This window comes from Lactuca serriola, chromosome 5 (genome assembly GCF_051521515.1).
Source record: "Lactuca serriola cultivar US96UC23 chromosome 5, Lser_US96UC23_V15, whole genome shotgun sequence".
In the NCBI taxonomy this organism is placed as follows: domain Eukaryota; kingdom Viridiplantae; phylum Streptophyta; class Magnoliopsida; order Asterales; family Asteraceae; genus Lactuca; species Lactuca serriola.
The window spans coordinates 246,449,220-246,521,308 of NC_136412.1; the positions used below are offsets into that span (position 1 = coordinate 246,449,220).

Genomic DNA, 72,089 nt, shown 5'->3' on the forward strand with positions numbered 1-72,089 from the left:
ATACTATGATAAACATCAAGTTACCCTTTGCCTACCTTGTTAAATATGAGTTAGTGTGTCGGTTAACCACACACGCTCCACTAACCGACTTAAACAAAGTGCAAAGTGTAATTTCATGGATTAGCACCTTATTCACATTTTCCTAAGTAACTAAGATTGAGTATTATTAAGAGTTTAGTTACTTAGTATTTATCATTAATACTTTTACAGTCCTGTCAAACCCATTCGGCTAACGACCCTCCACCGGTCAAGGAAGCGGTGGGTGAGAGTGGACACCCATTAAACTGCCATTTTATAGGTAGTAACCTTATACCCCCCTTATAGACCGGCTTCGGAATGAGGCCTACTAACAGTAAGACTGACTTGCTCTTATACATACATACATATATATATATATATATATATATATATATATATATATATATATTATTAACTTATAATATTATAAAGTATAAGGGTTGAATTTTAACTTTTAAAATTCTAAGGGCTAACTTGGAATTAAAGTATTCATAAGTGAAAACTTTTCAACTTCCAAAACTTGAGGGCAAGTTTTGAAACTATTCAAAACTAATTAATTCCATAACTTATGTGTGTAAAGTAGTTTTAATCCAAAAACTCTTCAAGTTCCATTACTTGAGGACAAGTTATGGAAGACTTTAAACTAATAAAAGAATTAACTTATCTTTATTTTATAACTTATGGAATTAATTAAGGTTACACTTTTTATTTATTTATTATTTAATGAAGCGACTCTTGGTCCTCCATAACTTGAGGACAAGTTATGGAGTCATAAAACCATTTAATTAGAACTAGACTCTTCATTTTGTAACATTTGCCAACTTTTATGAGTTTTATGAAACTTAAATGTGACTTTTCATATAACTTGAGGACAAGTTACAAAAACACATTTTAGAATCAACTCTTAGATTAATTTGGATTGAAAACAACTATTTCACTCAACTTTTCTATTAATCTAAGCAACTCATAAGAACAAGATAATTCAAATCAAACTTTTTCATGTAATTAGTCTAAACCTTAAACTAATACAAAACATGAATCTATTGACAATTATCTTTGAAACTGGATTAGCATGAACATTACTACATCAAAAATAAGTTTATAAGTCCAAAAACATCTTAGGGTAATGTTCCTAGTCCACTTACAGCCAAAAAAGTCGAATATATGTTGTCTGGGGGTCCAACTCGTCGAGTGCACGAACCAACTCGGCGAGTTGGATGCATTTTGCCTTGGACTCGGCGAGTCTGCTGGGCAGACATCATCAAAACTCGATTTTCAGCTACTATTGCAAGTATAACAAGAAAACAAGCCTAGTCTCTGATACCACTGTTGGGTTTTGAGCATTCTAACACTCCTAAGTGTACATGCAACCCTAAATACCTTGGATCTATGTTTTCTCTATTATACATACAAATATGAACTTCCAGGGTATTATCCTAATCTAGCATACAAAACAATGAATATAACAAGATAGAATACATACCTCTTTGATGTAGAATATCTTCATGAAGCTTGAGTGCCTAGTGCCCCAAGTGTGACACCTCAAATGGTTCACACAACATCATATGCTTTTGGAATAACCTTGAGAGAAACGTAGAACACTCCTTGAAATCGTTTAGCCCTCACACTCACACATAGTACCCGATTTCTTGAGCCATGGGATTCTTTTATATGGTGGAACCATGTAACTCATGACTTTACCCATTCCTTATGCTCCATGGATTTTAACCTCCATGGAGTATCCATGGGTCACCCCATGGACTTAGTCCAACATAAGGAATCTTGGATCATAAGCCCACATATATAAGAATGAATGATTTACACAATCAACCCATATATTTAATTAGTCTCCTTTTGATCACTTAATTAATTCCAAATTAATTCTTGATCAATACTATTTAAATAACCTTATTAATATATTAGAACTTATAATATATTAACAAACCTTAAGTGTTATTTCTCTCATTATAGTCTATCCAAATGCATGATGCCATGCAACCCAAATGAACCATGCCGGGTCGGGTCAAGTCTTACCAATTATAGTTATGGACTTAGACATTAATCCAACATTAACTAGATCTTTAACTCTCATTTAGATTGTCTTCCCTAACAAGCGACCGATCTCAAATCCGGTTTCTGTGTTGCACACTGCAACAATGAAACTGCTAAAAATCATAACTTATTCAATTGAAGTCAAATTGGACGTTCTTTATATGCATGCTCTTAGTTTGACGACTACTATGACTTTTGTTTAGATCACTAAGGCTAATATATCTTCGATTTGTATATTAGGACGCGAATAGCCGTGTCGGTTTAATCACGACACTTTGAAGAAGCATAAATTCTTCAATAGAAGTCGGATTTACGCGTTCTATACATATACAAAAATCGTATTGATGTTTTCTATCATTATTGTATTGATGTTTTCTACATAATAATGATGCTTATTTGGGCACAAAAGTAATGTATTTCTACTTTGTATTTCATAATAACCGCTTAATTTTACAATCTATTATTCTAGTAAAAATGGGGTGTTACACATTAGGGATGTTATTCGGGTCGGAACCGAACCGAACTAACTCGAACCCGAATAAACCAAAAACCGAATAAGGGTAATCGTATGAACCAAAAACCGAATCAAATAAGCAATACGAGTTCGGTTCGGTTCGGGTATTATTCGGTTCGGTTTGGTTCCGACCCGAATAACCCAAATAACATGTACAAGATGATTAAGGAGCTGAATAACCCAAATAATCCGAATAACATTTACAATGTATATAAGTTAACCATTCCACACCCAAATTAAACATCCAAAATAACATCAAACATTAAACATTAAACATTCCACACCCAAATTAAACATCCAAAACACCCAAAGTATATAAGCTAAAACATTAAACATTCCACGCCCAAATTAAGTTTTTATCCATATCCAAAATAAGATTTTTCAAACACGAATTAACTATCCGGGAATATTAATTGGTTGTTTTCCTTTTCCATCTCTTTTCTTTATCGCCTATTCTAAAGCTTTCGTGACCTCATCGTCTTTCAAAATTTCATCAATGTTGTCCACAATTGACTTTCTTTATTTCCTTACCCAATCTTGACTCCAGGACCTGTTATCGCAAGGGCAGCAGCCGCGATTGTCTAGTGTCTACACTCAATTGTCGATAGAACAGCCGCAAGTCGCAAGTCGCAAATCAAAGTCGATCGAATTTGATTTCCTTGATTTTTTTGGTGTATTACGTGAGTTTTTTAGTATAGTACGTGGGTTTTTTTGGTCGATACTCGATAGAAACAGAAGACAGAATAAGATATCGGATAGCTACTATCGTGCAAAGGAAAAAAAAGTGACTTTTCATATTCGGTTCGGTCCATTTGGACCGAATAAGCCCTTATTCGGGTAACCCGGACCGAATAACCCGAAAACTGAATAAGCCCAATATAGATACCCGAAAACCGAATCGAATTGCTTATTTGGGTCTAATTCGGTTCGGTTCGGTTCGGGTTTTCGGACCAAATTCTCATCCCTATTACACATAATAATTGCCCACAAAACATGTACACAATATCTAAATATCATTTATATAATTTATAAATCCTTAAAATGTCTAAACTGTTTTTGCGAGCGTTACACTGCGCATGACTTAGCACTATTCACAACACACTTCCCATTAAGTGCATAATACTTTAACTCCAACATCCTAAACTTCGTAATAGCATTAAAACAAGACTTGAGCAAATTTATTCATTTGCATGGCTCTAAACATGAGATCTTAAAGCTAGGTCAAACGCTCCGGCCCTAATCCAAATGCTCCCATGTGTTACCAAATGCTCCAAAAGACCGTTACGTCTTTGGGGTCTTCAATTTTCAAATCATATTTTAGAGTCTGGTTGAAAAGAATCCACGTATACTATGGTTAATGAAAGCAAAAGAGCCCCGTTCCTCAAAAATTTAATATGTGGGTTAAAAAAAAGCAATCTACTCATAAAGATAAGGTGTAGCTTCATAAAGGTAAGGTGTAGCTGTCTAGAGACTTGACTGAAATTTTGAAGACGAATAATATTTACATCTCCCAGTTTACTTTCACTATTACAAATTTGTTTTCTCTAGAAATTAGAGAGGGAGAGTGTAGGTGAGAATAGGGTTGTAATTTGTACTGCTTTATGATTTCTGTAAAGTAACATCTTTTCTATTCATTAATTGATTGTAGATGTTGGTTGTTGACAAAATTTGTCCCAATCACAAACAAAATTATTTGTCCTTCTAGTTTTGTTGTTGTTTGTTGACAAAAATTTGCCCCATTTATAATACGTTCAAGTCTTTACAAACCCCAGATATTTTTTCAGCCAAAAAAGACTTTTGACGCAAACTTTAAAAACAAAAGCATTCTCACATTTGACAACAAAGCAAAATGAGCTTAATATTTTGTTGCTAACAAACATACACAATGACAAGTTCCTTCTATAATCCGATTCCCGGATTTTTATTCACAGGAGTAAGAGACACATTTACACCAAAGGCTGTGAAAAGGATATACATGATTGGAGTGCGAATGCCATTAACAAAACTTGGTGCCACGTCAGCTTAGATCCTTCCAACTGTCCACCTCATCATTTTATCGGATGGTACTGATCTGATACTCGCCTTGGTGGCAGTTTTCGCAAGATGAAAAGAACAAGAGCAGCTGGCAAAATCTCCACTACCTACATACATAACCACAAACACAAACACAAACAAACTGAGGAGGGCATTTACGTCTTTTGCATAGACAAAAGGTCTTTTGTTGATGAACTTACCATGTAGTATGCAAAATCAAGGATAGGGTGGTTTAGAACATGCATGTCAGCATTTTGGTCAAATGCAGCGATTGCAACCTATTTCATAAATAAAATAATAAATAATGGAAACTTGGGTTTATACTTTATATGAATTATGTATGTACTATGTAAACTTACCATCACACATCTTATTAAGAAACAAGTACAGCAAATCCCAGTCACAAATCCCACCTGTAAAAAAACCCACAAAAGGGTACAAATGGAAATTTCATTCAAGGAAGTAAAACCAGAGAGGTAATTACTAATTAGAGATGTAACCTCATGCAACTTCTTTTGACGCCCTCTTGATTCAATTGGAAACCTCCTTAGCATTACAAACAACCTATGACAATAAAACAACCACCATGTGAAATAAATGCCAAAATTACAAGTCAATAATAATAAAAATCATGTACAATAAATAACTACCTTCCACCATATACAATGAACCCTACAGCAGCACCAAGTGAGATAACTGAAAAGAACAGCTCAGCGATTTCCACAGCAGCAGCAGTTTTGCTGAATCTCATATACATCCAGATGCATATCTAGAATTCATCATGCAATGTCATAAAGAATTCGAAGCTGGGTATGCAAATTACAAAAATACCCTTGAAAATATTTTTAGTTTTTTACCCTACCTGAAGGACATACACAATTCCGTTTATAATGAAGTATGCAGGTCTGAGTTTATCAGTTGGAAGACTTCTTGCCTGAAATTTGGAAGATGGATACGCATGACATTAACAAAATTAAGGTACTATGTAATATCAACTATAAAGATGTGAAGATAAAACTATGTCATTGTCATTGGTGAAATGTAAGAAAAAGTATAGGAAACAGGGAATAGATATTAATACCTGGTGATATATCTCAGCCCAGAATAATACAAGTAATGTGTAAGTTGAGAAAAACAAAAGGCCAGGAAGATCCAACAATATCATGTCTAATACCTGTAAATTTACATCATGATAATAATGTTGTAATAGGAAGAGAAGATAGAGGTTGATGAAGATAAAGTAACATGAACTTACTTTTGGTTTTGTGTGGAAAACCCTCCAGTAGAATCCAAATTGAACAGCTCTCACTGAAAAAAAGGAATAGAAATATACAAACATCGATCAGGTAGACTTGCAAAATATCAGTCATTCAGAAATGTAAGAAAATGAGTAGCAACCTTACATCCATTGACCACAAAATTCATCAAGTGGAAAACCTTTTGTGTTGTCCAACCATATTCAGGTACTCTCATTTGAATTCGAACAAGTTGCACCTGCATGTTCAGTATAAATGTATAATCATCCACTTTTGATGCATAATCATTTGTATCTGTCCCTTTTTTGTTTGAAAAATTATGTTTTCAGGTGTGGACTCTGTAACAACATTGAATTAAAACTGAATAAAACATTAGAAACCACCAAAAGAGTTTAGACACTCTAACCCTAATATCAAGGTAGAAATTATGAACTGCAATTCACTGTGTTCAGATTCTAATCATAACTTTATGAATAGATATGGGGTAGGGTACTAGTACTAACCCCCCTCCGATTTTTTAAAGTATCAAACAGCTTTGAATCTGAAGGTATTCCTAATTCAGATTGCAGGAGCAATGATCACACAAAAAACAGCCACGAATCATAACACATAACGCCTCAATCAAGAAGAATTTTTAGAAAATCGTTTTATCTAGTTAGGTCGGAGTAATTCGCCTGTTAAATTTTATTTCTGTTATTGAAATTAGAGATAAAATTCCATTCCTATTCGGATTTCTTGTCAAACTACAAATTAAGTAGCATTCCTAGTCCTCTTCTGAATCGAAAGTCCTATATTACATGTTAATTTAAAAGAATCAATACGATAAAAGTCGAAAGGAATCTCTAATTTTAGAACCAAGGAGTAAAAATCACTTAATCGAATGTATCAATTTCATTCCAACTCGAGATCTAACAATCAAAGAACATACCAGAGCAATCAGAGAGACGAGTGCATAAGCAGCACAGAGAGCGTAGAACACGCCTTCCTGCCATTTCTGGGATCCGTCGACCCCATTCCACCATTCATTCAACAGGTTTATGTCACCTGTGAAGCTCTGTGTATCTGCTATATATTTGAACCATATGAGACCCTTCGTACTGGGAGATGACGATGCCATTAACGATTCCAATTAATCTCGTTCAAGGAGTGGAGAAGAACAACAAAGATATTAGCGTAGCTCCACAGCGATGATAAAGCCGGAGGAGGGGGACAGGTGGCGGAGGACTGGAGTGGACACGTTAGGAGAATGATGCCAAAGATCACACGTGCCAGTAATATAAAATAGTTGGGTTTCATATCATCAGGATATCAAATTAAGAAATAATTATAAATTTAAGACAGAATTATGTGATTAGTCCCTTTGGTATTTCAAAATAGCCACAATGATATGTTTGCATGGTGTTTATTATCACATATATAGGGGTGTTACATAGCACCACATTCTTTTATTACTATTATATGGGATACTTACCAATAACACATCATTCTACTTATTTTTTTTATTTAATTTTAATTCAAAAATATATTAAAATCATTTTTTTAATACTATTTTTTCCATTAATTTAAAATATCAAATTACATTAAATAAAAACTATATTAATTGAAATAAAAAAATAAAAATTACATTAGTTAAAATAAAAAAAATTAAAAAAAACTAAAAATTCCAACCATAAATAAATAAACTACCCCCTATGCTTATGTCGGGCTCGAACCGACTCTTTCATCGCTTGGAAAAGTTCCAAGTCTTCGCCCTCGAGGTCGTCCGCTTTCATTTTCAAAATTTTCATATCAGTTTTTGTTTGGAGCGTCTCTTGTGCCTCTTGAAATGATGATTGTGCTTCGATCATTTTTTGTTCCATCCGAGTCATCACCTCGACCTTCGTTTCTTGAAGTTGCACATATCGATCAAATTTATCGCCAAACATATCCATCACACTAGAATTTGAAGATGTTGAAGCCGCTTTTTTTTTGCTTTATTTCTTCCAACGGGCCGACGAAGAGGTTGATCGTTTTCAAGATCTAGCGGATCGTCGTTGATGTCGATGTGTGTTCGGCCGTCCAATTGTTGGGAAGTTGCATCGGGGTTTCTCGAATGCTTTGAACCGGAAGATTGCGAAGTGCCTTCCGTTTGCTCTTTCCATTTTGGGGCGTCTTTCAATTTTAGCCACGGTTTCATATACGGAAAAGTTTTGCATGTTGGCGTTGTTTTTTCAAATTGCTCCATGGCCGCCTTGAAAACATCAAAATCGTTCGGACCACTTTTGCGTATGTTTAGGAGGTTGTTGTAGATTCCTCCAAACTCGGTGCATTTTAGTCGAATATCTCGCCATTTCGAAGTAATTTGATTGGCGTTTCAAGTTTCACTTTCCATTAACTCGTAGAAAATGGCTCGGACTTTTTCCCAAAAACTTCCGTAAGGCTGACTATCGCCTACAATTGGATCTTGGGAAGCCGCCACCCATGCCTCCGCTAACTTGTATTCTTCTTCTTTTGACCATGGAACCCTTTCTTGGGCGGTAGTGGGCCGGGTCGGTTTTTTCCCTTTTTTCTTTTTTGGTTGAGGTGGTGGTGAAGGTTGTGTTTCCGCAACAAAATCTGGCGAAAGTGGTGGTTGTGAGCTTGGTGGTTGTGAAATTGGTGGTTGTTGTTGTTGTGACGATTGTTGTTGGAGTTGTTGGAATTGTTGAAATTGTTGGTATTGTTGTGACATTTGCTATTGTTGGAAAGACGGAAAAGGTTGATATTGTTGTTGGAAAAATGGTGTTTGTTGGATAGAGGAACCGGGAATTGTCGAGGTGTTGTATCTAACGCAAAAGCGTTATCGGGTTTGCGATTTCTGTAGTTTGGAGGAGTATTTTGGTTGGGATCCATGATTTTTGGTTGTGAAGATGTAATGTGTAGTTTGTGAATAGAGAAAGAAAAGAATGGTGTAAAAACTAAGGAGTAAAAATGTGGTATTTATAGATAAATAAATTATTTATTTATTTATTTATTTTTTTACAAAACTAGCCGTTCAACGGCTAGATAACGGTCCATTTATGCATCTTGAATCTCATTGGCCGTGCGAGTTCGTTGTCCCGATCACAACCCACCACGAAAACGAGCCACCACGAGACAACGGGGTGGTGTGCACGCCCGTTGTTCGTGGCCAGCTCGACCACGAAGCTCCTCGTCGAAGGTATACCGTTTGGCCTAATGCTTTCAAAAACTCGGCTATCTATCATTTTGGCCAACACCTTCCACTTGAAGTGAGTCCTCCCGGATGGCCTCCCATGGCCTACATGGCTTACCATGTCGATAGTTGAACTTGGCTAAATACTTGTGTCTTGCCACATACACACCCACCTGGTATCTATCATATTGACTTTTTAACTTCTCTAATATCGAGTTTGTTCTCATTTTCTTTTACACTTGCAGAAGGTGAACAAATCTCTCTTATTCCCCCCTCAATCAACCACCATATCCACTGTGATTTAAAGAATATTTCTTCAAATTCTTAGTAAAAATGAACCCGAGTGACACACATACGTTCTCACCTCCTAAGTGCACAAAAGTTCAATAAGGCTAAATCTATGGCTTTCAGATGGCAAACTCTTCAAATACGAGGTAAACACTCAACTTTTAGTCTAATAATGTGTTTGTAAACAACAATGATCAAAGCAAAATCATACATAAAACACATAATTTATACAGAAATCATTTATATTAGTCGATTTCAAGAAACTACAGCCATTGACTGACCCAAGAAAAACCTTATTTTAAACCATACAAACATAGTAAAATTTTTGTTAAGAAATTAGACGATACTTGTCAAGACTCAGAACAAATCTGATGTCACTTGCCAAGTTCTTATGGCCCTTGTTAGGAAGTAATGCAGATAACAAGCAAACTGAAAGCATACAAAGACACAATATTTATGTGGTTTGGTCGAGGTGACCTACGTCCATGGGTAGGAGGGAGGTATTATTTATTTTAGAGTTCTCAAACAAAGGTTACAAGTACAATTTTACAAAGATTCACCTATCACTCTAGAATACCGTACACCCAAATGACTCAGCATGCATCTCTATTTATACTTAAGGGATCAAACCTAAAACCCAAATGGGCCAAGCCTATTGGCCCATAGGCCCATGAATGGTGTCAACCAATCACAATCTGCCATGTAGTAGCTTCTAGAACATTCATCCATGGCATACAACATATGAGTATTAGCAACGTACATGATGGAGTACCTTGTGCCATAGTGGAGCATCATGATGTATAAGTGGCTCATCATGAACACTAGTGGCCCAATATCCATCATGGTGGCACAATATGGTGTATTCCTTAAGCATCATAGAGGACTTCGTGACTCATCAGGGATATCATGGCTCATCAAGGAACCAAGATGGCACAACATCTTCCCATTTGGCACAACATGCTCCAATATGGCGCAAATCCTCTTCAAGATGGCACAAATTATCCTATGTGGCACAACTTCTCTTCAATGTGGTGCAACATGCTCCAAAGGATGGAACAACTTCTTCACTTGGCGTAACATCCTTTCCACTTGGTGCAACTTTTCCAATGTGGTGCAACATCCCTTCCATTTGGCGTAACTTATGTCATGATGGTGCAACTTCATCTTGGATGACACAACATGTTGCTCCAAGTTGCTCCAAGCCCCCTTTTGGAAGATCTGTTACTTTGTCACTTGATATGTTCCTTTGTCTGGTGATCCATTCCCTTCTCAGATGATCCGTTCCTTTGTTACATTATCCATGAACCTCAAGTTCTCCATTGAGTTCTAAGTGCTCCAATGAACTCAAATGCTCCATGAGAATGCTCTAAATGCTCAAGTAACATTTAAAAATATCCAACTTGACTTGAGCATCCTTTGAACTCCACCTTAAACAATAACTTCCTCTCCCTTCCTTCCATTCATCCCTAAAGGGACTTACCTCCTGCGAACATCAACCAAATCCAAGAAAAGATTGAACTTCTCTCTGGGCAACGACCTTGTCACCATGTCTTTCGGGTTCTCCTTGCCACCAGACTTTTGAATGCATAACATGTCATAGAACATGATAGGTTCTCCACCTTCAAAAGAAGACTCTAAATGAGACCAACCGCCAGTGATCTACTTATCACTAGATCACTTTCAGGGTCCGAGTCTATCAATCCAACCAAGTCCGTACATCGTGAGAAATGTATAACCATTCTGCTCTTCAATCACTCCGTATCTCCATCCTTGTTATCTTTTTTTTAGCTCCCAAATTGTTAATCACAAGCTCGTTCTCCAGATGCTTCTTCAATTTGTCTTTCCCGACATCAACATCACCAGACACTTCTTCCCTAGGTTGTTTGAGGGATTCCTCACATCTATGTTGTTCCATGACACCATGTTGTTCCTCATTTATCACAAAACTATGTGGGGGGTTTTATTTCAAACTTCACCTTCTGGCTAGCACCCTGATCGTTCCCCGCAACACGTGTACCGCATCCTATCTGGTTACACATCACAAATTCTAAGGTCACATCTATGATAATAACAAATTTTGGAGTCTTTCTTTCTTCTATACGCCATAGACGATGAGCTTTCCCTCCAAATGCATATCCTACAAATATGCTTTTCATTGCACACGACTCCAGTTTACCACCATTCACACGAGCACAAGCAAGGCGTCTAAACATTCTTAAACTAGAATTATCAGAGGGTATCCCAGACCACACCTCTTGAGGAGTCTTACAATCAGTTGCATTTGACGGTGATCTATTCACCAGATAACAAGTAGTGTTGACTGCTTCTGCATAGAATTGTTCCAATAAATCACTAGATAATCACATGCACTAAGCATGCTCTAACACGTGTTTAGTTCACTTATTCTGCCACTTTTCTTTGTTGTGGTGTTAGTCGTATAGTGTTGTGCCTCACTGTACCTTCTGTTTTGTAGAATTTGTCAAACTAAGCCTTGTAGAACTCCAACTTATTTTTTGTTCTGAGTGACCCGACATGGTTCCCAGACTGTTTCTCAACCATCATAGTCCACTCCTTGAACTACATAAACACTTCATCTTCGTCCTTTGTCTTCATAAAATACACCCAAGTCTTCCTTGAGTAATCATCGATAAAAGTAACAAAGTATTGATATCCACCATGAGACTTCATAGGAAAGTGACACATCCCTGGTCGACGACGGAAATGCCAGGTTGTGTGATGTTAGAATGTTGGATTTCAGGCCACCGACATACATTGAGTAATACACTAATATATTTAAAAACTTTGCTATTTATTCATTAAATAAAATGTATTACAAAGCTATTTGAGGTAGATATAGGACACAAAAGCAAAGTACACTAGTAAAGCACATAAACTTCGACCTGCATCATCGGGGTTACTTCCCTCTTCATCCGGGTTCATTTTCCTGAGAATACATGTGGTTTTTGAAAGGTCAACATAATTTTGGTGAGTCCATAGGTACAATTGTTATAAAACGTTGCGTATTATTTTAGTTATCTTGTTATTCCTAAACTCACTTCCTCGAGTTTATGTGTATCGTCAATACTTTCTTAGATTGTTTCCTAGTAGTAGTCTAAGATAATTAGTTTTAGTTTAAAAAAGTTACGACGAGTTCCTATAATCGAAATATGACTATTGATCCCCGAAAACCATGACGCTTCATCGGACGTCGCAAATGTGTTTAGAAAGTTATGCCTACTTTGACTTGCCATCAGGTTTTAGCTAGAAACCATAGTTGGGAGTATCCCCGTACAGATCTATACATATCTCCCGCTTACTTAAGATTTACCGATTATAGGTCGGGGGCTAGCTAAAAATCTTTTAGTGTGTTAGTGAATCGGGTCTCATCTAACACTTGTTGTGGGGGCCTCCACTAGTCAGTCGTGTTGTTATTCCTTGTTGTAATTATACGAGTTACTTATTATATACATTATTTGTCTTATACATATATATAATTGGTATATTTTGCATAGTCAAGTATTTAGGCAGAGAAAACGAAGGGTGGCTATAATAACGACTAGAGTATTAGCGTTTCCTAGCAACTGGTCAGTGTAACAACTAGATATGATATTTCCTATCAGAGTGAATCAGTATAACAACTAGGCAAAATATTAACCCTAAAAGTTGGGCAGAATATCTACTGGACATAATATCATCCTAATGTTATGAGCATAATTATATAATCTAATCTTATATAGTTAGTAATAATTATGTAATAGTTGCATTTTAACATGTATCTCCCCCCGAAAAGGTTTGGAAAATAGGGTCGTGAACTCACCTGTGAGTTATGATACTGTTGTTGTAGAGTGGAAACCAAAAGTCCGAACTTCGATAGGCGCTCGAGGGTAGTGGCTCACGGATCAAGAGAGTAAGTGGAGAGAGAGAGAGAGAGAGAGTTTAAGTAGTGTGGAAGTGAGACTACCGAAGTCTACTATTTATAGCAAGTTTTAGTGTGCATGTCGCGCCTTTGTGCATGAGCCACTAGAGGGGGTGCCACGTGTCGTCCTCTCCTCGTCCCACATCACCTCGTATCTAGGTGGATCAAGGGTCAGGTTACGCGCGGACGCGTGCGACGGTAAAAAAATAAACTTTGAATTTCCTTAACTCTCGCATACAAACTCCATTTTCAACGACTCTTATATATCTGTGTAGGTCTTGACGTACTCTACAACTTTTCTTTTGGTTGTTTTGGCTTGTTTTGACTTTCGTTTTCCGATTAGTTTTTATTACCATTATGATTTTATAAATATCATAGCTATTTTATATGGTTTCCGTTTTAAGAGTTCTTCGTCTCTCAATTCCTACTTTGGTTAGTACTATGATTGTCTTGTTGGTGATTTTTTTTAAAAGTCAACCATTTGATGGGTTTTACATGCAATATCGCAGATAAATCCTTATACACTTAAAGGTACATGCAACCTGTTAGATCTAGTCATAAAACTATTGAAGTAACATTCTATTGAACAACAAGAACCCTATAAACCTAGGTAATTTTGAAATTCATAGAAGATTACATACCTTTTGATTGTTGTAGTAAACAATCAAACAATCCTTCTTGAAAACTCTTGGAAGCTAGCACTAGAAATCTCGTGCCTCTAATAGTTTACACTGAAACCTTATCAACTAGGAAACTTGAAGAGAGGAGAGGGAAGAGACAAAATTTTGGCTAGCTTCTTAGCTTATAGGTTGGCCAAAATTTAGAGGGTGAAGGACCCTATTTATAGCTGGCCAAGAAACCCTAGATAACACTTACTTGATTAAAATAATAATATCTTAAATCAGGTAATTATCCGGTTTCTTAATTATCCCAAGGCATATTATAGAAGCTTTATTTGACTCCTTAAAATCGTCCATCACTAGGAAGGTTCTGGAATTCCTTCTGCTCAACTATTGAACAATTATAGCTTAGATCCTTGCACTATTAATTAATTCAAGTAATCCCAAAATTAATTCTAATTAATTTCTGATCAATTCTTAATTAAATAATACTATTCCTAATAATATATTATTCTCATAATATATTAATAAATCATTTATTTCTATTTATTAATCATATAATAAATTAATAAATCAGTCTCTCTCTCTAAAAGTTATCATATTCAATTACCAGGTTTGAGGGCAACCAAAAGAACTTTTTTAATAATTCAAGTATATACCAATTTAGTTATTGGCTTAGACACCTAATCCAACACCATTCTCCTTGTAGTTTTCGTCGTTGCAAATTCTTACGTACGGTGGATATTGATTTACTATAAAATCATATCTCACCCATACTGAGTCGGATTTTTGCGAAATTTATATTTGCGGGATCGCGGTAGCTTATATAATCTAAAAATGATCACCTGCTCTCAAAGTGAAGCGACTTTTTGTGCACTTCTTTTTGAGCCTAAAGGTTGAGGTAATTAGGGATGTATATTTGAATATATTGAAATATCTTAGATGATTACAAGATTGTCCTTATTACATATTCATGTTTTATCGTTGATACTAACGACAATCGATGACATATTTTCTAGGTTGTTACATCCTCCCCTCACTAAAGGAAATTTCGTCTAGAAATTTAACTTGTAGTTGGGGTGTTTTCAAACAAGTGGTGATACTTGCTTCTCATTTGATCTTCGCGTTCCCATGTGTACTCTGGTACTCGCTTAGAGTTCCAACATACATTGACTATAGGAATGTGGCTCTGTTTATATTTCTTAACTTCGCAATCCATGATCTCGATCGGCTCTTCGATGAAGTTAAGTTTTGTATCAATCTGGATTTCGTCGAGAGGTACAACTAACATGTCCTTTGAGAGACATTTCTTAAGGTTTGATACATGGAAAAAATTGTGTACACTGCTTGGCTCTTGGGGCAACACGAGTCGGTAGGCTACCAAGCCTATTTTAGCAAGGATCCCAAAATATCCTATGTATCTTAGGTTGAGTTTTCCCTGTTTTCCAAATCTTATAACTGCTTTCCAAGGAGATACTCTTAGCATGACTTTTTCTCCAACTTGAAATTCAAGTGGTTTCCATTGAAAGTCAGTGTATTTCTTTTGATGATCATGAGTCGTTCTCAATTGTTCTTTGATTTGCAAGATCTTCTCGGTGGTTCTGTGAATAATTTCTAGCCTAGTTAGCAAAGTGTTCCCTGCATGTCTCTTTGCTAGTTGAGTATCACCAACTTCTACCCAACATATTAGTGACAACACTTGCTGGCACAATGTGCTTCAAAAGGTGCAACCTTTATGCTTGTGTGATAGCTATTTCTATAAGAGAATTCAACCAAAGGTAGGTGAGTATCTCAAGCATCTCCAAAGTCTATCAATACATGTTATGAACATATCCTCAAGCATTTGTATGGTCCTTTTGTTGGGTTTTGAGCATTCTAACACTTCTAAGGTGTTCATGCAACCCTAAATAACTTGGATCTACGTTTTCACTAATTATATATGCAAAGGTGTTTCCAAGGTATTAAGCCTATAACTAGCATACAAAGATGTAAACTACACAATATACTAGTTAGTGTAACATACCTTTTTCATATGGCTGGAAGTCTTGATGCATTTGGCCTTAAGATCTTAGCCCTAATAGTGTGGAAGCCTCAAGTGGAATCACAACAAATCAATGACAAAGTTAGGACTTGAGAGAGAGTCTCCATGCACTCTAAAACCTTCATGAACTCCAAGATATGCACCCACACACTAGGGTTGGCAGTTTTTAGGTCATCATATATGTATTTATATGTGTTGAATTCTAAGAGTCATGGGTAAAACCCAAAACCATACCCATGGGTTTTATGATCCATGGTTCATGTGGCCCAACTCTTTATGTATCCATACATAAACTTGGTCCAACATGGATCATAAGCCCAACACATATAAATATAACTAATTAACATAATTAGTCCCCATATATTTAATTAGTCTCTTTTTGATCACTAAATCAATTCCAAATTAATTCTTGATCAATACTAATTAAAACCATATGATTTCATATTAATATATTAGTACTTATAATATATTAATAAATCATATATAACCTTCTCTCAAGAGTCCATCCTAACAAATTGTCCTAATGATATGCAACACAAATGGACCATGCTACTCTCGGGTCAAGTACATACCAATAATAGTTATGGGCTTAGACATCTAATCCAACAATCTCCCACTTGGATAAGTCTAAAACTATTTTTGTTGTTGTCAACTTTAGCTTGCAAATGGGCAATCATCAAATGATGCGGGAAAGGGGCGAGGTGATCAAGGGTCCATTAGATATGGGTACACCCTAGTTAAAGGGAAGGCTAATCATCCAATGGAAGATTATCATGTTACCAAATTTGTCCCTTATCAAGGGCGTGAACTTGGACTCTTTGCTATTTACGACGAAAATCTTGGGGATAGTGTGCCCTCGTATCTTCAAAAGCATTTATTCTCCAATATCTTGAAGGAGGTGAGGTGTTACAATTGTCCTTTGACTTAAAATCAACAACTTGGATGAAAATGTTTCCCTTTATATGATCACTTTATAACAAGATAAGGGCAATTTTATAAAAAGTTAGGACTTGATGGGAAAACCACAAAAAGGAACACACTTATAAATAGTTTATCGGATTAAGTCTTGTCCCCATTAATTCTTTGACTTTTTTTTATGTGGAACCTAGAATCAGATGCATGGAAAAATAAAAGGGAAATGGATAAATATTGATTGTTGACGAATGTGTAGTACATATGTCCCTCATGTTGATTCCTTTTTTGTTCGTATGCATCATATTCTTGTGTAATATACATACGTAATCTTCTTTTTGACCTTGAAAAAAAAGAAATAAAGAATTAAGAATCTACATATGTCCGCATTTTGGCTATATTATACGTCATATTTTCAGCACCAATCACCTTTGCATTTTATAAAGTATACTTTTATAAAGTATACTTTTTCACACGTCACAATTATTTCATGAAATTTTGTTTATCCACTGCTAAAATTACCTATTTTCCTATCCTAAATTGTTATAAAGAACATAACAGTTTGTAGTGTGTTTGGCATGCATTCAACTGAGACTAATGTCAATGAGACATGAACTTGGTATCGATCTCTCGTTTGTGCAAAAGACATGAATACCCTCATTATTTAAAGTTTGTCCAGTCCATCCAACGTCTTTTTGAAAACTGATTTGACTGTAGTGTATGATGATGTTTTATGTTTATTGCAGGGTGAGTTTTGGACTGATCCAAACATGTCAATTTCAAAAGCATATGAAAGAACTGACCAAGCCATTCTTTCCCATAATCCTGACCTTTGAAGAGGTGGGTCCACTGCAGTCACTGCAATTCTCATCAATGGTCGTAAGTTATGGGTAGCAAATGTTGGTGATTCTCGGGCAGTTCTTTCCAACAAAGGGCAGGCAATTCAAATGAGCATTGATCATGAGCTCAATACTGAGAGGGGCAGTATTGAAAATAGAGGAGGTTTTGTCTCAAACATGCCAGGTGAGTGATACTTCTACACCTTTTCTATGAATGCCCTCATCATCAAAGGCCATTTACAACTTCATATATAAGGAAATGTGATTTTCTTTTTGAGGAGATACAAATATAATACAGTAAATGATGAAGATTTTGTTATTAGGAGATGTAGCAAGAGTGAATGGACAGCTTGTGGTTTCCCATGCTTTTGGAGACAAGAATCTCAAAAATCATTTGCGCTCTGATCCCGACATAACAAATGCAGATATTAATGCAGATAACAAGATTCTCATTCTTGCAAGTGATGGTCTATGGAAGGTAAGAACATAAGTATTTACTCATTCTTTCTGTATTCACTCATTCTTTCTGCATTATTTAAGTAAAAAAGAAACACACTGACTTTTTTGTTTGATTGGTGTTGATACAGGTTATGAGCAACCAAGAGGCAGTGGATGTAGCGATAAAGATCTGGGACCCACAAAAGGCAGCGAAGCAACTAGATGTTGAAGCACTAAATCGAGAAAGTAAAGATGATATATCCTGCATTGTTGTTCGGTTTAAGTGATGAAAGAAACTCTATATAAAGAATCTGCATGGATTTAGGAATGAGTATGTGCAGTATAAGATAAGAAGATGTAAATTATTGAGGGTTTATGGTTTGCAGGATTTGCAAAGGAAAAATTTACATAGTTCATTGCCATCGTAAGTATGGTTTTTTTTTCTTAAAATGTTTATGGATATGGAAGTGTTGTTGCTAGTGATTGTGGGTTTGTTGATTTTTCGTTTCTTGAATGTGTAGATTTATATATTTACTTTTGTTTTTTGGTAAGTTTTGATGGCAAAATCTGGAGGAATAATCGTTGTTGGTTGGCCATTTTGTTTCTTGTAATCAGTGTCAATAGGGATATCGGACTTATCGAGGGTGTGTGAATAGACGAATTGCAAAAGTTTTATCCCTTTCTTGTGTATTTCATTCTTATATTTCTTTTTTTAGTTCACAGAGATCACATTTTTAATTATTTGTTTATTGTCTAAAAACGTATCAAACATAATAACTTTTTTGGTCATTAGACATTAATATCGATGTATTGATCATTCCCAAAGTAGGATACAATACATGGGCTAGGGCTTAAGTACAAAAACACAGTAAATCTATACCACCCCACACATAGGCTAGGGCTTAAGTACAAATACACAACGAACCTATACCCCCGAATTTGAGCAGGAGGTCAATGAACACTTTGTAAATATGGAAGATTGTATACACCCTTTAGTAAAAATGTTGGCATCCAGATGGCGTTAAGGGATGTGGAGAATTCGGATGTGAACGATGACAACTTCGTCTCTTACAGATCATACATACTTATAAAGCTAGCATTTTTTCTAGAATCTCAAGCATTTGAAACCTCATTTTTTAACTTTCTCAAACCACATTCATTTGAAACCCCCTTTTTTAACTAATGCAACTCAAAAGTTTTCTTAATTATGATTTAACACTCAAAAGTTTTTATAACTTATATTATGTTTAATTAGCATTTAGTGAAAAGTTTACTATAAAAAGGCCAATCTTTTGTGTCTTTTGTGTTATATAAAATCTTACATGTAAGAAGGATTTGAAGATATTGTGATTCAAAAGTTTTCATATAGTTGAAGCATTCACGATCCAAATATGATGATTTGAAGAAATGAGTTATGTTGCATCGATGGTAATTATAATATGATTTTTTTCTTTCAACCAAAACAAATGAAGCTTTTCAATTCTTTCTTTATATTCAGTTTCTCATTTAATCTTTATATGTGATTTGTGTGTATTACTCAATCTTGAATGTGACTCTCCAAACATCAATGTTTTGTTTGAAATATCTTTCTGCTTCTTCTTTTTCAAGAAAAATATTTTGATTGCAGGTTAGTGAAGAATTGCCATCAAGTTTCTATTGTTGAATGGTGTTAAATGAAGAAAGAAAATTCATAAAATGGATATAGGTTTTTTTTGTTTGAGCAAAGTTGACGAATGTTAGTTTTTTCTTTTGATTTAAATGTATATGCATGTAACATCTTTATTTATATATTCAATCATCCAATGCTCTTATTTATTTGATTGTAGTTTTTCTATTTTGATTATGTTTATTTTCTTTTCTTTTTTGTTGGGTTATCCTACACAACATATTTAAAAGACAATATTTAAAAGATAACATAATTTTGAACATTTGATATGTAATTATGATAGACTTATCATGATATGTTCTTCATATGAAAGTAATATGAAGAGTTAATATAAATGTTATAATAGATGTTTTAGTGTTTCTATATTATTAAAAGTTATAGTGTTTATTTTTCATATTTTTTATTATTCATTGTATATATATCTTTTTTAACATAAATGTTATAATATATGTTTTTCTATGTTTATGTTACTAAAGATTGCAGTTCATATTTTTGTTCATACGTTTTGTTACCCGTTATATTATCATTCATTTGATATATAATTTACAGAATTTTAAACGGTTTATAAAATTATCAAATAATTGTATATATCACAATGACTTAAAAATTAAACTATAATGTTTAATAAAACTAATATGTTAACTATATGTTTGCTTTACTACTAACATTTTGTTTCAAAGTAGAAATACTAAATAATAATTTGGTAAAAGTTATTATTTTAACTATATAATTCTATTCTCGCGCAACGGGCGGGGATTCGTCTAGTTGAATATCAAGGTTGTTGTTGAATTGGATTCGCCGACATATAGATAGCCTAACGTTGTCATTGTAGACAACAATGATGGTGCAAAGAGGCATGCAGAGTTCATGGAGCATGTTACTGATCCAAAAAACATATACCAAACTATAGTAGTTTTTATGACTTTATAATGAATTTACCCCTTATATAGAGATGATGCTTGGAAGAAGGATGTGCAAGTGAGTAACTTAGTGGGTACACCTCATCTCTTCAACTTTGAAGTAAAAAATGGTATGGACAATGGTTTTGTTAATATAAAAACCATTTTTTGTACATGTAGGAAATGGAAAAGTTATGGTATACCTTGTGGTCATGCAATAACGACAGTATAATCAATCATGATTTACGAACAATGATAATTTATTTCATATATCAAGTTGCGTATCGGATGGGAATAATGCATCATATGCCGACTATATCTACATGAGAAACACCCAATGAAATGATAGTCGTGCTACCCCTCTAATGCATTAACGTCTATTAATATGTTCGGTTTATGTTTCTGTAATCAAATATTTTTATTTGGATTTCACCAAGTCAAGACTATATGTAATTGAGTTTAATGTTTATGTTATCGTATTTCAAACGTCATACCAAACATTTTTAGAATACATAATGATACAAATAAGTATTGAAATAATTTCAATATATATATATATATATATATATATATATATATATATATATATATATATATATATATAGTTTATTTGAAGATGATATTTGAAATTGTGAAGAAGATTGTTATATTTGTTCATATATTAACCAATTTCCTAATTTCGGATCAAATCGTCATAATGAACTAGCACCGGTTAAGATACTTAATTAAATATTCGAAAAGAAGACGGTCGATGAAGAAGACAACCAGAAGGCTCATAAAAGAGTCAAATACTTAATGGACGTGTAAAAATTTTCTTAGTAGAGCTCAAAGAAAAGTTGTAATGGATAATAGATACAAAAAAAAAAGTGTCAAAAAAAAAAAAAACGGATCGGTGGTGTGTATGCAGAAACTAGCAAACTTATAATAGAACGAGACCTTTTTGAAGATGTAATTAGAATTAGATGACGTTTTATTGATCGCGAAAAAATAATATAGAGGCATGCGAGAGAATTTAGGTTTGAAATCAATTTAGTGAGAGTTTTATTGCTTTCGGTTTGAGTTTTAACATTTATTTTATGTCCTTACTTTCAAAATTTGGCTTTGGTGGGTTTGAATTTGTTTATATATCCACAACTATTGTTTGTCTCTATAGATAAAATCATAAAATATAAATTATTTAGTATTACAAAATACGAATATAACAGATCCATATAAAGATTGTTTACCTTAAGTGACTCTAATCCCAGAAGGTATTATATCCTTATCTGTAAATCATTTTTTAAACAACACTTACACAAATTTGAACTGATTCAGAATATTGCTTCGGGTTTGGGACAGATTCGACAAATTTATTTGTATGAAAATCACTCACACTTGTAAAAAAAATAATAGAACACTAGACTGACCAAAAGAAAAAAAAACACCCATACAATACGAAAATATTAACAGTCAATATAAGATTGCTCTTCGTATTCCATAATAAAGTTCTTATTATGGACATGTTTTTCTTGGTTATCTAGAATGTTTAAACTACATACATGTCGAAAAGTCTAGAAAAGAATCTAACGAAAAGACAAAAAAATGGAATCCACACTTTGAAATAAAAAACATTCAACATTGTTCATCATATTTCAAACTTGTGTATTGTATTTCAGTTAAATATTTTTTTCATTATGAGTTTAATTCGTATACAAAAATATGCAAAACTAATCTGATTCACCGCATATATGTTTCTTTTCTTTAAAATTGGAGTAAATTACATGAATGGTCCTTATAGTTTAGGGTAATTTGTATGTTTGGTCCCTAACTTATTTTTTTAACTTGGAAGGTCCCTATAGTTTGTTTTTGTTACATGTTTGGTCCCTATCTTACCTAAAAAGACTATTTTGTCATTGATTTTTTAATTTATTTAAATAAACACACCCGAACTCCATTCCCCTCACCTTACCTTACATATCACACCATTTTTCCTATTTAAATAATAGAGTAAACTACACGAATGGTCCCTATGGTTTGGGGTAATTTGCACGTTTGGTCCTTAACTTATTTTTTTAACTCGGAAGGTCCCTACGGTTTGTTTTTGTTACGTGCTTGGTCCCTACAGTTTGTTTTTGTTACGCACTTGGTCTCTGTCTTATCTAAAAAGACTATTATTTAAATAAGAAAAAATGGTGGGGTAGGTAAGGTAAGGTGAGTGGGGTGGGGTTGGGATGTGTTTACTTAAATAAATTAAAATATCAAGGGAAAAATAGTATATTTAGGTAAGACAGGGACCAAACGCATAACAAAAACAAACTGTAGGGACCTTCTGAGTTAAAAAAATAAGTTGGGGACCAATCACGCAAATTACCCTAAACCATAGGGACCATTCGTGTAATTTACTCTAAATAATAGTCATTTTAGGTAAAATAGGGACCAAATGCGTAATAAAAACAAATAATAGGGACCAAACGCGTAACAACAACAAACAAACAGTAGGGACTTTCCGAGTTAAAAAAATTAATTAAAGACCAAACATGTAAATTACCCCAAACCGTAGGACCATTCATGTAATTTACTCTTAAAAGTAACTTGAAAACTTTTGTTGGAGGTGAGTCCATTTATATGGAAGATACCACGCAAAAAGTGAATGATCTGATTTCCACAGGTCTTTCGATTTCGATTTAAATGGATTTCCACAGGTCTTCGATTTCGATTTAAATGGTCATTTGAAGAAAAAGATTTCATTTTTCCAAATTAACACCCTATTTTATAATTGGATTTTGGTAAAAATCTCAAATATTCCAATCATAGAATTCCATCTGATTGTCCTCTTCCTGCTAGAACCCTTGGAACATTTTTCACGTAACATAATTATTATCTTCACACGCCTCTCCATTTCGATCTGTTGGCGCCTTCTAATCTTCTCATTTCCTCTCGTCTCCTTATCCACTAAATCTTCATCCCCTTCTCTGCTCCTCCCCCTATCAATTCGTCATTTACAGATCAATTCCTGCAAAAGAAAATGGTAGAAGCTCAAACAGCACCAACACCTCTAGCTCCATTGCTTCTTCGTAACATCTTGTTACCCTTATTCATCTACAGCGATAAAACCCTGATAAACTTATCCCACAAATTCAAACTATTCCATATCATCCGTTATACTCTAATCACTGCCTTCCTGTTCTTCCTCAAAGTCATCCCCTCTTTCATCTCTTCTTCTCTTCAACACAGTCAAACTCACAATCATAATCACAACTCCGATTCCGAATTCGACTCCGATTCTAGTACTTATCCATGGGTTCCATTTTTAAAGGGGTCCGGGAACTGTAATGACCTCGCCGGCGCCGATGGTAGCTTGGTGGATGAAACGTGCATAGCGCGAGCACTGACGCAGTTGCTCGCTATACTCAACGAAATACCCGTCAGTTCGAGGAAGTACGAGATCGTCCGGTCGTACGCCGAGAAATTGATGGATGAAAATCTAGAGGAGGGCTACGAGCCGTTACGGAAAGTGAACGCCAAGGTTCTCTCCGCCGCGTTTTCACGGGCACTTCAACAACTGCAATCCGCAGCGGTGGCGGCGGCGAAGTATGATATTGAGAAAAATACCACCACCGGTGGAGATGTAACGAAAAAGGGCGGTGGCTACTTTGGGTTGAACCGGGTGATCAAAACGGTTGGCCATTACGGCGATTTTGCTTGGACTCAGTTCACGAAACCGAAAACGCGGTTGCGGGTTTCGGCTGAGAAGTTGTCAGCTGAGTTGCTTTGGCTGGCGGAGAAACTAGTGGCGTGTGGAAGCGCTGATGAAGCTGTGCAGCAATGGGCTTCGGCTTCTAAGCTGGCTTGTGTGGCTCTCTCGGCACCGCAGCGGCTACAAGGTTCGTTGGTCAAACTTTCAGGTATGGGATTCTATCGTCTTTGACTTTTAGCTCCATTACCCACATGAACTCGTATCAGAACCACATATTCATTCTCCTTAAAAGATAAAATTACAAAATGTTCCTTTGGTTTTTTAGTAAATGATAGATAATGAGTTCTAACTTGAGACCTCCTTTCCTCCCTGAGTCAACCAAAGCTTTAGCTAACTAGGTTACAGTCATATATATCTTTTATATTTTCGAAAACTAATTAATATTATTTATAAATCATAAATAAATTAATAATAAAAAATTAAAAAAACATATTTTTACAAAAAAAAAAAAAATTAATAAAACAAAATATATTTTTAGTATACCGTAGAAAATTACAAACAATTTACATGTTTTTCTTTATGTATTTGTTTACGTAAAATATATGTTTTTATGTATTTAAAAAAATACGTATTTGTTTCATATAATATGTTATTAAATTGCTATGATTATAAAAAAAATTATGCTTTCATAAAAAAATAATATATATATATATATATATATATATATATATATATATATATATATATATATTGCTTTCACGTAGAATTTTTTTACGTATTTATTTTGTGTAAAATATGTTTTTTTATATATTTTAATAATATGCTTTTGTATAATATGTTATTACATTGTTATAATCCGAAAATATACTTTTAAATACCTAAAAAAACGTAATAACATATTATGCGAAAACGTATTTTTTAAATATATAAAAAATACGTTTTTGTATAGTTTGTTATTACATTGCTATAATCCTAAAACATAACGTAAAAATATGTTTTAGGATCAAAGCAAAACGACATATATTTTTTATGTAAAACAAACTAAAGACCTTAACATAAGGTAAAAATACGTTTCGTATAATATGTTATTACCTTAACGTTTTTACGTAAAAAATACTTGCATATTCGCTTTAAATTAACTAAATACATTAAGATAATGTAAAAATATATTTTAAGATATAACAACGTAACAACGTATTATATGAAAATGTATTTTTTAAATACATAAAAACATGCTTCACATAAAATAAATATATACAAAAAAACTTTTTTTAATGTTTTTTTAGGATTACGTTTTTGTATAATATGTTATTACGTTTTTTTATGTATTTAAAAGTATATTTTCGGATTATAACAATGTAATAACATTTTATATGAAAACTTTTTTTTAATATATAAAAAAAAAACATATTTTACATAAAATAAATACGATTTTTTTCCTATGTGAAAGAAAAAAAATTTATTTTTATATGAAAACGTAAAAATATGTTTTAGGATCATAACAATATAATAACATATTATAAAACAAACATATTTTTTTAAAATGCATAAAACGTATATTTTACGTAAAACAAATACGTAAAAGAAACATATAAATGGTTTGTAATTTTTTTTACGATACGCTAAAAACATATTTTGTTTTATTAATTTTTTTTGTAAAAATATGTTTTTTTTTAATTTTATTATTAATTTATTTATGATTTGTAGATAATATTAATTCGTTTTCGAAAATATAAAACAAATGCAGCCCTAGCATGGTTGGCTAAGACTTTGACTGATTAAGGGAGAGGGGGTAAGTTCAAATCCTACCCTCCTTATTTTCTATATTTATATTATTTTAAGACAAATTAGAATAACGGTCCTCATGGTTTACAAAATGTCAAGAATTCAATCCCTTTATACTTAAAAATATGAAAATGTCCTTACGAATTCAGTCTCTAACGACTGAATACTAACAGAGTTTGTAAAAAAGGGTCATCTATACAAGTTTTGCAAACCACAAAGACCATTTGCATCAAAAAAATTAGCAATGATTGACTTTTGGCAAACCACATTGACAATTTTTGCAATTTTGTCTTAAAAATATCATGAATAATACTATTTTTAAATTTTGTATATCCCTTATAATCATAATTTTATATCAAGTTAACATGTTTACAACTGATCATCATAATATGTCTTATTATTATAGTGAAATTAAATTTCCTATTACTTTTTTTGTTATATTCAACCTGTTATCCATGTTAAATGTTGCCATGCGTTATATTTAATTAAATTTATAATATTTTAATTCACTTGTCACCATTTAATATTATATATAGATAAGAAAATAGATATAAAAAATGATTAGATTGATATTTAATTTCTCATTATTATAATAGTATTTAGAGAAATTAAATATCCTTCTACCTTTTAATCCTACCAATCCTCCTACCCATTTAAATTATAACATGTGTTATATTAGTATCTTAAAATATCATTAAATCTCATTAAATGAGCATTAAATGTTAGACAGGTCACCATTTCATTGAGTAGAAGGATATGTAGGAACAAAAAGTAAGAAGATATTTAATTTCTCTAGTATTTATTATTATATTATTATATTATCTATCTGTTATATTATATATATTATAGATAAAGTTATTTTATTTTGTATTATATACATTTAAAATTAAAACCTCCTCTCTTATTTATAATATACTATATTTAGTTTATTGAATAAAATATAAAATATTATCAGGTTAAATTGTAGAGTTTTTGAATCATAAATAGCATATATTTATTTTTTTATATAAATATAATGTTAAATATACAACACCTAAATCAAAATATTAAGTAAACTTAAAGAATATTTTTTAAAATAATTAAAAAGATTTTAATGTTTTAATGTAAAACTTAAATCAAAATGTCAAATTAACTAAAAATATCCAAAAACTATTTTTATAATAATTGAAAAGTTTCCAAAATTAACAATAATAAATAGTTTAAAATAACATATAATTATAAATTTTATTATGTTGTCTTACAAACAATAGTTAATGTTGTATATAATCAACAACGTCGTCAATCACACATAAAGATAAAAGTAACACTAAATCGAAAATTATATTTAGTTTTTCTCACATGAAAACTGCATGTAAGGACATTAAATGATATGATTAAAAAATAATTATAATTTTAGATCTTAACTTAGTACTTTCAACATTTTATATTTTTAATTTTGCTTATTTAAATGTTTTTAGATCTTAACTTAGTACTTTCAACATAATATATTTTTAATTTTGCTAATTTAAATACGTTATAAAATGTAAAATATGGTTACATTAATGGTAGAAATTTTAAATTATCAATATAATATTCTTAATTTGTTTATTTGAATAAAATGTTAAATTTAAAATCTAAATCAAAATATCAAATAAATATAAAAAGTATTCAAAAAATATATTTTAAAACTGTTAAAAAGGCTTAAATTCTTTAAATGTAAAACCTAAACCAACCTGTCAAATAAACTAAAAAAATAAAATACTATTTTCTACAATAATTCAAAAAAAAATTCAAATGAACATTTTTTAAATTGATTAATAATAAATAGTTTAAAGTAACATATTCTTATAAACAATATTACATTACTTTACAAACACTTGTTGATATCCTCCCTAATAAATGAAAATAGTTTTGCCACATGTCACTCTCTTATTAACTTGGATACATGTCATTTTTTGGTATTTTTGAATAAATGTTTTTTCCATGTGTCATTTTCTCATTGTTTATTTTTTTTTAATTAACACATCATATTTACATCTCAATTAATAATTGTCTTATTTAAAACTAACTATTAAATTACAATATTACAACTCATATACTATTAAATATGTTTCCTTTTAAATTCAAATTTCAAATTTAAATAAATTTTTGTTTAAACCTTCATATTTAATTTTTTTTATTTTATCCAACCCGTATAACATACGGGTCACACAATTAGTTTTAAATAATCATCGTGATCGGATTAATATGACCGACTATCACTAATCCTAAGCTGTTGGAGGGGAGGCCGATTAACCGACCGTCTAAACTAATTTTTACAACATTGATTATCCTATGCTGATTAATCGACATGTTAATTTTGATGTTACCAAATGCCCTGAATAATGAATAATTAACAGACATACCAAATAGCCCATAAATGATTATTATTATGTTAGTTACATAGTCCGTATACGTGATTGAAGTAAAATATATGATATGTTGTTAATATAATGTTCATACTCTGCAGTGTACTTGTTTAAGGAGGCGGTATCTATGGGTGGTCAAGATGATGACATGGAGGAACTAAGGAAAGTTAAAACCAAGTTATTGATGTCATGGCTACCATTTTTGTGTCGAGCGACAATTGGTGTCGAAGCACCTGTATTAACCTTCAATGAAAAAGCCGAGCTTGAAAACATGTTAGGAAAGCTAATTGAGTCCTTAAAACATGAAGAAGAACAAGAAAAAGTCTTGTCTTTATGGCTCCACCATTACGCTCATTGTCCATCTTCCGATTGGCCTAACCTCTACCAATACTATGATCGTTGGTGCACTGCTTCCCGCAACCTCTTCATCCTCCAAGGCAAACAAGAAAAATGACATGTTCACTGAATTTGGTGCTATAAACCATTAATTTTTTATTTTATTAAAAGCCCATGGTTATCAAAAACCAAGATGCATAATGATGCAAAAACTATTCATCAAAGAATGTGCATGTATATATACATTCTACTCTCATCTTTTTCTTGTAAGATATGGATTTTGGTCTGTATATAACTATGGCAGATTGTATATGTTTATGTAGAATTATATTGATATAACAAGCCAGATGTTTCCTGTTGCGGTTCTCTTTCTATTCTTGCCTATGAAATTTGTAACAGAAATAAAATATTAACTGACCACATTGTTGATGACAATGAGTTATATAAAAATATACTTTATATGGTTTTAATTTGAGTGAGAAAGAGGTCTTACTTTATTGGTTGTAGACCATCTTTGGCCTCTACATTGTATTCTCTAGTTACATTTTTAAATGTAAAGAAACTATAATTTTTGGTTTTTGCTAATTTTTCTTTTTGGAGATGCGGGAAGTGGTAACTAAACATAACAAAAACTTTTGGGTAATTATTTTCTCAAACCTTTTATTCCAAAAGTAGAAAGTTTAGAGAGGAAAAAGGTAAACGGAAGAATCCTTAATTTAAATCAACACTAGGTTATAACTTGTGTACTATACGGATGATAAATTTAAATAACACGACCACTATAAAAATGTAGTCTTAATCATAAATAACCGTAATTTAATTAATAACATTTTACTTCAATTTTTGTTAATAGCATTGCACTTCTATTTATTGAAAATTTGTTAATTTAAAAACATAAAATAGCATTGTAATTTCATTTCTTATACATATTAGTATTCTAATTTCGCTTCATATTAAGAAAATAATAATAATAAAAGACATGTAACACCCATAAAATTCAAGTCAATTTAAAACTTTCTCAAAACATTTAAAACCAGTAGTTATTACAAATTTGTTTTCAAAATAGTCTAATATCAGAGTTTTCCCAAAAACATAAATAAAACATGAGGAGTTGTACGATCACTCATTCGCCTTGCCGTGATCCCCTAATGTACCTGAAACAATAAACTGAAACTGTAAGCCAGAAAGTTTAGTGAGTTCCCCAAAATACCAACCTCATATAACCATAGTCATATCATAACAACAAATACAGAACAACATGCATAATGAGCCTTCAGCTTGACTGGACCGCCTTGCAGGGCCTACAGCCTATCTGGACCGCTCCCGAGCCTTCGGCATGACTGGACCGCCTCATAGAGCCTACAGCCTATCCGGACCGCTAACAGGGTATGTTGGCCTACAGCCTATCTGGACCATGTCATTTTTTGTAATTGGAACCAACATGTAAGCTATGAGGCTTCATAGTTTGTACTCTAATATATGTACGAGTTTATGTGGAGTGTACACATGTATAAGATCATATTAGAAGCCGATTTGACAACAAATCGGGGGGTTCAAGGGCAACGCCCTTTTGGCGGGGTCTAGGGGCAGTGCCCCTGGCTGGGTGGGAAATTCAAATTCTTGAGGGTGATTTTGGTAAAACTAACGAAATTTGTTAGTTTTGGAAACCCTAAATCCTCATTAAATTTCGGATTTCCTGTCTTGCTTCCAAAGCAACTCATGACCGCCAACCCTAAGAGAAACCCTAATCTCGTTTAATATATACACGAATTTTCTCTTTGAGAAGAGATATACGAAAATTATTAGTTCTCTTTTTCTTCAAACAATCACATAATCCTTCTAGCAATTATGCTTACGATTTCTGTGCCTAGAATCGTAAGTGTCATCTTTGATTATCTTAAGCTAAATTTCTAACAACTCATACATAGGATAGAAATATCAGTTCGATTGTTGGAGGTATTAGAGTTTACATTGGAGATCTGGATATCACTTGGATCGTATGAATATTTTTCGAACTAATATGGTATCCAGATCTTTAACGTAAACCCTAATACCTCCAACAAATGTTTGGATGGTGTGTCAAAAAACCAAAAAAGTCAATAGAATTTTATCATTTAGATGATTTGTTTTATAATTTGGATGATTTGTGAATAATAAAAAAGAATAAAGGAGCCATTTTTGTAATTTGAATTCAAATTCAATAAAATGGCTTATGATTCAAATATAAGTTATCAATACTCGTTTACTTATACTCAAAAAGTAATAAAAGAAAAAAGAGCACAAGAAAGCACTCGTTTACTTATAATCAAAAGGTAATAAAAGGAAAAAGGGCACAAGAAAACAAATGCTAATAACCACGTTCGAACATGTATCTATCAATAATGAAAAACTGCTACATACAATAAATCTAACCAACTTACATGTTTTGGATTTATTTTAACAAAACTTATATATATATATATATATATATATATATATATATATATATATATATATATATATATATCCCCTAATCTAATAAATAAGTATCAAATTGCCACGTGACAATTTATTAGCCTTCCCCAATCGATTTTTCCCACTCAAATTAGTAAGTGAATTTCCGAAAATGCCACTGCTCAGAGGATTGTGATCTGCAAAAAAAATCAAACTCTATTTCGAATTCAGAAAAGATATTCAAATCCTTCTATTGATTACCCATTCAACAATTTTAAGTAGTTTCTGATTTTACAGTTCTCGCATGCATAAAATCAGGGATATACCTAAATTGATTTCCCTCTACTTCTCAAGAAATCAACAACCAAATCGTATCCAAAATTGCATCTACATGTAGGGCTCAATTGCTGCTTTTAAGGGATTACGATACACCTCCTTATCTTAATCCATCTCTTCTCCGTCGGACAATGGTTCAAGTTTTCCTGAGGTTTATTAACAACTACGTGATGATTTAAATATTATTCCATCTTCGATTCATCTCTTTTGTTTTCGGTTCTTGAGACATCATTGTTGATCTGGTATATTTTCTTTGGTTTTTGTTTCCTAATACAATCATTTTAAGATTCATATGAATAACTTTTATGTAAATATATTCTTATTTGAAAGTGGTGATACATTGGTAATAGCATCTACTATGTTTTCCCTCTATGTTTCCGTTAATTTGTGTTTATTGATGCATATTACAATTCTCGACGCCTAATTTCTTTAATGGGGGTACAAAGTAATTTCACAATCAAATGGTTATAGCGGCTACTGTGTTTTCCCAATTTTGTTAGATTCTAATCTCTAACGTAAACCCTAAACCATACTCAACCAGTATCACTTCAACTCCTTACAAGCCTCTTAAACCTAGGGATTTTTAGTTGAATCTGTTAGCCATACTCATACATCTCCTTAATTAGGTTTGTTCTTTAATTTTTCTAATAAGATGTTTCTGATAGTGTGTATTATGTTTGATATATGTCTGTTTTGTTTCAGGGAGAAGTGAAGTAGGTTGTTGGGCTTATTGGCGACATCCATTCTAGCAACTAGGTTTTTGTTCTTGCATCTTTATCTCCATGTCTAGATTCTTTTCACATTTCTTTTATTTATTCTTAATAAAGTGTTTGTATTTATGTATCTTATAGGACCATACTAGATGTAAAATATTGATGTGTTTATACTGGATGTAAAATATTGATGTGTTTGAGCAGAAGCCTTGGAAGCATCCTGGAGCTGATATAACAGACTATTTCAATTTTGGGTTGAACGAATATAGTTGGAAGCTTTATTGCAAACAAGTGCTAAAGGCTTCTATTCTTGTGTTAACTTTTATAATTCTTCAATAAAGTGTCTATCTTTTTATATCCTAGAAAGATGTTTTGTTTTGTTGTTGTTGAGGTTCTTGTAATTGTTGTTTCATAACCTCTAATGGAGGAAAATTATGTCATGTTATTGGCAGGAAGAATATCGTCATAGAGGACCAATGTCAAGTGGGAGGAGTCCAGTGTCACAGCCTACACAATTACCGTAGGGGAGTTGGAGAAGGTGTACCAGACATTATTTTGATGACGAGGATTAGAAGGTCATTTATGTCTTTTCCCCTAATGACATCAGTTCCAGTCCTAGATCAATGCACATTACTTATAAATTCATGGTTGTTTACTGCATAATTATTGTTTCAGATGAAAGGAAGGACAATTCAGGTAGAAGACATCATTGTTGAATGTCAATCATCCATGGATATAAGGCGTCAACTAGATTGTGATTCAGAAGTTATACAAGTATGGATTTTCTTACCTATTTGTTGACTGAGGTTTTGTAGTAGCTACATTACATACATCTCTTGTTTCATTGATAATGACATGATTGTATCAGATCACCATTGTGGATCCAGAGGAACATTGTTGTGAGTCTGTAAAAGAAGGGTCAGGTAATCTTGAGAGTTTTATTCCAGAAGCATCTACTCATGGAGATGTTAGTGGGGATGATAGAACAAATCATCTTTCTTTTAGTAGTTCAAGTGAAGATGAATCATTTGAAGGGAATTATTTGGAGACTGATATAGATGCCCTTAAAAGGTGAGATTAATAACCTCATGCTATTTGTGATTTTGTGTCAACCTTAATTTAGTTTTTTCTAATTAAAGTTTTCTTTTGTATGTGTTTTGGGGTTCTAATGAAAGGAGTAGACGTAAGCCTGCGAACAAGATTCTAAAAATCATGAAATCCATCAATGTTCAGGAGGAACTGATGAAGCAATCAAAACTTCAGACAACATAAAGGAAAGAACTGGTGAGGATACATGCACCACAGACCTATCCATAATGCCTGAAGAATCATCAGAGGCTTAAAAGATCCCTAAAAAAATTCATTGCAAATCATTTGAAGATAGGTGGAAATCTTATAGTCATGAGAGGTGTTCATCTACTGAGTTGAATCAGTCACAGAAGCCTGGTTGTCATCATTCAGAGGGCTTGAAAATATCAAATAAGTATCATAGATATCATTCAAGATACCATAGTCTTGTATATAACAATAGGAACCGTAAAGATTCTAAACCCAAATATCACCATGAAATGATGACATCATCTTCTCAAGAAGATGAGATGAAGAAAGAAAACATGGGGAGCAAAGATACCATGGAAGACACAATACTCCTATATATAATCTGGGGAACTGATGATGACATACTATTACTATTACTATATCAATTTAATTGTATATTTATATCAATATATGTCATTTCATATATAGGCAATACTTTTTTCATTGCATGTTTTATGGAACTACACGTATATGTTGTTTCTTAGCTTTATGGTTTAGGGGGGCCTTTGGTTTGCGAGATTTGGCTGGAATTAGAATTCAATTCCATTCCAGTCCCATGTTTGGTTGCAATTTGAAAATTAATTAACTTCCCATCCCAAAACGATGGAATTCAGTTCCTAGGATTTTCTTTCATGCTAAAAATATTTAAATTCACAAGTAAACACATGTTGCTAATTAATCTGCTTTCACCCTTCTACCCCATAAATGGAATGGAATTCATTAACAATTAAGTTCTTTTTGAATCTGTATTTATATTTAAATGTTTTTCATTTATTGTAAATGTATATACGATGAGGATATTTTGGTGTAGTAATAGAAAGAGAAGAATGTAATTGAATTCCTTACATCCTCCTCCGGATGGTGATGCCAACGGGGAAAAAAAAGACTATTGATTCATACCTTTTTAAATGGGAAGAGATATTTAGGCATTTCAAATGAAATGATTTCTATTTTCACTGGCTATTTTGTTTATAGAAATTTTATTGAAATTAGGTTTTATATTTTAACGTCTAATCTTATTAATTTTAATAAATAATTTAATCGTTAAACAATATATTATATTATGTTTTTTTAATATAATATTAATAATAAGTTACATTTTTTAAATGCTTTAACTAATTCAAAATAATAAATAATTTAAGTGATTTTCTATCACAATTAAACGGACTTTTCAATTGACGTTTATACATATATCTCAACAAATAATTCTCTAAGACTTATTAAATAATCGTTAAGTTTTTGTTACGACATATATTTAAAAATATAGCATTAGTATATTTATTAAGATAATTCTATTGGTTTATTGATTCGTATAAAACATGGATTATATTGGTGTTAGATAACAGAAAAAATGATAAAAATGTACAAGTTTTGAACATGATGTGAAATTGTAATTGTATAAGTTTTCATATGTATTTTATCATTATTATAGTTTTCAGAAATTGTTTTCAAATATATTATGATACAGAAACAATTTTATATATTAATTAAAATAACAATAATTAACTTACAAACAAAATATCAATGTGAGATAAAAATAATTTTTTACAAATTTATTATTAATAATTAGGATTTTTATAGTTTCTATGTTATTTTATAATGTATATCTTAATTTTAATTAATCATTTATAAATTTGTAGATAAAACATTTATCTTTGTAAACCAATATATTTTTGCAAATCTTTGATTGGTATTACAATTTGAAATAATCAATAGTTTTTTTTTCACAAGTTGGGTTGATTGATTTGCTTTTTGCAAAAATTGGGTTGAAAAAAAACTTTCGAACAATAATTTCTATTAATCTCATCAATAATTATGTAATTAAATACTTACAAATCATAAAGTTATTAAAAATATAATATTACAATTCTTAAGTTTTCTGAATTAATGATATATTATTTTGTACATAATTAATTTTTAATTCTATTTAAAATTAACCCCATGGATTCCATGGGTTTTAACCTAGTGTGTATATATATATATATATATATATATATATATATATATATATATATATATATATATATAGAGTTAGGTTCATATATAAACCTTTTTTATTGTGTGAATGTATGGCTAAATCTAAACCAATCATTTGAAAATGGTAATTTTGTAATTTTATTAATTAAATTAATTATTATTCGATATTAATTTACTACGATTATGGTAAGTGATTATTGATTGTTGATAATTAAGGTCTCCAGAATCCAATAGACTACACGCCGGCCAAGCCATTCTCGTCGCCCATCTCCATACCACGGTCATATACGATTGTCGCTCTCACCTAACACCGGCCAGTAATGAGGTCGGTCTCATCCTCTTCGCTGGAATCAACGCCGCCGCACAACGGTGACCTTCCACTGGTTTGTTTCTTGACCTGTGTGACAAGTATTGATCTCGATATCAAGACCTACAACTTGATTTCAAGATAGAGAATCCATATCTACAACTCGATTTCAAGATGGAGAATCCAAACCAAACCTTGTCGCTGCATAAGCCCTCTTTATACCATTCACGGTTGCTTCGATTCTGGCGAGTCCTCTTTTTATCAATCTAAGTTTTGCATCTCTTATCATCATTTTTTTGTAACAATTTCAGAAACTCCTCAGTTTGTATCCATCCTGCACACAAGGTCTTTGTAACTTCAAACGATGATATCGTATTTTTAGGGAATCAATAACTTCAAATGATGAAATTGAGTTGCCAATTGGTGATAACAGAGACGAAAAGTAGTTCAATTTGATGATAGTGAAATCTAGGTAATCAATTAACTTTGACAATTAATGTGTGTTTTTTCAGAAAATTTTGAATTAATAGTCGTTCTTTAAGAATATCTATATAGAGGACTAACCAAGTTGAAAACAATATGATAGTTCTTTTGTTTATTTTTATGTTTTTTTTGAATTGATTGTTATTCCTGAAGCATTCTCATAGTTTGTGATAAATAAGTGTAATACGGAGAATTCACGATTTCGAATATTTTGACATTTAATCTTAGGTCTGGTCAATGAGAATTGGTTATTTCAAGTAACAATTGATTTTGTAAGCATTAGAATAGCCGAAGAAAGTTAGTTCTTAACCATTTTGATGATCAAGTATGAATATTCAAAGTTGAAAAAATGATTATTAACAATGTTCATGTTATATAAAAGTTTTAATTTTATAAAATTCAAACACATCATTTCATTCTTAACCATTCTCACAGTAATAAAAAAAAAAACTGTAATGATTAGCCACAACTGTTTGTCTTTAAGAATTATGATATAAGAATAGAAAATTTAGTACTTTTATTTAAGAAATTTACAGTTCAAGCTACATATTCTTAGAGAATAATATATGTCTATCTTTTTTATGTAGTTTAACTGACTTTGTATATATACCCATTCCATAAGAATTTAGTCACTTTACTTAATTATGCTTGTATTCTCAAAGAATATGAAAATCCAATGTATTATGTGTTTATCTGGTTTTTGTCAAGAAAAGTTTATTTTTTGTTAGTTGTCAGCTTTTAACAAATTATTCTTATAGAATATTATATGTTATTCTATTTCATTTAGTAATCTGACTTTTATATATTTATTGCAGTGTATTATTCTATTCAAGACGATGAAAGTAATATTTTAATAGGGTTGTATGATGTAGTTCACGAGAAACAAGAATGTAGGAAGTTTTGGTTTTTTACAGATGATCAAAGCTGATGAATAGTGAAGAAGAATGTTGTTTAAAGATGATTAGAACTGATGAATAATGAAGAAGAATGCAGGATTTTGCCTTTTTGACAGTTATATTCTTAAAGAATGTAGTATATATTATATTTTTTTTAATCTTCAAGAATATTGTATATTATACAAAGAATATAGTATATATTACAAACATATTCCTACACAATATAGTATAGATGGTATTATATATTATTCAAAATGTTGTATACATTATTGTTTTATGTTATAGAAATGGTATATATTCTTGATTATAGTGTAATACATTTTTTCTTTGTGATATAACATTGTATATTATATATACGTGTATTCTTTAAGAATGTTTATTTTTGATGCAAACTGTTATTGTTGAGAATATATGCAGTAATAATATTTAATAACGTTTAGTTCTCAAAAAATATCTTATATGATGTTGTATTCTTTAAGAATAAAATCTTTATTTATTGGGAGAATCTTCAATATGATTCGTAGACTCTGATTTTTTAGATATGTAGAGAATTAGAGTTCATTTTGATAAATGATTATTGATTTTGAATAAAAATAAATGTGTTTCCCATAATTCTCTCAGCTTCCTTATCAAGAATTAATCAAAATATCAATTATGCATTTATAATTACTATTTCTAATTTTCTTTTATTAAAAGAAATGTTTGTATGTAATGTGGTCTATTGTAACTATTGTATAGTATCTAATCTTACCCATATATAAATCTAATCAAGTGGTCCAAAACTTGTCATACACTCACACAATATATATCAGTCACATTTAATCCTAACCCTATATATATATATATATATATATATATATATATATATATATATATATATATATATATATATATATATATATATATAATATCAAACAGAATTAATTTTGGCCCCAAATCGTAATGAGGCACCGGTTCGGTTCTGGTCAACAAAATCAAAACCGGTTCACTCCTAAACCGGTTCGGTTTCAAACCGGTTCACCACCAAAATAATTTGAACCTATACAAACCAGTTCGGTTCAGTACAAACCGGTTCACCTCAAACCGGTTCAAAACCGGTTCGGTGAACCATTTCAAAAAAAATCGAATGAAATTGCTTCTTTTTTACAATGTTTGCTTTGTTTCTTAGGATATCATGGCTAATATATGCATGGTTAATTTGTAAGACCGGTTCAAAATCAGTTCAAAACCGGTTTTCTAGACGGTTCCGCATAAACCGGTTCGAATGGCTAGAAGTCCTAATTACTACAAACCGGCGGTTCGGTTCGATATCGGATCGGTTCAACAGTGGACCGGTTCCGGGGTGAACCGGTTTTCGGTTCGGCCACCGGTTCGGATCGTAAACCGGTTTTTTTGTGCAAGCCTATGTTGGTATATAGCAGGGGTAATAGAGTCTTTTATCACCAAAATGGGAAGTAAAACCCAACAAAAGAGAAACTGCACAGGAGATATATTTGATAAAAAACAGGGAAGGGCAAATCTGGAAAAACAGCTTTAAAAGTTGCATAGTGAAAGAATACACAGAGAAAAACAAGTGAAAACATAGGGAACAATATGAGGCAAAGTATTCTACTTTATTCACTGAACAAAAGTAAAAACTGGAATACAATCAACGTACATTTGCCTCTCTACTTATACTAAAGCAAAGTTGAAAAACAGGAACTAACTTTACTAGCTGCCAAAGACAAGGAACCACTCACTGGACCTTTGATTTATTCAAACATCAAATAAAACGTGCATAAACCAATAATTCAGAATTATTCTTATCATTTTCCCCCTTAATTCTGAACCTTCTTCACTCCAATTAAGTCCCTCATCTCTTCATGCTTCACTCTTGCTAGGGACTTTGTGAGAATGTCTGCTTTCTGGCTCTTCCCACACACATGAGTAACAATAATTTCTCCATTTTCAACACACTCTCTGATAAAATGATACCGGATGTCAATATGTTTGCTCCTACCATGAAATACAGGGTTTTTCATCAGGTCAAGTGCTGATTGGTTGTCCACAAACAATGTCACAGGTGGCACTTTTTGTCCTGTGATTTCTGTGAGAAGTCTCCTTAGCCATATGCCCTGACAAGCTGCCATGGTGGCAACAATGAATTCTGCCTCACAAGATGAGAGAGCCACGACCCTTTGCTTTTGAGATGCCCATGTGACCAAGTTTCCATTCACATGAAAGGCCATTCCCCCTGTGCTTCTCCTATCATTAATATCCTTGGCCAAATCACTATCTGTAAATCCTGAGATAGTGACCTTTTCACCTCCTTTAGAATAGACTAGACCATAGTTCAAAGTCCCTTTCACATATCTGAGGATTCCCTTTACAGCTTGGAGATGTTTTATAGAGGGTTTTTCCATAAATCGACTAACAACACCAACTGCAAAAGTAATATCGGGTCTAGTGTGAGTAAGGTGCCTTAGGCAGCCAACAATGCTCCTGTATTCTGTTGGGTTCACCAGCTCTTCATCACCATCTTTGGTCAAAGAGAGTTTATGTTCCATCGGGCTCTTAGTGGGATTGCAGTCTAACATCCGGGTTTTGACCAAGATATTCTTGGCATAAGCTTCTTGCTACAGAGTGATTCCATTACCTTGTTGATTCACCTCAATTCCAAGATAATATGTTAACAGGCCGAGATCACTCATCTCAAACCTGATCTTTATTTCTTTTTTAAAATCCTTCACATCTTCTGGGTTGCTTCCTGTCACAAGTAGATCATCTACATATACTCCAATGATTAACTTATTCCCATTCTTTGACCTTATGTACACAGAATATTCTTGACCACACTTTTTAAAACCCAAACTTTTTAAGTACTTGTCTAAGCACGAATTCCAAGCTCTGGGAGCTTGTTTCAAGCCATACAGATCTTTAGAGAGTTTGTACACTTTGCCAGATTCATCCTTCTTCTCGAATCCTTGAGGTTGTGTGACATAGACTTCTTCAGTTAGGTGCCCGTTCAAGAACGCAGATTTCACATCCAGGTGGTGCACTTGCCAACCATTCGAGCCTACAAGAGATAAAATGACCCGGATTGTTTCAATTCTCGCCACTGGCGCAAAGACCTCCTCATAATCGACGCCCTGTTTTTGAACGTAGCCCTTTGCCACGATTCTTGCTTTGTGCTTCACAATCCTTCCTGTTGGGTCACGCTTCACCTTAAAGACCCACTTTAGCCCAATCGGCTTCCTTCCTTTTGGCAAATCTACTAGGCTCCAGGTGTTGTTTTTTTCAATTGAGGCTATTTCATTGTTCATAGCATGTATCCATTCTTTCTTTCGACATGCTTCGCTATAGCTCGCTGGTTCAGCATCGCTAGATAATAACATCAATTCTTCTGGTGGCAATTGGATTTCTTCGGTGTTCTCATAAAGATCGGTTAGCAATCGGTACCTTTTTGGGGCACCTCCTCCAGTCGAACTCGAAGCGCTGTTGGGTGAATTGGACGAGTTTGGTGTTATCGGAGGGCTTAAAGGAATCGGGTTGTTTGACTGATTTCTTTGTGGGCCTGTTTGAGAATCCGAATGGTAATTGGGTTGGGTTTCGCTATTGGTCCAGTCCACGTTGACTGAGATAAGTGAGTATCGGGTGTTGTTGGAGTCGACCCATGGATAGCTCCATCTTCATTAACAGCGCCTTCAAAGTCATCGATACCTACATCATTGAAGTCAAATCCCTCAACGGTGAAGCTCAATCTAGGTCTATCATTGACTTTCGATCCCTTCTCCCACATCTATGCCTTATCTTCTTGGAACACAACGTTTCTACTAACGTGAATTTTCCAGTGACAGGATCAAAAAGCCTGTAAGCCTTCGTTCCCTTTTCATTCCCCAGATGTACTACTCGCTTACTTCTCTCGTCCAATTTCTTCAATTGATTCTTGGGAATCATCACGTGTGCAAGGCAACCGAACACCCTCAAGTGGCCCACATGAGGTTTGCGACCAGTCCACATCTCGTAGGGTGTGGAGTCATTCAAGGCCTTCGTACTTATTCTATTTAATACGTAAATGGCGTGACTCACAGCATCTCCCCATAGCGTGTGTGGAAGCTTCATGGTTATTAGATTACTTCTTATCGTTTCAACCACCGTGCGATTACGCCTCTCCACCACCCCGTTTTGCTGTGGGGAGTATGGGGAGGTGTATTGTCTACCGATTCTTGTTTCACTGCAATAATTGGTAAATTGGTTGGACAAGAATTCGCCTCCTCTATCTGTTCTCAAAACTTTAATCTTCTCACCGGTCTCGTTTTCCACTTTTGCTCTAAAGTTTTTGAATGAATGAAAGGCTTCATCCTTTGTTCTTAGCAGGTATACCCACATCACCCTGCTGTAGTCATCAACCAGGAGCATGAAGTACTTGTTGCCTGCTGGTATAGGAGGTGACACAGGGCCACACAAGTCACCGTGAATCAGCTCTAATTTCTTCTTGGCTCTGAAAGTTGTACACAATGGTATGGATTTCTTATTTGTTTTCCTCCCAGGCAGCCTTCACATGGATGGGATGGTACAACTATTTTAGACACCCCTTTTATAATCCCTTTATCTGACATCATCTTCAAGGCAATGAAGTTCACATGACCTAACCTAGTGTGCCATAACCAGGTTGGGTCATTTATTTCAGCTACAAGGCATCTTGGAGTCACCTCTGTGAACTCGATTTTGTAGAGCCTGTTTGGTGATCTCTAAACCTTCATGAGTAGCCTCATCCTGGAGTCATATATTCTCAAGAAGTTCTCCTTTATTCTAATTTCATCTCCACCTTCTAAGAGTTGGCCAAGGCTTATAATATTACTACACAACTCAGGTATATAGTATACCTCTCTTAGTTTCCTTTGCTCACCATTTTTGCATTGGAAACTGATCATACCCCTTCCTTCAATTCTGACCTTTGAGTTGTTACCGAACTTGACAGAGCCCTGGATTGTGGTGTCTAACTCTTGGAATTTTCTTATCTCTCCAGTCATGTGGTTGCTGGCTCCTGTGTCCATATACCATATGTTTGAGTTACTTGCAACATCACCATTTAACCTCAGCTTGGGATTGACTTTTTCTTCATTCAAGAACACTTTCCTTGTCTCTTCTTTGGCTTCAAAGGATGGCAGCAACAAAGCTGGTTCATTGTCTTCCTGGATCAAATTGCTTTCTTGATTCCTTTCTTTCTTTGGGTTCTTGCACTCGGCTGCATAGTGCCCGAACTCTTGGCAGTTGTAACATTGGACTTCACTTTTATCTTGTCTGTGGCTTCTTTCTTTCTGCTGGTTAGAACCACCTATTCCTCGACCACCTCGACCACCATTAGGACCACCCCTGCTTCGGCCTCTTCCTCTTCCCTGTGATGACCCACCACAGTTTCCTTTTGGGGTTGACTTTGAGCTTCCTTCTCCTTTCTTCTTGTTTCTCTCAGTCCACTCTTGGTGAGTCAAGAGTAGTTTTCTTTCATCACTTTCACCATGCCCTTTCATCCTTTCCTCATGAGCCTTTAGCCTTCCGATTACTTCTTCGATTGTCATTGTCTCTAGGTCTCCAAATTGCTCAAGTGTTGAAGCAATTTGAAGGAACTTGGTCGAGACTGCCCTTAGCAGTTTCTTAACAACGTAGGATTCAGTCACTGTGTCCCCCAATGTTCGCATGGTGCTCACGATGTTGCTTACTTTCGCATCAAACTCATTAACTCCTTCTGATTCTTTCATGTTTAAGGATTCAAACTCAGCCTTCAATGTTTGAATCCTCGCTGCTTTGACTCGGTCTGCCCCCATGAACATTGTCTTCAGTGCCTCCCAAGCTTCTTTGGCTGTTTTCTTCTCAGCCAAGGACAATAGCAAATCCTCTGGTATCCCTTGATAGATAGCAGCCAAAGCCATCTTATCCTTCTTTACTTCAACAGCAGTGTTTGAAGTCCTGGGTTCCACTGCATCCCAGACTCCTTGGGCCTGCATGAAAACTCTCATCTTTATGGCCCATGCAGAGTAATTGCTTCTTGACAACATCGGATAATGAAAGGTGATTTGTCCTTCTTTCTCTCCATTTCCATTGCCTCCTGACATCTCTTCACGAGACTGATACTTTGGCATGCAACTACCAGGCTTTGCTCTGATACCAAATGTTGGTATATAGCAGGGGTAATAGAGTCTTTTATCACCAAAATGGGAAGTAAAACCTAGCAAAAGAGAAACTGCACAGGGGACAGATTTGATAAAAAAAACAGGGAAGGACAAATATGGAAAAACAGCTTTAAAAGCTGCACAGTGAAAGAATACACAGAAAAAACAAGTGAAAACACAGGGAACAATATGAGGCAAAGTATTCTACTTTATTCACTGAACAAAAGTAAAAACTGGAATACAATCAGCGTACATTTGCCTCTCTACTTATACTAAAGCAAAGCTGAAAAACAGGAACTAACTTTACTAGCTGCCAAAGACCAGGAACCACTCACTGGACCTTTGATTTATTCAAACATCAATTAAAACGTGCATAAACCAATAATTCATAATTATTCTTATCAGCCTATTGTAAGGTGGTGAGGTGGAGGTCCGGTGGTGTGGGGTGTGGACAAACATACCTTATAGTTTTATAAAAGTACTCTCTTGACAAAAATCCTGTGACCAACTTCAACTAATTAAACTTTTAGTTTTCAGTATTAGATTCACGAGCAAATACATCTAATTGTCATAATATCCACTTGCTTCAATTCCCACATCTAATCTTATTGTTATAACTTATAATATCCACGTGCTTCAATTTATTTTTTTGGTGGTGCGATTCAATTCAAGATCACAATATGGTTCAAGTGTTTGAGAATATTTATGTAGGTGATTAATATCATCTTGAAAAGAGTTTAAGAGTGCTATTTAGTACAAATCTTGTAACTACCTAGCTTTAAAGTCTTAAGTGATTTTAATGGATCAACTATCAATGTCAACAATCTTGGACTGATTTGGTGGATTCTTCTTAAGTATCTTTAACCAATCTAGTAAATTAATATAAGTTCTAAATGTGCCAATCATTTTAACATTCAAGTAAATTTGCTTTCATTAGCATAACTGCTAAAACTAATACTACTACTTAGTCCCAAGCCATTTCCCATATGTAATATCCATGTTTGTTCAAATGACTGAACTAATTTCAGAAATATACGTTAATATAAAAGACTTCCATGAAACTGTATTTCCAACATACAAGTAAATTCAAACACTTCCATTAATATGCATATGGAGTACACTACTAAGCCTCCACAGGATGGAAAGAGTACACCAACCAAGAGTAATATTTTTTCTCATCAACCTCACTGCATAGCTTGAGATGGCTACTGAGAGACAGCTACAAGCTGCCAGTAAATAGAGACTTGACTGTTCACCAAAAAATTTATGATCATCATATGCAACAATATAAAGTAACAATGTACCATGGAATAAACCATTTCCTCTCACCTAGACCGAAATATATTCTCTACAACATAAAAGGCTCTGAGTAAATCTCGAATCTTGTTGTACATGATAGTTGAGGCTCCTGCAATGATCAGTATAGCAATGTATATAAACAACAATCTTTACGTACATATTTACATCATATATAAGTAATCAGTATGTCTGTGAGCATCATACCTGTGATGTAGAAGATGCAAATGGAGCATTTAGGCCTTGTTTTTGTTGAGCATCACGAACTACTTTGCGCATATTGTCAAGTAAATCTCCATATGTTAATGTACGTGCACTTTGCACAGCTTGGATGAAGCTATAAGTCAATGCACCAATGGCATTACCTGTGAAAGCCTGCATGTAAAAAGCACAGGACCTTGAGTAAATGTTAGCTAGTAGGAAGCTACATAACTACTATTACATGGAAATTACGTTGTTATAGAAACATACTGACCGATGTATCTGCTGAATTTTGATGGTCGTCACAGGCGCTAATACATATTGCTTTTCCACCACGAGTACCCCCATATGAAGAAGCATGTGAGGGATGATGTTTGTCCCACTTATAGAATCCTCCACTTCATGAAAAGGTAAATGTGAGGATTCCTATTTTTTAAAATACTGCGACTATTTATATAGTATTAAGGTGTGACTCTTGTTTCGTATATATAATTAATTAATACCATGAATACTAACCGGTCAATCTCACAAAGAAAAGGAAGGTCAAGAAGAGTTCCACTAAAGCAAGTGTCCATGATACTGTGAAGTATTACTCCATGAGGTAGCGGTGCTACAATGGCGGCATTGATCTCATCATCTAGTATCTTCCCAGATTGCTTATAGTCAACAGGACATAAAGCTTCATCATACCCATCTTTTTCATCTCCATTGTTATCAGGCACATGAGAGCCATGTCCTGCATAATAGAATACCAATGAATCCCCGGAACAGCAATCTTTCGTGAGCCACTCCATTGCCATCAATATGTTGCGTCTTGTTGGTGTCCTGGTGGGGTCTGGTTCTTCTTCTGCAGAAAAGTCAAACTAGTCAAGTTTGACCAGAGAGAGAGAGAGAGAGAGAGAGAGAGAGAGAGAGAGAGAGAGAGAGAGAGAGAGAAACCTGTGAGGATGCGGATGGAACCATTTGGGAAACCCAATTTCAGCAATAATTGATGCATGCTCTTGACGTTATTTATACTGGCAGCCAGTGACTTCGGGTGACCTTTGTAGGTCACGCCACACAGCACCGCCTTCTTCTTCTCATGAACCTCCGGTGATTGTTGGAGGTAGTTGTTATGCATCAAAGGAGACCACGTCTGCGGTTCGGGGTGGCCATAACCGTAACCATACACAGCCGGAGACTGTGGTGGAGGGTTATTATAACCTCCACTGTAGATTGATGGCGGTGGCTGTGGGCTGTAGGTACCAGAACCATACACCGGTGGAGCGTAATAACCTCCATATGCTGGTGGTTGTGGAAGCTGTCCATGGACGCTATTGTAGTAGTTGCTGTTTGAACGTGTGTTGGCATAGCCATCGATAAACTGGAGTATCCCAGGGACAATACGTTGACTAGTTCTTTTGTTGGGCTTGGCGATTGTATTGCAGATGGGACAACGTCTCCCAGGTGCTACTGTCACGTAATTGTAGCACCCTTTGCAGAGTTGTTGAGTTTCCATATTTGTTTGTTACAGAATTTGCATATTTTGCAAGGTCGAATGAAGTGCCCATTTTATAGGCTGAAACATTTAGTGACAACCACATAATATGCCTGGCCTTATGCTTTATACCAAAAACTTAATTTAGATTATACAAAATGAGAATATATTCCATCATGGGTGAGCAAAATGGGAAGGAAGAACTGGATTCACATTTCATAGTCCCTTTGGGTGTGAGATCAGATTCTTTCTTAATTTGAGTGGTTCTACATCTCCTATTTCTGCATTTTGAGTTTTGCCCCAATGGACAATTACATTTCTAGTGCTGATTCTTATCAACTAAATTTTCTATGAATGGCAAATCACTATCATAAGTATTCACATACTTGTTTCTTGCAAGACTCTGACCTTCAGTATTCTTGTTGGTGGATGTTATTATCGCAGAATGTACCAACCAATTAAAGGCTTCTACAATCTATAGTTTAATGTAATGATTGAATAAGGTGGAATGTGTAGCTGTCATTTAATTGATTAACTCACTTACAATAAGATGTCACATTACATTAGCGTTCGATGGATCACGGATTTCTTATATATTTGGTGGTGTGCAGAACTTGTGTACCCGGGAAGGATGTTTACCATTCTGTGGGAAAAAAGAAAACTTATGTTAACAAACAAATAACTTTTTAAAAATAAATGTTTCATTAAACTTTTTAGTAAAGTTAAATATATCGTAGAAGAAAATTTTAAAGTTGTAAAAACAATAAAATGATGATATGTACGTAATCCAAATTCTATATAATTTAATGAATTATATATAGATGCCGTAGGGAATAAGTAGTTACTAGTTAATGATGTAGTTAAGAAGAAAAAAAGATGGCTTTATGATAGTGTAATGTTTGATTTCTTGTAGGAATTAGATGCATTTTGAAGAAAGAGAAGGATAAATGACTTCTTATCATTTATGGCCATTAGAATCTCCTAAAGTCATATGCCAGAGATAGACATAGTAAGGCCAACCAATGAGCTAGAGCCTATTTTATGTAACTTTTCAAGATTCCGACTTATCTTTTCATGTTAGAAGCAATTAGCAACTAGATGGTCTTGAAGAACAAACGCATGTATGTACGTTCTCTTTTTCTTTTGTGTGTTGTGAGTTTCTCCGTGAAGGATTTCTTTTTTCATTTCTTATTTCTTTTCTTCTATCTTATCGATGAAGTTAAAACAATATGTCATAAATAATCGAGAATAAATCACAAATAAAAATATAGTATCTATCATGGTTCGGTCGATATGACGTACGTCCACACTGTAAGAGTATTTTTATTCACGAGCTTGAAAACTATAGAACAATCCAATTGAAACTATAGTTATCAACCGTTATATATAGATTGCGAATAAGACATAAAACCCTAAACATAAACCTAGCATCCACAATACATACTCATGTACATCTTTATCCCGTTCTTGTGGGCATTCAGCGTGTGTTATTGACAATATTCAGCCAAAACTAAAGATAAAAAACTCCAAGCACACAACAAATCATATCATGCACTTTCACACAATAAGACACTAGCATGGTTTTACATTAAACATAATTATCTAGTCATTTAAAAAAATAAACTTCAATTTCATCACAAAATTAATCATTCATTTCATCATAATTTTCATTTGAAGAACCTTCTATAAATTGCCTCATTTTACCTAATTTGCCATTGAGGCGTTCTTTATGATCTTAAACATCCATCTCCATTGAGGTGTTCTTCACAATCTTTGTCATAATCACTTTTATCATTCATCGATAACCTACTACAAAAGTTTAAACCTTTTTGTTTAAGATATTTTTAAAATTATAACCAACTCACTATTGTCTAAATGTTCTTTCGTGAAGAGCTAAAGTTATAAAGTCGAGACAAATCATCGATGTCTCACTAAAGGCATCTCACCACACAGTCATGAACAAGCATATTTATTTTTTTAAAACAATCTTGAGAGTTTCTAATTAAATGTGTATTATGCAAAACCTTCCACATTTCTTTTGTCATTGGTGTTCATGAGAGTATAATTTTCGTTTACTATTATCTCTCAGAATTTCACACTTTGATTTTGAACGCAAGTTTCAAATATTTCCTCCAAAACCTATCATGTTGATTTTAAGTGTCCATAAACTATCTATACACTAATCAAAGTTTTAAGAAGGCAAACACATACTTGTTTATAAAGAGCATCCCAAAGAAGAAACTAAAACTAAAGATCCTGAAAATGATAATACACACCAAGGAATAGACATAAGAACTTGGAAAGCTGTTAAAAGTTGCAACATGAAACACATAAATCATGTAAGGGAAGAGGTACTAAGAGCATGGTAACTTTTATTTCATACCTTACTATTATAAGTTGTGTTTATTGACCTTATTACCATTTGAGTTCACAAATTTTTACTATTTATTATAATTGGAGTTCATAATTTATTCTTTTTTATTGACCACTCAAAATATGTCGTTGAATGGTCAATATAATTTAATGTTTTGTACTTTTAACTCTTCATCCTTACATTATATTTGATTTTCTCCCCTTAGTTATATTTTAGTTTTATATATTTACTAATTAATTATTTCTATTAAATATTGAATGACATTTCATTAATGAAATATAAATTATAAGAACTTACCCTTTAGCGTTTTTTAGGTCCAGTAAAATCGAGGGTTTAGTTTATTTTTCATTTATACTCTTTTAGCAGATTTTCGAGTCACCTACGTCAGTGTTGATTGTACATTTTTGCCTGGAGTGACGTTGAGTACTCATTAGATTAAAAAGGAAAACGTCATGGAAGAAATGAAGTCAACGGGAGTTGAACCACCGCCATCCAAAACACTAACCAACAGTTTTACCACTAGGTATTTATATTATTTGAAAGCATATGTATACTTTTGAAAAACATATTTATATATTTAAAAACGTATTAATATATATTAAATTTTTTTGTATTTTTAAATACGTATTTATTTTGTATAATAAATATCGTATGCATAGAAATATGAAAATACCTATTAATATAGTTTTTATTGTATAAACCATATATTTATGGGTATTGTATATATTTTTTATCATATAAGTATGTATAATACGTATTGTATACATATAATTATGTGTTTTATATAATTTAAACCATATTAATACGTACTTTTCATATTTTTATGTATACGATACTTTTTATACAGAGCGAATACATATTTATATCTATTAAATGCAAATAAATATATTTTTAATGTACAAATATGTTTTTAAATACATAAATTCTCTTTTCAAGGTATACGTATGCTTTCAAATATATAAATACGTACTTAAATATATAAAAACATTTTTAAAAATAAAAATACCTTTAAAATATATTTATATCTTTAAAAACATCTTTTTATTTTTTAAAATATATTAATATATTTAAAACATATATATATATATATATATATATATATATATATATATATATATATATATATATATAATCCAAGTAATATTAGTATTAAATATTAGGTTTATATATTATATTAGAGGAGCCAAGGAAGTCTTATTTTTATTTTTGTTCATGTTATGTTATGTTATATGGTATATGAAAAATGGCATAAAGATTAGTAATATTTTCTCTTTGCTTTTCTTCTTTATTTGGTATCAGAATACCCTCATTTTATTATAAAGTTCATCTTTATGAAATTTCCCTTTCTTCATTCGTCTTAGTTAAATTCGTGAATATCCAAAATAGAACACATGACCTTCAATCTAAGAATCAAAGTTTGTACCAAATAGGTTAATCCCATATTGACAATATTGTACGATATTGAAAATCTATCAGCAGTAAAGTCGTAGTCATTGTGTCACTTATGGTGAATCTACAACGCTATATATATATATATATATATATATATATATATATATATATATATATATATATATATTCTTAAAAACGTAAAACCCACAAGATTTACCCGACATCATCATTTCTTTCACTATTAAACAGATGGTTTTCATATACAGATTACAACACAAACCTCTCTACAATAATCACTCACGCTCAAACCTATATCTAGAACAAGAAAAAGCTTACAAGACAAGCTCTTAATCTTAAACACTAACTGAAACCCTAAGTGTATTGATCAGAGAGAAGAGAGAAGAGACAGATGAAAATGATCGATGATGATAGAAAATATCTGTAGAACCCACTTAAATACCTCGGGAATAACCAGATACCCATATACCCACGGATCACCCGGAAACCTGCGTGCTAACCCGCAGCAACCCTGAATAAGTTACAATACAACCCACACAAAATAACAAGATTACATAAAATGTCCCTTTCATGAAGTAATTTTCAGTTTGTAGCAAAATGAGAATATTTTTCACCCCCCCCCCCCCCCCCCACCACCACCACCACCACCACCACCACAAACTGAACATTAATTCAATTTTTATGATTTATTATTTGTAAAAACATTTATCAAACCAAAATCTCTTAGAAATATATTCATGTTGAGCGGGCCCAAGAGCTTTGGTTTAAACATCAGCAATTTGATTTAAAGAATCAATTTTATTAACTTTTATAATACTATTTTCTACTTTTTCCCTAACAAAGTGAAGATCTACTTCAAAATGTTTAGATCTTTCATATAAACTAGATTGGGAAATCTCCAGAAAAGTCCCAAAATTTTAGTCCAATTTATGAAAAAGTCCCAAACTAAATTTTGTTTATAGAAAAGCACAAATTACCGGCTAAAACTTCGGAAAAAAAAAACCTTTTTGGCCGGTTTCGTAGATTTAGCCGGTATTCTGTCCTTTTTCGTTAGTTTGCTTAAATTATTAGGACTTTTATGAAAATTATCCGATAACCAAAATATTATGACTTTTCTGAAAATTACTATGAAATTAATGGATATTATTATTAACAAATCGTTTATAAATATAACAAATATTTTTTATTATAAGCAAAGGAAATACATTTGTTTCTAATTTCTAGGAATGGAATGGTCGACATGGTCTATTGTTTGTTGACCACTTCAAACTCCTTATGTTCCTCCTATGTATCGTTATACAAGAGTTGATAATATTTATTAATACACAATCAATAAGTGTCTACTTTCTATTAAGTGTGACGATATAGGATCACATGTTATTAGAAAATATCCTTAAATAATAATTCTTGAATATATATATCTTTCATTATGTTCTTTAACGTAAATACCACCTAACCTCCATACATTATTCGGTAACAACCATCAAATCACAAACGTAGTGAAAAATACACTTTGAATACCAATTTAAATAGATAATCACCCTACACTTTTTCCATATAAACTATCATTCACGATTCACTGTGTTAGCCTATGGTTGTTACCGTGTGAGGTATGGATGTTGGGTGGTAGTTAGGTTAAACAACATAAGAGGAACACCAACAACGATGCATAGGAGGAACGTAGAGAGTTTGATGTGGTTAATAAGGAATACAGGAGTACTTAGACCACCAATTTATTCATAGAAATTAGCAACAAGTGTATTTTCTTTTTAATAATAAAAATATTTGTTATGTTTATAAATGATTTGTTAATAATAATATCCATTAATTCCATGGTAATTTTCAAAAAAGTCTCAATATTTTGGTTATAACGTAGTTTCCGGAAAAGTCCCAAAATTTTAAGCAAACTAACGAAAAAAGACGGAATACCGGCTAAATCTTCAAAACCGGACGAAAATGGTTTTTTCGAAGTTTTAACCGGTATTCTGTGCTTTTCTGTAAACAAAATTTAGTTTGGGACTTTATCATAAATTGGACTAAAATTTTGGGACTTTTCTAGAGATTTCCTAACTAGATTTAACGCAAGTTTAATGGCTGATTCATTATCACAAAAAACATTAATCGTATTTAACCTAATTATTCCCAAATCAAAAACTAATTTTAAAATCCAAACAATTTCACAAGTTACAGAATCTAAAGCTCTGTATTCGATTCAGTTCAAGAACAAGAAACAGTACTCTGTTTCTTCTTTTTCCAGGATACAAGAGAACCAGCAAAATAAACAAGATACCCTGTAACAGACCTTCTGTTGAAAAGACACTTAGCCCAATCAGCATGAACAAAACCAATAAGATTAAGAGAATCATTTTTTGTTATATGAACTCCTTTCCCTGGAGAATCTTTCAAGTATCTTAACAGCCCGAAGGCTATATTTACATATGATTTATAAGGCTTATGCATGTATTGACTCAAAATTTGAACTGCATATGAAATATCTGGTCTTGTCATGATCAAATAAATCAACTTACCAATTAACTTTTGAAACTTTGTAATATTTACCACATAATCAGAAGCATCTAAATCACACTCCCTCTTAATGACAAGATTAGGTTCTAAAGGTGTCTTAACAGGTTTACAAGCCAACATGCCAAATTCATGTAACAACTCCAAACAATATTTTCTTTGATTAAGACAAATGAAGAAAGTGAAGAACTTAACATCTCATTCCACTTTCTAGGAGCTTGCTTAAGCCCATAAAGAGACTTAATTAATCTACAAACTCTATTATCATTTTTAGAATGATATCCTTCAGGAAGTTGTATATAAACACTTTCAGATAAATCACCATATAAAAAAGCATTGTTTATGTCAAGTTGATATAAAGGTCATGCATGATGAATAGCCAAAGACAAACACACCCTAACAGTAACAATTTTAGCAACATGAGAAAATGTCTCCTCATAGTCTATTCCTTCTCTTTGGCTATACCCTTTAGCAACTAATCTAGCCTTATACCTTTCAATTTCTTCATTTGATTTATATTTAATTTTATAAATCCAACGACAACCAATAGCTTTTCTTCCCTTAGGAAGATCAGTAATTTCCCAAGTATTATTCCTATATAGAGCTTCCATTTCCTCATTCATTGCTTTTATCCAATTTGGATCTAAAGTAGCTTCACTATAACTTTTAGGCTCAATTGTTTTATTAAAACTAGCAACAAAACAAAGATTTTCAGAGTTTAAAGCTGCGTAGTTAACAGATCTTTCTATGTCATGCATATTTATGTTTTCCTTCCATAACATAATCACTTAATCTAGTAGGCATATAAACACTACGTCCTGACCTAGTGACCCTAGAAGACTGACCATCAGAAGGATTAGTATCAATTGAATCATTTTCCTCAGTCAATGTAGAGGAACTTGGAAACACCACATCAAATAAAGGCATGTGTGCCTCACCAGTCTGGCTGCTGACATTAGAGGAAAAGGTCTCATCCAAGTCCTGGTCTACACTAGCACCCGATGGGCACTTCTCAAATTCTCTAAATTGGTATTATATAGTAATGTACTAGAAGGTATTGACTCATCATAGGAAAGAGATCATCTAAAAGGACATCAGATTTATCTGTCAAAGATGAAGACTTTAGCTTGAAAGGAATAGGGATGAAAGTGGGTCCAAACCCGGACCGGTTTACCCGGACCCGGAAAACCCGGAAACCGGAATTGACGATTTTTAAGAATCGAGAACCGGACCGGAATACGAAAACCGGTTCCGGTTCGGTTCCGGGTATCATACCGTGTAAAGTGGGTATGGAACCGGTTGGAACCGGAAATTGATAATTAGAACCAGATTCATGTATTAGTCCCAGAAATAACCGGAAACCGTAATTTTGAAAAAAAAAATATATGTTGTAATCGAAGATAATTACTAGAAAGTCTCATTTTGTAAACTGAATGTTATAGCTTTTGATCCACTTATATGTCACTTTTATTTGTTGTTTCTTCGTTTCTTTAACCACTTATATGCAAACCGTCCAAAAATTGTCATACAAATGATCTCACTAAAAAACACCCACACTAGTTCTTCCATCCATTATTAGTCTCGATTAGTAACACTAACATAGACCTAAAAATACCACCCTTAACAAGCCTGAATGTGTTATAAAAATATTTTAATTGTGCATGAGCTGAGGTAATTGTCGTGTTACTATTTTTCTCTGCAATTTTGTTAGGTTATCTACCATAGTGGACCATAATCTTTTTAACATTTAGAAGAACCAATGTGCCTTCATTCATGGTTTAGACATCTGTTGATTGATAAAGTGAGTGGCTTAATTATCTCAAGATCTAAAATTTTCCTTGACAAAACAAAAAACAAAAAACCAACACGTAAAGGATATAGTCTTGGAAACTAGATTTCGCATGCATTCAAAGAAATCCATGTATGGAATAGTCAACGATATTGCCTTTTCTCTCTTCATATTTTTTTCTTAAAAAAACTATGATATATAACACATTGATAAAAAAAAAGTTATGATATGTCGATCACTAATTCATCAGTAGGCATGATTGATCACTAACACTTCAAATTCTGGTTCAGCTCCCAATAAACCGGTTACAGTTTTTTTTTATAAATCCGGTTCCGGTTCATTAAACCCGGTTCCGCTTTTTTTCTAAATATCCGGTTATAAAACCCGGAATACCCGTACCCATTGGACCTATACCCAGAATACCCGGAACCCGGAAAAGACTAATTTTTAAACCCAATACCCGGATCGTTTAAGCATTTTCCAGTTATACCGGTTACGGTTTCGGTCCGGTTCCGGTTCCGGTCCGGGTTTCCGGTTCTATAACTCATCCCTAGAAAGGAAACACCGATTCATAAAATTTTATATCCCTGGAAACAAAAACTAGATTTGAATCAAGACTTAAAACCTTATAACCTTTCTTATCAAAAGCATAACCAAGAAATATGCATTTATCAACTCTTTCAGAAAACTTATCAAAGTTGTTCAACCTAGTTGCAAAACACAAACAACCAAAGAATCTAAGTTTATCAAAAACAGGAGTATTATTATAAACAAGTTCATAAGGAGAAGCTCCATTTAAATTAGATGTAGAAGTTCTATTAATCAAAAATACAGAAGTTAAAATTGCTTTTCCCTAATATTTTAGAGTTAAACTAGATTGAAACATCAAAGATCTAGCAACATTTAAAATATGTCTATGTTTCCTTTCAACAACTCCATTTTGTTGAGGAGTGTGAGCATAGGATGTTTGATGCAAAATACATTTTGACTCCATTAATTGCCTCATTCTATAGTTCAAAAACTCAGTTCCATTATCTGACCTAACAGTTCTGATTTTAACTCAAAACTAATTAAGTAAAATATTAAAGAAAATAAGAACACAACCATAAACTTCATCTTTTGATTTTAATAGATAAACCCGTGTGGCTCTAGAATAATCATCAACAATGGTCAAAAAAAATATCTAAATCCTTTTGTGGTTGTCACTCTATAAGGTCCCCAAACATCAAAATGAACTAACTCACCAGGTTTAGTAGTAACATGTTGACTAACAGGAAAAGATTCTCTAGTTTGCTTAGCTTTATGACATACATCACAAGGTGGAAGAATTTCATTACTAAAGTTAAGTTTAGTTTTTAAAGACCTTAGAGCTTGATGAGAAGGATGACCAAGTCTATTATGTCAAGTTAATTTGGACACACAACAAATAGAAGCAGAGTGATTAATACTACAAGAATTACATGAAGGTACATTATTAATGTAATAGAGACCCCCAAATTCTCTACCATTCCCCCACCATCTCCTTTGATTGTAAACCCTGAAATTTACAACTATGTTCATTAAAAACAACCTCACAATTATTGTCTTTACAGACTTTATGAACAGACAATAGGTTAACAATGAAATCAGGAACAACAAAAATATCAAAATGAGTTAAAGAATTAGACAAATTCATATTGCCAATTTTTTCAATTTTAGCTGAAGTACCATTAGGATGACTAACAAGAAGATCAAGCATAGACACATCCACAATGTCATGAAGAAGAGACTCAGAAGCAATCATATGTTGATTAGTTCTCGAGTCAACAATCCATTTTTGAGAATTAACAGATGAATTAAAAGCTTGAAACAAGCAAGTACCTGCCATATTAGCACTAGCAGATCCTTCATCATTAACTTTCCTATCACCAATGAGTTATAAAAATTTGAAGTATTGCTCCTTAGTGAGCTGATGGAATTCTGATTCTCCATAAGAATCAGAGACACTAGAAGTAATTGTACTACCTGAGGTAGTAGTAGAGGAATTGGCAGAAAAATTCTTATTAAAACTATTCTGATTATTAGACTCATTCCTTCGCTTGAAATCCTTAGGATAACCAGTTAGCTTATAGCATTTGTCTATTGAATGACCCTTAATTCCATAATTCTTACACTGAACAGGTTGATTTTTATTTTTATTAGAGTTATTAGAACTTGATCTGTCATTAAATCTACTGTTAAAGGCAGTAGACTGAGACTTAGACAACGACTGTGAGGACTGAAGAGAAGACAAAGAACCATTTCTTTGAAGAGATTCTTCCCTTGAAACAATAGAAAAAGCGGTTTTAACATTAGGTAAAGGTTCCATTAGTAAAATATGACTCTTTACTTGACTATAGGATTCATCAAGTCCAGATAAAAACTGCATAAGTTTCATGAGATTAGAATGATCTTTTAGTTTCATAGAAGCCTCACAAGTACACTCAGTCAAACTAGTAAGACCATCAAATTCCTTCTACAAGGAATCAAGTTTATTAAAATAATCAAACAAGGAAACCCCATTTTGTTTAAGAGAGTTGATATGTTGATGTATATTAAACACAACTGAACCATATGACCTATTATATGTTTCAAAAAGACTATTCAAAATATCCTCAGCCACCTCAGAGTAAGCTTGACTCTGATATATAGAATTAGAAATAGAAGACAAAAGCCAAGAACACACAACAACATTAGCCCTATCCCATTTGGACTTTTTTGACTCATCAACACTAGTTTTCTAAAAGAACCATCTATGAATCCAAGTTTATTTGTAGCTTTGAGAGCCCTAGATATAGAACTTTTCCACAACCTAAAATTTTCATTACCAGTTAACTTTGTAGTAACTATAGAAGTGATAGCATTATTAGACGGGTGAATATAAAGAGGAACATCAAAATTAATTGAATCATCCTTTCCACTTCCACTTGGTGTAGCAACAGGATCACCACTCATAAAGCAAAAAACAAGATAGTAAACAAGAATCAAAACAAGGAAAAATAGACAACAATACTGATCTAATGTCCAGATGGTCACCACGTATGTTGGGGCCCAATACAATCAGTACAGTGTCAAGAATCACACAATAATGCAAAAGACTAGCAATAACTGGTGTACACAAGACAACCAGGATCTCCCAATCAGAACAATATTAATAAGAACAAGAAAAAAAGGAATAAGAAAATCCTCACAGACAGAAGGAAAATACGATGAAGAGTCAACTCTCTTCGTCCGTTCCCTACTAGGGTTTATGTAACGCCTGTGTTTCTGGGCTTGTCATTAATGTTGATATAATAGTCTAGGTTAACCATTGTAACCCGTTTTGAAATAATAGAAGTGTATTATTTGAGTATTATGTGTTTTGTGCTTAATTGCTTAATTATGTGATTTGATTAATTAAGAATAAAATGAGCGTCAAAATTTAAGTGTAAAATAAACTTGATATCTTTGGATAATGTTGTAGTAGTTGAAACGAGGTTTCCGAATATATAAAGAACGCCCAAATCTGACTTCGTATGAGGAAGTTATGATTTTCTGAAGTTTCGACTTAGCGGTATGCAGCCCGAATACTCGATTTGAGATCGAGCGGTTTTTTAGCCGAAACAATCTAAACGAGAATTGAAGATCTCGTTGTTAGTAGCGAAACGATGAAAAGTTAGGCGAGAACGGACGTCAAACGAAGAAGTTATGAATTTATAACGAAGTTTTTCTATCCCGGCCTACTAAAAATAATTAATAAAAATAAAGTCAAAATTAGCCGACAGAGTCTAAATGAAAATTGTAGAGCGTAGTCTCACCTACGCGTGGATATAAAGAACGTAGAAAACGGAGTTCGTATGAAGAAGATATGAATTTCCGAAGTTTATTAAATATTTAATATTTAAATTTAATTCCAAATCTTGGTATTATCCGAAGAGGAGTCATCGGACTCATCCGAAGTACGCCTAGCGTATAGCGAAGCGTGACGTCCCTCGCACTCGAGTTCTTCGGATGACGCATGCCATGACGATTCAGACGCGTACGCCCCACATATTATTGTACGCCCAGCGTATTCCGAGGCTCCAGCCTCCTATAAATAGGATGCGAGGGCAACCGGCTCATTTGCTCTTTTTCTCTCTTCTCTCTCCCGTTTTGCATCGTTTTGCGTGCCAGAAGTAGCCCGAAGCCCCGGTATTATTCCCGAGCCCCGAAGCAAGTTTCGAAGCCCCAAAGATCCCGAGAAGTGCGATTCCCGAGTCGAAGCTCTGCCCGCGAGAAGTTCGATTTTTGTGGAGATCTTCCAGATCTGTTGAGGGTTACTACTTCTACAAGCCGTAGTGTTGTCCGATCATCTTCTGATCAAGTGAGTGTGTAGTTACTTTCTTCTAACGCATAATTATGAAGTATTTTATACGAAATACGTGTTATGTGTATAATTTTGTTGTTATATGTGTGAATGTATATTCATTCTCTTCTATCTCATAGATCTGATTTATTCTCTATGAAATACGTGTTATGTGGGTGTGCCTCATCTGTTATGTGGAATATGTATTGAATGAAAATGTTATACAAGTTTTAAACTATGTATAAAAATATATATTTTTATCTACTAATATGTTGGGTAGAACATGGGTAGATAGTTGGTGTGTAATAAACAGATGAGAGGCCTTGTTGTTGTTGTTGATCTAGTTATTCAGCGGAGTATGGATAACGACCACATACTCTTTCTAGACAGTCCTGTGGAACGCTGGCAGGTTCATAACCTGTAGGTGTTGTGAACGATGTGTTCACCGGTGTACTCTATCCCCCTCATGGTTGCCTTTAGGATATCTATTGTTGAGGAAACCCCTTAGTAGTAATGTTCGTCCCGATGAAAATCCTAAATTAGGTCCCTTGAGATAGATGTTGTTTTAGGGACGTAAAGTGAGGATAACGGGAATGGGTAATCGGGATAGTGATTGGTTGGTGAAATTAAATATAATTTATTTATTGTGGGTTGAAAACCCTATATGCTCACCAGGCTCCCAAGCCTGACCCACTCAGTTTTATTTGTATTACTGGAAGTGGCTCAAGGGCGTAAGATGGATGAATCATCGAGTTGTTTTGTTTACAAGTCTGTATATGTATATATTTGTTGAATGACTTGTAATGTTATCGTTTATGCTTTATGGTCTGTATCGGAACATGACATCCCGAGTTTTGATTATATAATGAAAATGCATCTCTTGATGAAATGCTTTGATAAATATTATTTTATCATGTTTTGTTTTGGGAACAAATTTCGCAACACTTTTAAATCAAAAGGATTTACTCTGAAATTATTTTAAAAAGCATAAATGAAATCGGTCTTTTCTGACCGTGATTTTGGGGATGTCACAGTTGGTATCAGAGCATTAGTTTAAGCGAACTAGGAATTTGTAGGATTTGTAGACTTAAACTTAGAATGCTAAGTAGAGATTGTGAGATGTGTGTCTGATAAATTTTAGACGCGAGCACTAGTTTATTTTAGGAAAGTTGCCTAAAATGCTTTTATATGCTAAATGTTATATGTTGCCATATATGATATTATTTGTTCGGGTTGACGGTTTGTTGCCAACCGGATATGAAGGTTTATGTGTTTAGGATTCTAAGCGTATGTATACGATATTAGAACTAGCATGTAATCGTTTGGAGTACTAAGGATGAAGTGAAAATCTATCGTGAACGAAGATCTAAATTTCACCTTATTCGGTGTGTAGATAAAAAATGCTAAGAACAAGAAGCGGCGTTGGAAACGCGGATGAAAATAGGAATCAACCACCAGTGATTGAGCAAATACCTGTTGTAGCAACAACACCAGAACCAATAACAATGGCTGGGGTGCAAGCCATGATTCGGGCTATGTTAGCCGAACAAAAGGATGAGATGCGACAGATGTTGCATGATAATAGGGACGAACCTATCATACCTATTGAGGAACCCGAATTGATTCCCGAGCAATCGGAGGAAAGGAACAATAGTCGCATTATGAGTCAAGTTGGGACTCAAGGAGAACGAAGGAACGATCCGGAAAGGAGAAACAACAAGGATGGGCGAATGTACAAGAACTTCTTGGGTGCCAAGCCGCCAAGTCTTTCTGGGAGCCCAAAGCCTGTTGAGATAATGGATTGGATCTCCGAAATGGAGATGGTATTTGAAAGTTGCGACTGTAGCAACAAACAAAAGACCGTCTTTGCAGTTAGACAACTGAAGACTGGAGTCTTGAGTTGGTGGAAGTTGTTGGCAGATACTATGCCACGAGGAGAAGCCCTGAAAATGTCATGGGAGGAGTTCTTGAAACAACTAAGGGTGCAGTATTGTTCAGAGATAGATCTGATTGATCTGAACAATGAGTTCCAAAACTTGAAGAAGGGGAGGATGAGCATAGACGACTATGCTACTGCATTCACTGAGAAAATGAAGTTATTTCCGTACCTAGTGCCAATGGAACTCTCCAAGATTGAGAGGTTTGCTAATGGACTGCCTATCGACTTTGGTCCGACAGTCAAGATGGCAACTACTCTGAAAACGGTTGTTCGTGCAGCTAAGAATGTGGAGGCCCAGCAGAAGGAAAAGGGTCTGGAAAGGATAGAAGTTGGTGAAAAGAGGAAGTTCGATGGAACTTCAAGGTCCAATAAGAAAAACAAGTTCTCGAAGTCTGGTTCGAGGGGAAGCGGAGGCGAAGCCAAGTGGTGCGACAAATGTAAGAGGAAGCATCATGGAAAATGTGAGGTAGCGACCACATGCTACAAATATGGAAAGCCAGGGCACTATGCCAATGAATGCACCCTCTCTAAGAAGGTTTGCTATGGTTGAATGACTTGTAATGTTATCGTTTATGCTTTATGGTCTGTATCGGAACATGACATCCCGAGTTTTGATTATATAATGAAAATACATCTCTTGATGAAATGCTTTGATAAATATTATTTTATCATGTTTTTTTTGGGAACAAATTCCGCAACACTTTTAAATCAAAAGGATTTACTCTGAAATTATTTTAAAAATCATAAATGAAATCGGTCTTTTCTGGCCGTGATTTTAGAGATGTCACAGTTTATCGGTGATCAAACCCGACCCCTAGAGAGTTATTTCAGACTAGAGATTGATCAACGGAGGCCTAGTTATCACAACTCCAAGATCGAATCACCACAACCAAACCAACTGTTTCCTGCAAGATCACAAACAATATCGCAGGATCTTAAAACAAAAACAGATATCCAATTCAACCAAAAAACCATAGAGATTCTTTAGATTGAAAGAATAATAAAAGAACTCATAGTTTATGTAAGAACCTAGAGACTAAAAAGCAAAACCCTATGTCGAACAACAACTGTTACGTTCTACACAAGAAATAAGAAAAAGAATCAGAGAATACCTTTTTGAAATTGACGATCTGATGACGAAAACCATAAACGAGCGTCAAAAACGAAGAATCAGAGCCTAAAAGCTTTGATGCCATCTTAAAAATGTAAACACAAGATTTACCCAACATCATCATTTCATTCACTATGAAACAGATGGTTTTCATATACAGATTACAACACAAACCTCTCTACAATAATCACTCACACTCAAACCTATATCTAGAACAAGAGAAAGCTTACAAGAACAAGCTCTTAATCTCAAACCCTAACTGAAACTCTAACTGTATTGATCAGAGAGAACAGAGAAGAGACGGATGAAAATAATCGATGATGAAAGAAAATATTTGCAAAATTCACTTAAATACCTCGGGCATAACCAGATACCCATATACCCACGGAGCACTCGGAAACTCGCGTGCTAACCCGTAGCTACCTTGAATAAGTTACAATACAATCCACACAAAATAACAAGATTACATAAAATGTCCCTTGCATGAACTAATTTTCAGTTTGTGCCAAAATGAGAATATTTTTCAACATATATATATATATATATATATATATATATATATATATATATATATATATATATAATTTGTTTTTTTTAGCATACCTACTCAGTGTACTTTCAAAAGTTCTACTTAATTCATTTGATAAAACATGATTTGACTTTCTTGAGTCATCTCAATAACGTTTCGGTTTGATACAACCTAAACATACTCATGTACATCTTTATCTCGTTCTTGTGGGCGTGTGTTATAGACAATATTTAGCCAAACTAAAGATAACAAAAATCCAAACACACAAGAAAGCATAACATGTACTTTAGACAATAAGACACTAGCATGGTTTTACATTAAACATAATTATCTATAATTATCTAGTCATTTAAAAAAATAAACTTCAATTCCATCACCAAATTAATCATTCGTTTCATCATAATTTTCATTTGAAGAACCTTTTATAAATTGCCTCATTTTACCTAATTTGCCATTGAGGCATTGTTCATGATCTTAAATATCCATCTGCATTGAGGTGTTCTTCACAATCTTCATCATAATCACCTTTATCATTCATCGATAACATACTGTAGAAGTTTAGACCTTTTATGGTTAAGATATTTTTAAAATTATAACCAACTCATCGTTGTCTAAATTTTCTTTCGTGAAAAGCTAAAGTTATAGAGTTGAAACAAATCATCGATGTATCACTAAAGTTATCTCCAACCTCATACATATCAACATAAGGCTTGAGAAAAGCATTAACTAGATCTAGAAAGGGTTTTAAAGCATAAAAGGGGAGGAAATCTGAAGAATACCTCAAAGAGCTCTTGCTTTCCCTTGAATCTCTGCTCTACAATCCTTCTCCTTTCTCCTTTCTTCTTCTCCTTCTTCAAGCCTTCACAAATTGCACACAAGATCACTTAAAACACTCAAGGTCGAAATAGGGTTTCTCACAGCTTACTGAGGGTGAAGGAGGCAAGAATGGAGGCCATAAGGTGGCTTAAATAGTGGGCAACCCGGGGATTTAGGGTTTCTCCCAGACGGACAGACTCGCTGAGTCCAGAATATGGACTCGCCGAATCGCCAGCTAACACGTGCTCGAAATCCCGACCCTACTCGGCGAGTCAGGCTATGAACTCGCCGAGTCCCTCTTGCAAAACTTCAAAATAAATACCAAGGAATCATCATACCGGAGACGGGTCGTTACAATTCTCCCCCACTTATCTCAGACTTCGTCCTCGAAGTCTGCTACGGCTGAATCTGCAAATATCTCTGGGTAGTGCTCTCTCATTTCCTCCTCAGCCTCCCACGTCCATTCCGATCCCTTTTGGTGCTGCCACTGCACCTTCACTAACTGAATTTCCTTGTTCCTCAAGGTCTTGGTCTTCCGGTCCAGAATCGCGACCAGCCTCTCAATATAATTCAGGCTGCTATCAACCTGAATATCCTCTAGGGGAACGACTGCTGACTCATCCACCAGACACTTCCTCAACTGAGACACATGGAAAGTGTTGTGGATCTGACTAAGCTCCTCAGGAAGATCTAACCGATAAGCAACCCGACCCACTCGGGCCAAAACCCTAAAAGGACCAATAAATCTGGGGCCCAACTTGCCCCTTATTGAAAAACTTGTACCCACAGCCTCCCGTGAAGCATCAGCAATCCCCGACTATCATAGTCAAATGAAGCTACTCGGCCCACTATCCTCTCACACTTTTGCCTCTCTTCCTTGAGGCCCTCCACCTGAGCCTCCTTGATCCGCTCCAACAATGGAGTGATCACTGTCATCCTCAAACACAGATCTCTGATAAGGGCCGCCGACACTTTGCGGCTTAGGGCGTCGGCCACCACGTTGGCCTTCCCTGGGTGGTAAAGGATCTCACAATCATAATCCTTTAGCACATCCAACCACCTCCTCTGCCTCATGTTCAGACTCGGCTGATCCATAAGGTACCTCAGACTCTTGTGATCCGTGTAAATAGTACAACGGACCCCATAAAGGTAATGCCTCCAAATCTTGAGCGCAAACACAACTGCCCCCAGCTCCAAATCATGGATAGGATAATTAGCCTCGTGAGGCTTTAACTGTCTCGAGGCATAAGCTATCACATGGCCTCGCTGCATCAATACCGCTCCCATACCTATGATCGAGGCATCACAGTAGACTACGAAGTCCTCTACTCCCTCTGGCAAGGTAAGGATCGGAGCCTCGCACAATCTCTGCCTGAGGGTCTCGAACGCTGTCTGCTGCTCAGGACCCCAACGAAATACCATCGACTTCTTGGTCAGTCGGGTGAGCGGCACTGCTATCTTGGAGAAGTCCTGAATAAATCTCCGATAATACCCTGCCAACCCTAGGAAGCTCCGAATCTCAGATGGAGACTTCGGGACCTCCCACTGCATCACGGCCTCTATCTTGGCCGGATCTACCAAAATACCCTTCTGGTTGACGAGGTGACCAAGGAACTGCACCTCGCGCAACCAGAACTCACATTTGGAGAACTTTGCGTAAAGTCTCTCCCTCCTCAAAGCCTCCAGCACCTCCCGCAGGTGCTCCTCGTGCTGCTCCTGCGTCTTGGAATATACCAAGATATCATCGATGAATACTATCACTGACCGATCCAGCATCGGCCTGCACACGCGATTCATGAGATCCATGAACGCGGCTGGAGCATTGGTGAGCCCAAATGGCATCACCACAAACTCATAATGACCATGCCTGGTCCTGAAAGCAGTCTTCTGTACATCCTCATCTCTAACCCGCATCTGATGATAACCGGAGCGTAGGTCGATCTTGGAGAACCAAGACGCTCCCTGAAGCTGATCAAACAAATCATCTATCCTCGGAAGTGGGTAACGGTTCTTCACCGTTACCTTATTCAACTCCCGATAATCTATACACATACGATGCGACCCATCCTTCTTCCTCACAAACAGGATCGGCGCTCCCCAAGGCGAACTGCTCGGCCGAATGAAACCCTTGTCTAACAGCTCCTGCAGCTGTGTAGACAACTCCTGCATCTCAGGGGGAGCTAGTCGATACGGTGCCTTGGCTATCGGAGCCGCACCAGGAATTAGGTCGATCCTGAACTCAATCTGTCTCTCAGGAGGTATCCCCGGCAAATCCTCGGGAAACACATCCGGGTAGTCTCGCACTATAGGAACATCATCAACTGTCGCCTTGCCCTTCTCCCGGGCATCCAAGATGTAAGCTACGAAGCCGGCGCAACCCTGCTGAACATAGCGCCTCGCCCTTGCGGCGGAACAAAAGGTCGGTCCTCGCTGTGGCCTCTCGCCCTGAATCACTAACTCTCCCCCACTGGGAGTGCGAACCCTCACTAGCTGAAGCTCACAATCAATCACCGCCCCATTGGGGCTTAGCCAATCCATGCCCACAATAACCTTATTCCCTCGCAGGGGAATAGGTATCAGGTCCACTGAAAACTGCTCATCAAACAACTGAAGGGAACACCCTCTATGCACTCTGCCGACCCTCACGGTCCTATCATCTGCTATCTCAACCTCTAATGGACAATCCAGCTCCCCAGAAGCTCTACTAAATCTCTTGCTAAGCGCAAGCGATACGAATGATCGGGTAGCCCCCAAATCGAACAATACCATAGCAGAAATGTCGTTCACAGAGAACGAACCTAAATAAAACATACAATCATAAGCAATATTCAAACGATAATAATAATAAAGAGATGAAGGGAAGATACATACCCGTCACCACATCAGGAGTCGCTCGCGCCTCCTCTGCTGTCATCTGAAATGCCCTACTCTTCGCCACTGGCGCATCAGCTCGGCCCTGCCGGCCATCTGTAATCCTCAAAGTAGCAGGGGCAGGTGCAGCCACTTTCCCTGCTGCGGCTAAGTTCGGACACTGAGACTTTTTATGTCCCCTCTGATTGCACTGAAAGCAAATCAGATCAGATGCTGCAACGGCAGTAGCAGGAGCCGTACAATCCCTACTCAAATGTCCAATCCGACCACACTTGTAGCAGCCGGAACTCCCTGCCTTGCACGCTCCCTCGTGCATCTTCCCACACCTACCACATCGACCATGGCTCGACTGCCCCCTGGACCTGTGATCTGAAACCCTGGGCTTTTTGCCCGAACCGCCTGAACCCGAAACCGCCTCCGGTTTCCTTTTCTTCTCCATCTCGAGATCAATCTCCCTCTCCCGAGCCCTAGCAATCATATCTTCCAGTGTTTTATAGCTGGACCGGCTCACAAATTGGCGGATATCGCTCCGCAACATCTCATGATAACGGGCCTTCTTCATTTCCTCATCAGCTACGTACTGAGGAACGAGAAGAGCCCTCTCCCTGAACTTGGCGGTGATCTCCGCCACTGTCTCTGTAGTCTGGGTGAGGTCCTGAAACTCCCTAGCTAACTGCTACACCTCAATAACCGGTGCAAACTCCGCCCTGAACCTGGTAGAGAAATCAGTCCAAGTCATGGCGTCCAATGCTACGTCATCTCCAATGGAGTGTCCGACCTCCTCCCACCAATCTCGTGCCCTGTCCTTCAGAAGACAGGATGCCAATCTGACCTTGTCCCCCTCGGGACACCTGCTAGTGCGGAAAGCGTTGGCCACATCCGCCAACCATCTAGTACTCGCCATGGGGTCCCGCGCCCCATGATAGTCCGGAGCTCCACATGCCCTGAACTCCCTGAAAGTAAGGGTGCGCGACCCCATCATGGCCGCCACCTCGGCACGGAAGGTGCCCAATCTCTCATCCATCAGCTCCAGAATCCCCTCCTTGATCGAACCGAAGATCACAGGAGTCTGCTCTAAAATGATGCGCGTAATCTCCGAAGAAAGAAACTCTCAGGTCTGCTCATCCATGCGCTCGTCCCCCGAGCCTGAACCTGATCCCTCCCCGGCACCTCCGCTGCCGGCTGCTGGTCTGGAACGCAAAACCACCATTCTGAAACACATCACAACTACATCAGAAAACCGAAATATCTCAAGGGATCATTGATACTACAACTAGCTCCCTGGTCTTGTCTCAGCCTTTCTTGATTCGAGTACGGATCCTCTGCTTTCAGTAGTACGGGCCCATACTACCTTCCACATCTATCCGTACTTTCTTCAAGAACTGCCTTGACTCCACCAAGTCACTTCTACTACTACTGATCTCTGCTACTCTCATCCTAGGCTTGCCCTAGGGAAACCTCAGACTCAACTCAACTAGTCCTCAGCTGCTGAAGGTCTCCTTATAATGCTAATTAGCCACCACCTGAACACCATCACATGTGACGAGAATCAGATAATCCTTCAAGTAAAAGACCCGTCCCTATAACGGTTGGACTCAAACAAGAGCTGCGCAATAGGGCCAGTTCCAGCACCCTGGGATTATTCAACCCTGATCACATGTGGTGTGACGTGTTCACCTAATGGCTAACTCCCATCACTCAGAACCCCACAAAGCACGAAGCAAGCAGCATTCGGATAAAGGAAACATACTCAGGCAGAACTATTCTCATAACGAGAAACTATACTAGCATACAATGCTAAGCTCATACTATCAGGCATAACCTAAACAGGCTATCCTACTGCTGTCTACTCAATACTAGCATGCAATACTCATAAAGCTGTAACATATAAAGCAGGCACATAAGGCATCCTCCTAGATCCTTAGTCCTATACTAGCATACTGTTCTACTGGAACTGAAACTGAACAAATAACTTGTATGGGTAATTTGGGAGTACTTACTTGAGCTCGGCTGATCGCATGCACCACACCCTTATCTCATTTAAAAAATTTCTTTCTTTCTAAGTGCTTTCAAAATTCTTTAGAAAACATTTTCTTTTTTTTTTCTTTTTTCTTTTTTTTAAATCTTTTTATTTCCCCTTAGTTTGAGTTCAGATACACCCGGAAGTGTATCCGAATCCCTCTGATACCAACTTGTAACAACCCAAAAATACGACCCAAAAATTTCATTTTTCAATATAACCAAAAACCATAATCTGAGTGTCATCTCATAAAAACCATACGTGATGTAACCCAAACATAATAAAAACACTGTGCGGAAAACTATATCATATCTATGTCATATCAAAATCAAAAACTAAATCAACTCCCAGGATAAAAGCTGAAGCTGTGGTGTGTGCGATGCCATCATCCCGAGCTCTTCCCTCTGCTAGCGGAAGTACCTGAAACCAAAACTGAAACTGTAAGCACGAAGCTTAGTGAGCTCCCCCAAACTACCACATACCATACAATAACATATCAAGCACATACTGGGGCCTTGCCCCCTCCATCGGACCGAAGTCCGAAGCTGACTGACTGGGACCTTGTCCCCTACATCGAACCGAAGTCCAAAGCTAACATCAGACCGAAGTCCGAAGCTGACTGGGACCTTGTCCCCTACATCGAACCGAAGTCCGAAGCTGACATCGGACCGAAGTCCGAAGCTGACTGGGACCTTGTCCCCCTACATCGAACCGAAGTCCGAAGCTGACATCGGACCGAAGTCCGAAGCTGACTGGGACCTTGTCCCCTACATCGAACCGAAGTCCGAAGCTGACATCGGACCGAAGTCCGAAGCTGACTGAACATAACATAAACATATCACTAGCATGAACACACATAAATCCTGTCTGAGCCACGAAGGCATCAGACATGCTAACTACTGCATCGGATCAAAATCCGGATACTACTACTAGCTAAATGGGTCGGCATTGTGGCCTTAGACCCGTTCCTACTGGAAGGAAACTCACCTCGTGAACTGGCTGCTGTGTGTGTGGCTCTGGAAGCTAACTGCTGCTGCTCCGGTATCTCCCCGGCTACAAGTCCATAAACACACTCAATCAAATACTAAACACTGCACTGGGTAAAATGACTCTTTTACCCTTGGTCAAAGTCAACTCTAGGTCAAGGTCAACTCTTGGTCAAAGTCAACTCTAGGTCAAAGTCAACCCACAGTTGACCTGACTCGCCGAGTTGGGCCGCCAACTCGCCGAGTCTCTAATCTCACTTCTCAATCCTACTCGTGGCTACTCATCGAGTATGACATCGACTCGACGAGTACCCTCTCGATCCAAGAACTCAGACAATCTTCATCCGACTCGCCGAGTCATATGAACAACTCGACGAGTTGTTCTTGAGCTTAAGAAGATTGCCTTGGACTCGCCGAGTTGTATGAACAACTCGCCGAGTCCCTCCATTACTGAGTCTACCCTCAAACTCGCTGAGTCCACTCCACTACTCACAGGACCCACTCGACGCCGCTCAAAAGGAAGAAATCGGGGACTCGCGACTCGACTCGCCGAGTCGTTCTTCCGACTCGCCGAGTCACCACCATGCAACTATTCTATACTCGCTTCTGCTCGAATCCAATACATACAAATGATAGATCTGAGTCCAATAAGCTGATTTATCACGTAAAGTTTCCAACTTTACGTGTACAAACACATGAACAAGGGAATAAAGGCTAAAAGATGCTTAAAAGGGGTAGATCTAGGGTTAATATGCAAAATAGCTCCATAAAGGCAATAGATCTGGGCTCTACAACTCCTAAATGAACAGATCTAAAGATATCTCGGCATAATAGGGCTTCCATATCAACATAAGGCTTGAGAAAAGCATTAACTAGATCTAGAAAGGGTTTTAAAGCATAAAAGGGGAGGAAATCTGAAGAATACCTCAAAGAGCTCTTGCTTTCCCTTGAATCTCTGCTCTACAATCCTTCTCCTTGCTCCTTTCTTCTTCTCCTTCTTCAAGCCTTCACAAATTGCACACAAGATCACTTAAAACACTCAAGGTCGAAATAGGGTTTCTCACAGCTTACTGAGGGTGAAGGAGGCAAGAATGGAGGCCATAAGGTGGCTTAAATAGTGGGCAACCCGGGGATTTAGGGTTTCTCCCAGACGGACAGACTCGCCGAGTCCAGAATATGGACTCGCCGAGTCGCCAGCTAACACGTGCTCGAAATCCCGACCCTACTCGGCGAGTCAGGCTATGAACTCGTCGAGTCCCTCTTGCAAAACTTCAAAATAAATACCAAGGAATCATCATACCGGAGACGGGTCGTTACAATTCTCCCCCACTTATCTCAGACTTCGTCCTCGAAGTCTGCTACGGCTGAATCTGCAAATATCTCTGGGTAGTGCTCTCTCATTTCCTCCTCAGCCTCCCACGTCCATTCCGATCCCTTTCGGTGCTGCCACTGCACCTTCACTAACTGAATTTCCTTGTTCCTCAAGGTCTTGGTCTTCCGGTCCAGAATCGCGACCGGCCTCTCAATATAATTAAGGTTGCTATCAACCTGAATATCCTCTAGGGGAACGACTGCTGACTCATCCACCAGACACTTCCTCAACTGAGACACATGGAAAGTGTTGTGGATCTGACTAAGCTCCTCAGGAAGATCTAACCGATAAGCAACCCGACCCACTCGGGCCAAAACCCTAAAAGGACCAATAAATCTGGGGCCCAACTTGCCCCTTATTGAAAAACTTGTACCAAATTGGTTAATACCACATTGACAATATTCTACAATATTGAAAATCTATCAACAGTAAAGTCGTAGTTATTATATCACTTACGTTCAATCTACAACGCTACATATATATATATATATATATATATATATATATATATATATATATATATATATATATATATATATAATTTGCTGTTATTAACATATCTACTTAGTGTGTTTTCAAAAGTTCTACTTAATTCATTTGATAAAACACGATTTGACTTTTTTTAGTGATCTCAATAACGTTTTGATTTGATAAAACAATGTGAAATCATTTGGAAGGTATATTGGTTAAAGTGAATAACATATCACTCCTAAATTAACATCTAATTTCACATATGTCAACGATGGTTAAAAAAAACAAAACACCAAAAAAAAAATACAACATTTATGTTTAGTGGGATGCTTGTTAGAACATATCCTTTTATGGTTGATTATTAGCTATTAACATATGCACACTTATTATTATTTGTCATTTTTTGTGATAGCTGATAGAGATAGATAGGAAATGTCAAAACAACATCATAATAGCAGAATTAGATGCTGCATTTTGATGAAAGAGAAGGCAAAAAAGAACTACTTGAGAAGTCAGGAATTTGTTTTGGCAATAACTCATATATGCTGGAAAAAAGGCACAAAAATAGCAATAACAGAAACCAATGAGCGACCACCAAATTGTTATGATGCTTTTCAAGATTCCAATTCATCGTTTCATGTTAGAAAGACGTCATCAAATAACAAACTTAACAACTTTGAAGATTCCAATTATCATTTTTCTCATCATTCGAGATAAAGTTGAAACAACTTTTATTGGATTTGTGGTATCTCTTGAATACATTTTCTTTTGTATATGTCTAGTCATCTTATCATCAAACCTAGTGGTATCATTTACGTGTTTCATGTTTACCGGTCAAATTCAGCATAAAAACATATATTATTGTCTATATTTATGGCCATTAACAAAACTAGTAGCTGGAAGATAGAATTTTATTTATTTATGTAGAAACGAAACGTTCGACAAAAATGACTGTTAGCCTTAAAATATAAAAAATTAATTAGAAACTAAATCCTAAAAGCTGCAAAAAATAACTTGAAATAGTTTTAGTTTTGGTTTTAAATAAAAGCTTAAAGTATCTAGAGCCAAACAATGTTTTTCCTTTTTTTGAATTTCTTTCTTA

At 35.0% G+C, this 72,089-nt stretch overlaps 4 protein-coding genes and 2 pseudogenes across 6 annotated transcripts; 3 read left to right on the top strand and 3 right to left on the bottom strand.

The window, feature by feature from the left end:
* Nucleotides 1-4,392: 4,392 nt before the first annotated feature.
* On the bottom strand, nt 4,393-7,068 carry LOC145053929 (tobamovirus multiplication protein 1-like). Its single transcript, XM_079002051.1, has 10 exons — nt 6,803-7,068; nt 6,022-6,112; nt 5,874-5,926; nt 5,700-5,792; nt 5,481-5,552; nt 5,269-5,387; nt 5,119-5,182; nt 4,978-5,031; nt 4,819-4,896; nt 4,393-4,725 (listed from the first exon to the last, which is right to left on the bottom strand). Exons 1-10 carry the CDS (start codon nt 6,989-6,991, stop codon nt 4,633-4,635), a joined length of 906 nt encoding a protein of 301 aa, XP_078858177.1. The 5' UTR covers nt 6,992-7,068; the 3' UTR covers nt 4,393-4,632.
* An 8,834-nt stretch (nt 7,069-15,902) lies between these two features.
* LOC145050341 (putative protein phosphatase 2C 9) lies at nt 15,903-18,525 on the top strand (annotated as a pseudogene).
* Nucleotides 18,526-23,515: 4,990 nt separating this feature from the next.
* Nucleotides 23,516-29,221, top strand: LOC145053930 (1,8-cineole synthase). The gene is made up of 2 exons (XM_079002052.1): nt 23,516-24,549; nt 28,615-29,221. Exons 1-2 carry the CDS (start codon nt 23,670-23,672, stop codon nt 28,965-28,967), a joined length of 1,233 nt encoding a protein of 410 aa, XP_078858178.1. The 5' UTR covers nt 23,516-23,669; the 3' UTR covers nt 28,968-29,221.
* A 2,245-nt stretch (nt 29,222-31,466) lies between these two features.
* On the top strand, nt 31,467-34,097 carry LOC145053931 (uncharacterized). Of its 3 annotated transcripts, none has more exons than XM_079002053.1 (6): nt 31,467-31,860; nt 32,321-32,374; nt 32,784-32,906; nt 33,007-33,105; nt 33,200-33,402; nt 33,507-34,097. In XM_079002053.1, the coding sequence occupies exons 4-6, from the start codon at nt 33,007-33,009 to the stop codon at nt 33,601-33,603; spliced, it is 399 nt and encodes a 132-aa protein (XP_078858179.1). In that variant the 5' UTR covers nt 31,467-31,860; nt 32,321-32,374; nt 32,784-32,906; the 3' UTR covers nt 33,604-34,097. The 3 variants fall into 3 exon arrangements, with proteins under 3 accessions (XP_078858179.1, XP_078858180.1, XP_078858181.1); XM_079002054.1 differs by having other exon boundaries at nt 31,467-31,769; XM_079002055.1 differs by having other exon boundaries at nt 31,472-31,860; nt 33,513-34,097.
* A 5,031-nt stretch (nt 34,098-39,128) lies between these two features.
* Nucleotides 39,129-39,857, bottom strand: LOC145050343 (secreted RxLR effector protein 161 pseudogene; annotated as a pseudogene).
* Nucleotides 39,858-44,482: 4,625 nt separating this feature from the next.
* On the bottom strand, nt 44,483-46,493 carry LOC145053932 (metacaspase-3-like). The gene is made up of 6 exons (XM_079002056.1): nt 45,897-46,493; nt 45,474-45,804; nt 45,232-45,355; nt 44,964-45,131; nt 44,790-44,868; nt 44,483-44,708 (listed from the first exon to the last, which is right to left on the bottom strand). Exons 1-5 carry the CDS (start codon nt 46,453-46,455, stop codon nt 44,809-44,811), a joined length of 1,242 nt encoding a protein of 413 aa, XP_078858182.1. The 5' UTR covers nt 46,456-46,493; the 3' UTR covers nt 44,483-44,708; nt 44,790-44,808.
* Nucleotides 46,494-72,089: the final 25,596 nt, after the last annotated feature.

Bases quoted from the DNA above. Each gene is read 5' to 3' on its own strand.
- LOC145053930 (XM_079002052.1), top strand. From the start codon at position 23,670: ATGGTAGAAGCTCAAACAGCACCAACACCTCTAGCTCCATTGCTTCTT. The intron at 24,550-28,614 runs GTATGGGATTCT...CATACTCTGCAG, and splicing joins TTCGTTGGTCAAACTTTCAG to TGTACTTGTTTAAGGAGGCG.
- LOC145053932 (XM_079002056.1), bottom strand. From the start codon at position 46,455: ATGGAAACTCAACAACTCTGCAAAGGGTGCTACAATTACGTGACAGTA. The intron at 45,132-45,231 runs GTCAGTATGTTT...TTTTACATGCAG, and splicing joins AAAATTCAGCAGATACATCG to GCTTTCACAGGTAATGCCAT. The intron at 44,869-44,963 runs GTATGATGCTCA...TGATCATTGCAG, and splicing joins TTGCATCTTCTACATCACAG to GAGCCTCAACTATCATGTAC.
- LOC145053929 (XM_079002051.1), bottom strand. From the start codon at position 6,991: ATGGCATCGTCATCTCCCAGTACGAAGGGTCTCATATGGTTCAAATAT. The intron at 5,388-5,480 runs GTAGGGTAAAAA...GATGAATTCTAG, and splicing joins GAATTGTGTATGTCCTTCAG to ATATGCATCTGGATGTATAT. The intron at 5,032-5,118 runs GTTACATCTCTA...GTTTTTTTACAG, and splicing joins GTCAAAAGAAGTTGCATGAG to GTGGGATTTGTGACTGGGAT.
- LOC145053931 (XM_079002053.1), top strand. From the start codon at position 33,007: ATGAAAGGAAGGACAATTCAGGTAGAAGACATCATTGTTGAATGTCAA. The intron at 33,106-33,199 runs GTATGGATTTTC...TGATTGTATCAG, and splicing joins GTGATTCAGAAGTTATACAA to ATCACCATTGTGGATCCAGA. The intron at 33,403-33,506 runs GTGAGATTAATA...TTCTAATGAAAG, and splicing joins GATATAGATGCCCTTAAAAG to GAGTAGACGTAAGCCTGCGA.